Below are 72,089 nucleotides of genomic sequence, written 5' to 3'. Positions count from 1 at the left end.
TGGTCCTCTCTTCTTCTTCACAAGCACATAATGATACTTTCAAGCTCAAAACACACACACACACAAGCTTAGAACGAAGGTTTGGCTCTCTTAGGGTTTCACTCTCTATAAAATGGTGGTTGGGATGGGGGGCTATAGTATTCCTTTTATAGTGCTCATGTTTCACTTAGGATTTTGAATCTGGGCCCATGATGCCCAACGTAAGCTAAGGTACGCCCAGCGTACTTGGGTAGAGTCCGCGTCAAAGACACGCCCATGGGTACGCGCAACGTAATCTTCAGTATGCCCAGCGCACCCACTCGCCACCATTTTCTATTTTGGGCTAAATTTGACAACTTGGAAAAGAAGAAGGATTAAAGAGATATACCTAAATTTCAGGATGTTACAGGTCCGAAATATATGAATCGAACAACTACACATAGAATTCAGACCCCAGAATACAATCGACCTAAACGATGATATAGACATAATTAAAATGGAAGAACCCTTACAATGAGCGGTTAGTAGGGATAAAGAAAAGCGAGTGGCATCGGGGAGATTGGGATTGGCTCAAAAATCTTCGAAGCCAATTAACCAAACAACTTACATTATTATTTTAAGAAAAGCTTGATGGTTGTCTTTAAATTCAAAAGGAAAACGGTGAAGATAATGAAGGAAGCACACCGTGAGCGACAAACCATAACCGATACTAAAATGTTGAAGATATTGGCCGACAATCACGAGTGTGAGGGACTATGGACGTTTTAAGCAAATATAAAAACAATAATATGTAATTTTTATTTTCCTTTGTTTGTTTTTCTTAATCTACCATTCAATTTTTGTTTTTTAAACTAATGTAACTGTTTTTTTGTTTGTTAAATCTTATTTTTAAATTTTAATTATTATTAATTTTATTATATAATTAAAAAATAGGAGTTTATGATGTGAAGTTATATATATATATATATATATATATATATATATATATATATATATATATATATATATATATATATATATATATATATATATATATATAGGGAAAGGTTATTTGGAAAACAAAAAAACCCTAAAAATCATAAAAATGCATAAAAAAAATACCTAGAGATCACCAAACTTTTATTTTGACATTTTTTATGAAAAAATCGCAGGTTTTTAAAGAAAATCGCTGGAAAAAAATTTGAAAAAAAAAAAAAAAATTTTTATAAAAAAAAAATTTTGATTTTTTTGTTTTTTTTTCAGCGACTTTTAATAAAAAACTGTGATTTTTTATAAAAAATTTCAAAAAAAAGTTTTGTGATTTCTAAGTATTTTTTTTATGCATTTTTATGATTTTTAGGGTTTTGTTTTCCATAGAACCTAAACCTCTATATATATATATATATATATATATATATATATATATATATATATATATATATATATATATATATATATATATATATATATATATATATATATATATATATATATATACCAAATTTGATAAAATAAATACATTATGTACCATTCTATAAAAAATACTGTTTAGTTACGTTACTTTTGTGAATTAGTAAGACAAGTCATTTTAATCTAAAACAGACACTTTCTTTTCTTTTTAATGGTCATAGTTTACAATGACATTACTATTTTAATTTTTTTTTAGCTAAAATCATATTTATTATCAAGTTGGATAATTTGAAAAATAAAAACAAAAAGGTTTATGCATCCTTCTATAAAAAATACTCTTTTTGTTATGTTTAATTATGTTATCGAGTAATACGAATCGTCTTTGTATCAAAGTGACAGTTTTCCTTCTATTTTTTAATGGTCATGGTTTATTATGACATTACTATTTTAAATTTCTTTTTTGCAAAAAATCATATATTCTATCAAGTTGGATAATTTTAAAAAAATAAAAAGTTGTATGCACTATTCTATAAAAAATAAAAAATAAAAATAAAAATAAAAATAAATAAAAAAAAAAAAACCTCTTTTGTTACGTTTAATTTTATGACCAAGTATGACGACTTGTCTTACTTAGACGTTTACCCTTCTTTTTATGGTCATGATTTATACTATTTCTTTATTTTTTATGAAGAGATTATATTTTTTTATCAAGTTTTATAATTCAAAAAAAAAAAAAAAAAAAAAAAAAGACTTATGCACCTTTTTATAAAAAAATAACATTTTGTTATGTTTACTTGTGTAACATAGCACATAAGCCGAGTTGTCTTAGGTGTCGTTTGATGGTTTCTGTCTGAGAAGGTGTTGTTTAATAAAGTGTTGTCTGAAAAAGTTTTCTGACTGGAAAAGAAACCATGATGTTTGCTTGTACATCTGATTGACTGTGCTGAATGATAAAAAAAAGTAATAATTCAATAAAAAAATAAATTTAAAAAAAGTTATTTTAAAAAATTAATAATCCAATAAAGAAAGAAAGAGGCGGGGTTTGGTGTATAATTGTCTTTCCAGCCCATTCAGCCAGAAAGATATGATTTTGCGACTTTCTGGGAAAGACATATCTTACCGGGAAAGACCCCTTATTTTATGCAAATCAAACAGTCTTTCCGGTCCATACAACCAGAAAGATCTGTCTGGACCTGAAAAGATGCGTATCAAACGGGGCCTTAGTCTTAATGAGACGTTTTTCTTTCTTTTTAATGGTCATTGTTTAGTATGATATTTCTATTTTAATATTTATTTATGAAAAAATATATGTTGTATCAAGTTGGATAATTTATTATATATATCTCCCTATACTAATAAATGAGTAGTTTTTTTGACATGTGTTACCATATTAGACCTCTTAATTAATGTGTTGCCACTTGTCAATATATTAGTTCTTCATTTTCAATTTATTAGACCTCCACATTAATGTGATGCTATTTGTCAATGTATGTATTCTTAATTTTAAATTTTAAATTTTATATTATTGTTTTCATTAATTTACAAATAAAAAATGTCTAATATATATAGAAAATTAATTTTATATATTTATTTGAATCAATGATTATAATTTCACATAACTAATAAAAATATCTATTAATTAATAATTTATTTAAAATAATTGATTAATAATTTTGAGGTTTCACTATAAAAATTTAATTAATTGGGTTATAAACTAATATATATATATATATATATATATATATATATATATATATATATATATATATATATATATATATATATAGGATCGGATGAGGACTTTATTTTCGGTAAAGATTGTAAAGACAAATCTAGATCTTTAACCATTAAAAATTAATACCCCGGATTTGATTTAGAAATTGTGTTGAATTAAAAAAACGCACGGTGGTATTTTCATTAAACTGATGGGTATGGGTCACACACATACCCAAGCCATATCATCATCTTCTCTCTTCTTCTTTCCATCAACTGCGTTAAGGTTTTTTTTTTGGGGGGGGGGGGGGGGGGGGGGTCTTCTAAGCCTTCAATTGCATTGTGATGACAAGGAAGAAGCAAGAAAGAAGAAAGAGAGGAAGGAAGAAAGGGCATTGCCATTCATTGACATTACCAAGCCTAGGTAACGCCCCTATACCTTAACGGGCATTGGGGTTGGTGTCCCCGGTGTTATACCAATGTTTTTCGATGTCCACATTATTATAATGGGAGTCGACGTTGCCCACACCGAGCACTCTTATTATCACCAATTGTTTACAATTTTCCAGCTAAGTGGTTAAAGTTTAGGGGCATAACTCTGAACACAACAAAAGTCATCACATTAGAACTCAAACAGAGTCACACACGCCTCACTATTAGTTGCCACATGGCACCTCTTTATTGGTATCTTTTATTTATTTTTCACCCAATTCATTTTTTAGCTCTAACTTTTTTTCTTTACAAAACAAAAGTTCTGAAAAAACCAAAGTTTTTAAAATTTAATTTTCTACAAAATGAGTATAGTAATGAAAATTTGAAGAAAAAAATTTTGTTCTTTTATTTTAATAAAAAAAAAGAAAAAAAATATAAATTCACCAAAAATAATAAAAAAAATTAATGAATACTTCTACTCACTATACTAGTGATTTTGCAAAAAGCTTTTTTTTTAAATAAGCTTTTAAAATGTTCTTATTTTAATTTTATGAAATATTAGGTTTTATAAAATATCACGATTTTTTTATTTCTCCAAATACAAAAAGACAAATGAAAGAGTTATTCATCTTATTATTTTAGTGAGTTTTTAAAAGAAATTTTTCGAAAATATTCTTGTTAAAGGTACTTACTTTTTTTAACGTAATCCAAATTTTATAAAAAATAAAACTTAATAATTTTCATCCTCTAAATCATTTTTTTAAAAGATTTGTTATATATAATATTTGAAAATAATATAATCCATATCGAGATCATTTAAAATATTTATAATCCAAAAAGTTATGATTCAATATATTTTTATGGTCATGAATTTGTTATGATCCAAATATTTTATGATCTTTAATTGCAACTTTTTATAATTTAAAATTAAATAGTTTAAGATTTTTAATGATCCAAATATGTTATCAATAAAATCTCATATAGTTAAATATATTATGATCCAAAATCATATGATGCAAAACACCATGATTAAAAAAAAATATGATTCAAAATATTATGATTTGAAATGATATGATTCAAAAATATTTATGAGGAAATTTATATGATTCTTAATCTTTTATGTTTTAAAACTTTTATCATTATTAAACATCAAAACTCAAACCGACGTATAGTTCAAAAAATAAAAGAAAAATCACAAAATTTTCAAAAAGACAAAAAAAAATGCAAGACATTTTAAAATTTTAGTAAAAACATTTTAAAAAAGAAAAAAGAAAAAAAAAAGAAAAAGAAAAACTTAAAAAGTGTGTTGATAAATGTGATAATTTGTAAAAAAAATTAATAAAAATAATAAAAATAGAAAATAGAAAATTGCGTTGTAACTTGATTTCATATACGTATATAACTTGATATTTAAAAATAATAAAAGTAATAAGTGGTAAAATATATGTAACTTGATTCGTATTTGTGATAATTTTCAAAATGATAATATACTAATAATATTAAAAACAAAGTGTAATCACATTTAATATTTAAGAAATTAAAGTGTACAGTGGAATAAAAGAAAGGAAATATGACTTATTAAAGCAATTAACTTTTCGGTATGTTTATATCTGGGTAACTATCTTTTTTGAAATGTTTCATTTTCCCCTTGACGAATCCCTAAAATGTCACTTCTTTGACTTGAAATGTGGGAGGTGGGATAGAATTTGCTATTGAAGGCCTTGAGTAACTCTTCCCATGTGTGAATAGATCCCGGTGGTAAGTTGAATAACCACTCTCTAGCTTTATCTTCCAAGGTGAGCGGGAATGCGGTTAACTTGAAATCATCAAATATCACATTGTCGGGTAACATGCTAACACATATCATATGAAAGGACTTCAAATGCTTTTGAGGATCTTCTCTATCCAACCCATGGAATTTGGTTAGTTGATGGATGAAACTTGACTTCAATTCAATCCCTCGACGGTTTGCGGGATAAACAATAGCAAGAGGTTTGTGAGTAACATCTGTTTCCATCATTTGTCTAAGTGTCAACTCTTGGTGGGGATTGGGTGGATTGGGGTTATTGGGATATTGTTGCAAGTAATTGGGTGGTTGATGATAAGGTGGGTAAGGGTATTGGTTGTGATAGTAAATTGGTGGTGGATAAGCTTGGTAATTAGGATATTGGTTGTAGGGGGGTTGTTGTTGTGGGTACATTTGGTTTTGGTACATTTGAGGGGGTTGGTAATTGGGTTGGTTTGGGTAATGTACTTGTTGTGGAACTTGAAAAGCATTGTTTTGAGGTTGGTTGTTTTGGTGGAAGTTTTGGTTTTGTGGTTGATAATTAGGTTGGTTTTGAGGAGGGGTTGGATTCCAAGGTGGCATATCAATGAGAGGTTCTTGTGGTTGTTGTCTTGGTTGATGGGGTGGGGTATTGGCATCTTGATTGATTGGGTTTGGGTTGAGATTGTGAGGTGGAGTGTTATTCATGGCTATGTGGTTTTCAAACGGAATGTCTTCAAAGGAATGACCAACAATTGGAGAACTCGGTTCGGTGTCGGTATCACTTGAAGTATGAACTTGATCTTCTATGTTGATTAGTGGAGAAGAGGAAGAAACTTGAACAAGTTGTTGTTGCTTTGCTTGTTTGGCTAACTTTTTCAACCTTTTTGCTTCTCTTTCAATTTCCGGATTGTAGAGTAGTTCACCGGTTCTTGTAGACCTAGGCATAAACAATCAAATAACAATAACCAATTTCCCCGACAACGGCGCCAAAACTTGATAGGATGTCAAGCCCACCAAGCAAATTACACCCTTTGATTTCTAAATAAACGTAATATAATGGTAAAAGGGGGTATCGATTCTCGGGGAAATGGTTGTATTCACTCACCAATGCAATTCAATAGAACTAGTGAAATTAAACTAACTAATTACAATTAAACTAAAATGGGGGGGGGGGGGGTTGATTACTTGAATAACTAAAAACCTTGCAATTAAGCAAGTTGATGAGATGCTCAAAGGTTGAGAATAATTGGTTAACTAAGGCAATTCAACACAATGAACATTTGTGAGTTTATCATTAGGATCTAATACAAAGCTTATCCTTCATCCCAAATTGGTTATAGCAATCATGAAGCATGATATGCCAAGATTCCTCATAGTTAGTATGGAGGTTAGGGAAGCCCACAACACACCTTCTTAATTAAGATCAAGGGTCAATTGAAGCAATTAATCCCAATAAATCAATTAGCCTTAAGAAGGAAGGAATCCCCAATTCCTGGAGGATGTCAAATGCTTACACATCCATAAAGGAGTTATGATTCATAAGCTAGAGATGATTTCTACCATCATAAAGCCTTTGCTCTAGATAAATTCAATGATCCAATGCAAAATCAATGAAATAAATCAACCATTGCTCAATCAAATACTAAGCTCATGATCAAAGCATCGATTAAGCATAAGAATTGTAAACTAGAATCATAAACATGGAATAAATTGATAATCAACATAAATCCTTCAAAACCCACAAACATTCATTGGTTTTCAGCCAAAGTCAACCAAATAAGAGTATTAGCCACTCATGGCAACAAAGTAACAAGAACAATAATCTAATTGCATAAAGAAACTACCTATGATTTGGAAAGATGAAAGGAAATGGTGTCTAGCTCCCAAAATCGCCTCTTGCAGGTCTCCAATGGTGAAAAATCGTGAATGAGCCTCTAGATCTGATCCCCAAGAGTTATGGTGTGCCAAATGACCAAAATGCCCAAACTGGGCAGTTGCGCGGGTACCCGCGCGACAAAAATTCCACCCGCACAAATGTTGTTGTAATGCTATTGGTCCTTCATTCCACCACTCCACCCTCCACTACTAAAGATTCCTTTGGTCCCCCCCTGTCCATGTAATTTGAATCCACCAATCATCATTTAGCCACCAAATAGATGCTCCAAGCCAAAAATTAGAAATTTATGATCCATCTTCACAAGTCCAAATAATCCAAGCTAATAACTTTCAAAGCCCAATTCTTCCTCTTTGATTCCGCCAAGCCCAATAATGCCCCGGAAGCCCACTAAGCCCATCTCTAATCAACCTGCAACCGCAACAAGCACCGAAAAGCCTACAAAATATCTCATGCAACATAACAAGCACCCGGTATGATCCATAATAAAGAAAATAAAGAATATACAATGCAATAATGATAAAAAGATCTAAAATAAACTAATAAAAATAAGGAAATAAAATAAACTATCACCGGTGTTATAACGTCATCTTACATGCCACATCAACCTTAACACCACCATAACACCATGCAGGAAATGGTGTTCCAATGTTATAACTTGTTAAGAGGTAGAAAAAGGTAGATAGAGAAAGAGAGAAGGAGCTAAGAAAATGATTTTGATTGGTTATTATTCCCGTTTCAATATGTGGTAACGAGCACGAGAAGTGCCATAATGAGCTTCAACGAGTTTAGGGGGGGCGGTGTTCCCCACGTCATGACGTCGTTTTCGTGTGCCAACTCAGCCAATTCGTTTCTCGTTGTGACCCACACTGTATACTCTAAGAATTCTCTCGATCTGTGATTACTACTTGACTCAGGGCCAGTCCAGACGGTGGGCAACCCGGGCGAACGCCTAGGGCCTACGACTCCAGGGGGCCCAAATTTTATGGGCTATTTAGTTTATATATATGAATAAAATTATTACCTAAATGATTTTTAGGGCCTAAAGTTGGTTGAAACTCAAATTAGCTCAAAAGATAAACAATTTAGTTTGTTTGTTATTGCTAATTGAACACGTCTATATTTAAGAATAAATTATATTTTTTGAATCTTTATTATATTTGTCTTTGAGAGGTCCTTTTTTTCTTTTCGCCCCGGGCCTCATATATGTTTGGACCAGCTCTGACTTGACTATATAATTTAACGAACCTGCAAGCCTCCATGCAACTTCCTTTTACTTAAATTCAACATGAGGCCCATCCTTGAAATGTCCAAACCTTTGAAACTTCCAATAAACATGCAACAAATATTAATTATATCCCTATAAATACCCTCACGTACGTAACATAAATCACCCTCATGCATCAACCTCAGACCACAAAACTCATTATCATTCTAGCTACTTCTTTCTCTTTTTCATCATGTCTTTTAAGGAGGAACCACAATCACCTTTGCAACCACTAGCATATGTAAACTTGATCACAATTCTCAGTATCGATGGAGGTGGAGTACGAGGAATCATTCCAAGTGTCATCCTTGAATTTTTGGAAATTGAACTACAGGTAACATTTATAATATAGAATATATATCTTAGTGAAGCACCACAAGAAAAATTAAAGCTTGTTTAGTTATGACAGAAATTAGATGGTGAGAATGCACGGCTTGCGGATTATTTTGATGTAATAGTTGGGACAAGCACCGGTTGTCTTGTGACCGCCATGTTAACCACTCCGGATGAAGATAACCGTCCCATTTTTGCAGCTAAGGATGTTAAAGATTTTTATCTTCAACATTGTCCTAAAATCTTTCCACATGATAGGTATCATGTAATAATAGCAATTAAATACCTTGTGACACTTCTTGTATAGTATAGTGCTTGATTGTTGAAACTCTTTCGTTCTCATGCAATAAAAAATTGTATATAGTGCACTATCTGAGTTGTCACGTCAACGTCTCAAGTCTACATGGAAGGTCAATCATGGAACACTAGAAATATTTTGGTTAACCTTCTGTATGAAATATAATTTAGGACATGTTTTTATGCAATAAGTGAGAAATAAGTTGGGACGATTCCACTATTACGTTGCAACATCTTTTTATTTTTATAAGCGAATTGTTTTTTCTAGTAGTGTGATGGAAAAATTATGTTATGGTTAATATTGAGTTTTTTTTGTTGTCTTAAACTTCCATTTTATGGTACAATATGTAGCCATCCGTTCGCTCCTACTACAAAAGTGATCAAAGCTCTATCAGGGCCAAAATATGATGGTGAAAATCTACACAAAGTTATTCAAGAAACACTACAAGAAAAACGACTCGAGGAAACATTAACAAATGTCGTGATTCCAACGTTTGACATCAAATATTTGCAACCTGTGATCTTCTCAAGCTACCAGGTATTGAATTTATGCATTTGTTGCTCCCTAAAAAACCATCAAAGGATCGTTTTTCAAACCCCAAAAATCTTAACAATGAAATAGAGAAAAAGATAAATTTCTTTGATATTTGTTTCAAAAAATGCTTAAACCAAGAAATAACAATGCACTTTTATTTATTATAGCGTCTTACTTTCTTTTCTTCAAATATATTATAACATTAGATATTGAACCATGTCTACCAATTATAGAAAAGTCATCCAAATTCACAACAATTTTTACCATTATAATTGGCTACTTTTTCAAAGTATAATAATATCTTAATAAGAATATAAAAAAAGTTGAAAGTACACATACTACTATAATTCGATAGAGTTTCAGAACATGATTAATAAAAAAAAATAATAATTAGGAAGTGTAATGCTTTAATAGAAATGCGATAATACAAAAATAACTGTATTTTTTATGTTTCTTTCATTTAATTAGCCATTTCAAGTAACCATATAATACGTACATTGATATTCATGTTTGTTCAGTTAAAGAAGAACCCAAGTCTTGATGCCAAGTTATCTGATATATGCATTGGAACATCAGCTGCCCCAACTTATCTTCCTTCTCATTCATTCCAAACAAAAGATACCGAAGGGAAATTACTTAGAGAATTCAATCTTATTGATAGTGCAATAACAGCCAACAATCCGGTATGCTTAATTAATTACTCATCTATGTGGTTTAAGTAGGCTAATAATTCTTCTTTTTTGCAGACTTTAGTTGCCATAAGTGAAGTAACAAAGGAAATAACTAGAGGTAGTGCAAATTTTTTCCCAATAAAGCCAACAGAATACAGACGATTTCTAGTATTGTCATTAGGCACAGGGTCACCAGAATTTCAAGAAAAGTATGATGCGACAAAGTCATCTAATTGGGGAGTTTTGGGGTGGTTGGCTGGTGGAGGCTCGACTCCATTGGTGGATGTCTTTACTCAGGCGAGTGGTGATATGGTTGACTATCATATCTCTACTGTCTTCCAAGCCCTTCATTCAGAAGAAAATTATCTTCGTATTCAGGTAACTATATTTCCCTTCCATTTTAAAAAGATCCAAAATTTCGTATTATATATAACATACTAAATCAAAATGAAATTAACATGATATATTATATCAGGATGACACTTTAAGTGGGGACTTAACTTCCATGGATTTGGCAACACATGAGAACTTAGAAAATCTTGTGAAAGTGGGACAAGAATTGTTGAAAAAAAAGGTGGCGAGAGTAAACTTGGGAACATGCATATCTAAGCCTTACCATCATACCACCAACGAGATGGCTTTAATAAAGTATATTCACGTTTCCCACATAACTCTATTTAATTAGTATAAATTTTAAATCATATATACAAAGGAAGCATTTTATATATATTACTGATTTGAATATGTAGGTTTGCGAAAATACTCCATGAGGAGAAGAATGTACGAGAACTTAGATCACCAAGTACTAATAGAGGAAGAATTACACGAGAAGAGTCAATGAAAGAACAAACTAAACTTTCACAAAGAACACCAGCCCTCTCAAATGCACTTCATCACTCTCTTCCAGATTTACATGAGCTCAATCCAAACTAAGTTTTTCTTTATTGTATGGATAATTTCTTAAGCATTTTTCTAATTTAAGTTTGTAGTTATGTTGTTTGGGTGAAAACTGATGCAATTGTCTTGTTTCAGACTTTCAGTTTCTGCAAGCCAAATATATAAATAATAAATTAATACTACTTGGTCTATTTGTTTGGTTCTAACCGATTCAAGGTGACTCATATACACTCCTATATTACTTTGAAAAAGTGAATGAAAAATAATGAACAGTGAAGTTAAGTGAGAAAACTGGGGGTTCATAATAACAACTTTATATGTGAATATGAAGGTCTAAATTGGTTGTAAAATGAAACTGTAGAAGCCTGAAATCTAAAATGGGATACTTTGAATCCGAAATATATATGCATTTTCGAACCAAGTGACATTTGAAAAGGGAAGTGATTTGTACATAACATATTTTTTTCTATACACAACAATCCAATACTTTAAAACACATTGTTATGTATGGAGAAAAGTACGAATCAACTCTCAAATGCGAAGGTTAGATTGAGTTATAAAATTATAAGAACATTTTAAATGGTTATTTTAACCTGAATTTCAATTTACTTTCATAATTATATAAATTTTAAATATTTATTATTCTTTATTAATAATAACTAGATTATGACCCGCGTTAAACGCGGGGAACACATAAATAAAATACAAATTTATATAGATATTACAAAATAATTATAAAAAAACAGGGTTATTGTTATTATTGAAATGTATAGAAATTACACTAAAATAGGTAAATATATATAGCGTTGAATGACCTCTTTATAGACAATATTTTTTGTTTTATTAGTTCAATGACCCTGCTTGTCACATATAAGTATCTTCAAACAATTTTTACTTGTGACACGGAAAACAACTATATACAGCCAACCATGCGTGAAAATGGGTCTAAACAAGTATAATTCAACATTTGACAATGTACTTTCAAAATATATTGTTATTTTATAGCTATATTGCGGAATATAACTGTTTATTTCAAAAAATAGCAACTTATTTATGTTCCTTCAAAATGAACCACATAAAACCCCCCGCAAAGAAACTATAACCAATAAATCTGCAACGAAGCTAATCATCCCCTTCCACTTCATCTCTAATATCAGGTTTCTTTTCCTTAATCTGAGTTGTTATCACTATCATCGACAATGTTAAGATTCATTGATGACTTCTTTTTTATTTTAAGGATAACTATGACATAAATCATTTATCATGTCCATTATTTATGTTTATATCTTCGTTTTTTTTTTGTTGATTTTGATATGCCTTCTTCAGTTTACCACCATCTTTTTTTTTCAGACTAGTTTTTTTATGAAATAACATTTTTTTTGTGAAATTCGTTCTACGGTTTTTAGTATGTGCAGGTACGTTGATTTTTTTGAAGTAAAGAAAGTAGGGTTTTTGTTCGATGTTGGTTCCGAGGTTTGGTTCTTATTTTTTGTGATTTCTCATAATCCATTGCGTTTTATTTTCCATCTTTATCTACAATTTTTAAGTATAGAGCATTTTATCCATATATTCATTCACTACAGAGTTTAATAAAGGAAAAAAGAAACATCCCCTTAGTTTTATTTACTTTGCAGATCATCGAGCCTCCATGCAAAGCTTACAACATAATGAAAAAAAACAAAAAACCCTTATGAGGTAAATGCCAATTACGATTCTACCCATTTTTCTCTTGTAACAATTGTCTCACTTTAATACTTCAAAACATCTGTTTTTGTGTTTAAACATATTATTGATAGCATGAAAGATCCAAGCATTGTTGCATTTTGGTTAATCACAATGCCTCAAATTATGGGAGGATTTAAATATGATGATGAGGTCAAACATAAAATATGATGGTAATACAAGGTTCTTCTTCTTATTATTTATTTATTTACTTATTTTTTAATTCAACTTTATTACAAAATTAAATAGTTTTTTTATTGATATTAGTGTTTCTTATTTAGAAAAATATGTGATATGATCAACTTCTTGATGCTATAGCAATGAGAAAACTTGGATGAGCAGGAAGTGAGATAAATTTATAATTTATTAACTTTAATGAGTAATTAATTAATTACAATTTTGTTATTGAATTTGAAATACAACAGGGATTATATCAATGGATCCTGAACGTGAAAGAAATGATCCAGTGATAGTAAAGAACATTCGTTACTATAAAACAAAGAGCAAATTAGAGGCAGAAGTGATGAAGCTTTATCCACCACCATGACCTCAAAACTATGTGTTTGTGTATGTGGGGGGTGGGGGGGGGGGGGGGGGGAGGAGGGGCTTTCATGTCTAAGTACAACCCGTCTGTTATATTATGTCATGTCATCTCTTGTCTTATCTATTGATTTTTTAGAAAGGTATACACACACATGTAACATCATATAACATCCAATTTTAACACCGACTTTACTATTTTCGAAAAAGGATCATAGTTACCGATTAAAAAGATGGAACCAAGAACCAAACACAACATCAAGAAAAATTCAAAAGCAACATTATACATCTAAATTATAAGTATTCAACAAAGAACCATACGAATGAGTAAAAACATATAAATTCGTAAACAATATCAAACTTACAGATTAAAAGGATTTAAGGAAGAAGTACATATATTTATTCAACTAATCAGACTGATGGGAAGGTTGAAGTTTTTTTGCATTTGTTTTCTGCAGAGGAATTATGACATAATGTTTGTGTAAATCGATTATTAAAAAGGTTTGAAATATATATACAAGTCAATATGATGAAAATTAGCAGGTAATAAATTGAAATCTCATTTAAACTTAAAATAGAAGATATTTATGCTTCAAAGTGTATTGGTTCATAATAATATCCGAAACTTTTGAAAAATGAAATTAATAGTTTCAGAGATTTCAACATATAATATATTTGGAAAGCAATTTTGAATGAAAATAGAGCCTAAATTTAAGGTTTATATTAATAAGGAACCAATTTTGTAGTTGTAAGTTTGGAAAGAATTCATGTATCATTTTCATTCAATTCCTACATTTAATTTCCTAACATAACGGGTTGACTTCTTGTTTGATCAAGGTGACGTAAACAAATTGATCTAAGGGTGTAAAACCTATAAAAGAAACACAATCAACAGCTCAGATTGTCTTAGGTGCTGTTTGTTTTTCCGAAGTGAAACTGTCTGAAGTCTGCGGACCACCTCTGCAGCCCTCTGCAGCAGAAGAGGTAGACCAAAGTGTTGCAGACTATAATGAGAAGCATGTTTGTTTTTTTAACGGTTGCAGACTGCTGCAGATATTAAAAAAAATTAAAATAAAATAATTTAATAAACCGATAATAGTTTTTTAATACCAAAAATTTAATAATTGTAATCTTAAAACATTGAAATAAAATTCAAACAACCAAATTAGTCTTACAATAAAATTTTTAAATAAAATTCATACAACCAAACTTTAATAATTTTCATTCCATATTTTGCATCAATTGTTCGGCAATTTCATCTCTTAACTGAGTCATATATTCACAATCCGCTGCAGTACCATGTGTTGGAATCTCATCTTCATCATTATCAACGCCTGCATTGTTATTCCGAACCGAGACATTTGGTTCGTCATATCGTGCAAAAAACTCATCACGTAGTCCCTCTCTTCTTATAAAATTATGTAGTGCAAAGCATGCTAGGGCTTTCATGTCTAAGTACAACCCGTCTGTTATATTATGTCATGTCATCTCTTGTCTTATCTATTGATTTTTTAGAAAGGTATACACACACATGTAACATCATATAACATCCAATTTTAACACCGACTTTACTATTTTCGAAAAAGGATCATAGTTACCGATTAAAAAGATGGAACCAAGAACCAAACACAACATCAAGAAAAATTCAAAAGCAACATTATACATCTAAATTATAAGTATTCAACAAAGAACCATACGAATGAGTAAAAACATATAAATTCGTAAACAATATCAAACTTACAGATTAAAAGGATTTAAGGAAGAAGTACATATATTTATTCAACTAATCAGACTGATGGGAAGGTTGAAGTTTTTTTGCATTTGTTTTCTGCAGAGGAATTATGACATAATGTTTGTGTAAATCGATTATTAAAAAGGTTTGAAATATATATACAAGTCAATATGATGAAAATTAGCAGGTAATAAATTGAAATCTCATTTAAACTTAAAATAGAAGATATTTATGCTTCAAAGTGTATTGGTTCATAATAATATCCGAAACTTTTGAAAAATGAAATTAATAGTTTCAGAGATTTCAACATATAATATATTTGGAAAGCAATTTTGAATGAAAATAGAGCCTAAATTTAAGGTTTATATTAATAAGGAACCAATTTTGTAGTTGTAAGTTTGGAAAGAATTCATGTATCATTTTCATTCAATTCCTACATTTAATTTCCTAACATAACGGGTTGACTTCTTGTTTGATCAAGGTGACGTAAACAAATTGATCTAAGGGTGTAAAACCTATAAAAGAAACACAATCAACAGCTCAGATTGTCTTAGGTGCTGTTTGTTTTTCCGAAGTGAAACTGTCTGAAGTCTGCGGACCACCTCTGCAGCCCTCTGCAGCAGAAGAGGTAGACCAAAGTGTTGCAGACTATAATGAGAAGCATGTTTGTTTTTTTAACGGTTGCAGACTGCTGCAGATATTAAAAAAATTAAAATAAAATAATTTAATAAACCGATAATAGTTTTTTAATACCAAAAATTTAATAATTGTAATCTTAAAACATTGAAATAAAATTCAAACAACCAAATTAGTCTTACAATAAAATTTTTAAATAAAATTCATACAACCAAACTTTAATAATTTTCATTCCATATTTTGCATCAATTGTTCGGCAATTTCATCTCTTAACTGAGTCATATATTCACAATCCGCTGCAGTACCATGTGTTGGAATCTCATCTTCATCATTATCAACGCCTGCATTGTTATTCCGAACCGAGACATTTGGTTCGTCATATCGTGCAAAAAACTCATCACGTAGTCCCTCTCTTCTTATAAAATTATGTAGTGCAAAGCATGCTAGGGTAATGTTTCGTTGTGTAACCAATGAGAATGGTGCCATCCTCTTCAATATAGGGAATCGTGCTTTCAAGACACCAAAAGCACGCTCAATGACATTCCGAAGTTTTGCGTGTGCATGGTTAAATTTTTCTTTATTCGTTAATGCACGTCTTCGACGGAAATATCCAAGCCAATACCTCACAATACAGTACGGTGCCATAAAACCTCGAATGTTTGCATAAGCGGCATCACAAAGATAATATTTATCAGTAAAAAAAAAGTCATTTATTTTTTCAAGCTAAGATGAAACTATTTCAATAACCATAAATTTACCTGGTGGTGGAAGCAGGAATGGTGCATGTGGATTTGCTAATGCTTCTGATAAAATTCTAGAATTGTGTGCTATCCCTTCCCAACCGGCCACAACAAACGTAAACATCATGTTGAAGTCACATATTGCCAATACGTTTTGGTAACAATCACCTTTTCCCCTACTTCTATATAAATCCCGTTTGTTTGCAGGGACAACAACATGTATCAAGGTGCCATCAAGTGCACCAACTGCTCCCTTAAACACCCGTCGTAGCCTCCTATTATGTCCTGGAATGTTTGGATTCAGATTAAAAGAAGTTGGCATTATAATGTCATGTGCGAAAAGCAGCATTTTGTCCAACACTTCATGAAAAAACTTATGAACTGTTTGCTTTGAGTGTTGAAATCTCCGCTTGATAATCACATAACGTTGGTTATGACCAATCATCATAAAAAACATAGCCATCTTCTCCTCAACCAACACATGTTTGCTATCATTTAACGCGTAGTTTACTCTAAAATGAGCACATAGTCGGACAAATGATTCACGGGACATGCGTAGCACTTCAACACATTGTAGAGGATTACGGTGAAGTAACTCTAATGTAAATTCATGTCCCGTCATTTCCGAATCGTTGTCCCGCACTCGTTTTACACCCCTTTTCCAAAAGTAGCGGACGTACAAGTACATTAGAATTATGAGTAGTATCTTTTTGTCGTGATCCATTAGGAACCTATTAATCAACACAAGTACCAAATATAAAACTCAAGTACCAAAAAACCAAAATATATAATCACATAGTTCAAGTTCCAAATAAAAAAAATATAAAACTCAAGTACCAAATAAAAAAATATAAAACTCAAGTACCAAATAACATAACCAAATAACCAAAATACATAATCACATAGTTCAAATTCCAAATACTACAAATAACATTCAAGTACCAAATAACCACATACTACAAATAAAATCCAAGTACCAAATAACCAAAAAACATAACCACATAGTTCAAATCCAAATATGTAAACTTAATGGACAATCTTTCCATCCTTTAATACTCCTAAACTTGTAGCTGTCATCTCGATCCACCCTCTTAATATTTGTGGATCATTAGGCAAATCTACCCACATCTCTCTCATATTCATGGTCCCTCCAAAAATATGATAAGCAGCAAATCGTAGAGGGTCAACCGGGCCTAACTCGAGTAACTCTAGCTTCTCTAAACATTGGGGAATTGTTGGCCCTCGAGTCAAATGTCGTAGAGCTTGCTGCATCTCCAATGCTAAATCATCAGCAGTAATAGAAGCTTTAGGGGAGGCACTAGAAGGTGGCTCAGGTGAGGCACTAGCTCGAGGTCTAGGAGTTGAGGGTTTAGCTCTTTTGTTGGGGTTACCAGAAGGTGAAGTAGCAGAAGGTGAAGCAACAGAAGGTGGTAGCTGAGTGGTATGATTGGAAAAAGAAATCATCCTCATCTATGTTAACAGAAGGGGTGTCCATAAGTTGCAATGGTGTGACATGGAAAGAAGATGATCCATGTCCCGATGGTGTTTGGGATGTGGCATAGCTTAGATTACCAGAGGCACTATTTCCATCAAAGAGTTCTGCACAAAGCTCTGGAAACAACAATGGGACAGTTTTCAAAGAAGCGGCTTTCGGATGTCCCTAAACCCAATCAATGTAACAAAAGTAGTATAAGAATAAATGACAACTATATAAACAGAATACATATTAATATGTGTGTGTGTGTGTATATATATATATATATATATATATATATATATATATATACACATTTTTAAAGTCCTCCCACTCCTCATTTGTTAGGTTAAAAGTGTTTGTTTGAGGATTGTAAAGGTTGCCAGTTTTGTTTTTCAAGTATAACCATCCCGTGTATTTGGCTTTAAGGTTGTCATAGGCGTTTTTCAATTGTCTTTGAGTTAAATCCACACCAAACTTTTCCTTAATAGCTGTTCCTAACTTGTTCCATGAATTTTTGTGCAAACTCAAACCTTTTCTATCCACATTTTGTACTTCTTCAATGCAAGTGTTCAATAAGAATTTTGTTTGATCATTGGTCCATGTATGTTTATCTGCCATTGCTAATAAAAAAACCATATGGAATACATACTTTAGCACACATAACCTTATACCAACAACTTTCAGCATAATTACAACTTGTAATGATGAACATAATCAATTTCAACAAAGATTATTCATATTTCAGCAACAATTATGACACTTCAGCAACATTTTTTGACATTTGAACAACATTTCATGACATTTCAACAACAATTTGTGACAATTCAGCAACAATTTGTGACAATTCGGCAACAATTTGTGACATTTCAGCAATAATTAGTGACAATTCAGCAATATTTCATTACAATTAAGCAACAACATATGACATTTTAAGCACAAATTGAAGAAATTGGGGCAAGAACAAAGATTCAAGAACAACTATTTGATATAAGGCATGAACTATTTGATAAGATTAGCACCAACAAGCAAAATCAAAGATTCAACAACAAATATCAAACAATTAAGTTGAAGCATGAACAATGAAGTAAAACACCAATGAAGTTGCACAACAAAAATCGTTCATTGATTCAGGAGCCAAAAATCGTTCATTGATTAGGAGCCAAAAACGGAGCCAAAAATCATTCAAGACAATTGCTGCTTTCAACAGCCAAAAACGGAAAAAAAAAGAACAAGAAACTAACCTGGAAGGATGACCGACGAAAGGGGAGAAGCCAGTGGGGGTTGCGCCGGTGATCACTGGTCTGAGAAGACGCGATGTCGAGAGAAGGTAGCTCACGATCGACTTGCTGGAAGAATGGAGGTGGCCGTTTTTTTTGGGGGGTTTAGTTTTGAAGAGGTTAGAAGCAATTTTCAAGTGTTGTCCCAAGCAAAGGACATGAAGAGGTTTTTAATTTCGAAGGCTGCGAAAAAACAAATAGCTGCGGGAAAGAAAGTGTTGCGCGTGTGCTGCGCCGCGTAGCACGAAGAGGTTTGAAGAGGTTTTTAATAAAAAACAAACAAAACCTTAGATGATGTCATAAGGTTTCTCTTTTAATAATATTTAGAGATATCAAATAATATTTGTATTCGAAGTATTTTGTTTTGTATTAAAATATGATTTTGAATGCTTAATTAAAAACGTTAAATTAACTAAGAGACTCTATAATAATATTTTAGATAAATAATACTCCAAAAAAAATATCAACTAAAAAAACTTTTTATATTTATAATCGAATATAAACAAAGGCGATCAAATGATACAAAGTTTGGATATTTATATCAAAAGATAGAATATCCAAGTTCAAATATGCTTATGCTATCAGCCTATCACATCTTTATAACAACTTAAGTGTATATTTAAAATAAAATTAAAAAAAAAAAAAAAAAAAAAAAAAAAAAAAAAAAAAAAAAACTCTTCCCACGACCATGGCCACGGTGGTAAAAAGAAGATAAAAATTAAATGGTCCCTGCAAAAAGCAGTTATGTGCGTTGAACATTGAATTGTAGTCGTATTATGGTCATGATTAGACTTCTTTGTGTGGTTACGAAATGGACATTATTGAAAAATTCACTGCACATTATAATAAAGTTTTAAAATTTCTTGAATTTAAAACAATTTTTTTTTATAGCAAACTAAAGGTTTAGTTATAATAATTTATATTTCTGCTAATGTTTTGTTGTAATTATAAAGTGTTTGGACTAAATGTCCAATATCCCAAATAATCACTTGCAAAATTATTTTTTGTTATTTATGGATCAAAATGGACTATATTCTTTTAATACTAAAAGTTCAAATAGTCTATTCATATAGAGAATATACTGTATACATGATGTTGATGTTCTAAAAAATCAAAATAAATGCAATATATGATCATTGATCGATCCATAAATATTATTACTTAATATCATTGAGTGTCAAACGATAATATGATGACATAAACATACAAATCAAACTATTTAAAAATTGTACTATAACTTCAATTTGATTAGAAACAATCCACCTCTAATAAATGACTATATGATAATATGACTTGATTTTTGATGATAACTACATGTGTATGTTTTATCTTCCATGTTTCAGATTTTGGAGGTGAATAGGATCTGTTTGCAAATTTGTATGTAAAAATCCAACTAAAGATGTATATATAGAACTAGTTTATAACCGGTGAAAACCACGGTAATAAAATTTATTAAACTTTGATATTAAAAAAATCAAAATTATTAATCAATTATTTTAAATAAGTTATTACTTAAGAGATTTTTTTTTAGTTATATAAAATTATAATCGTTGATTTAAATAAATATGTGAAGTTATATCACCTTATAATCTGTATTAATTTTATTTTATTTTATAATCTAATGTTATTAATTTAAAATAATTAAAATGAAAAAATTTAAAATTTAAAATTTGAAATGGAGAATTAGTTATTAATTTATGCAATTAGAGTGAGAAATTAAAATTTTGAAATTTAAAAAAGATAATTAATAGGTTAACAAGTGACATGATAGGTGACATATAGGGCGTGTTTGGCACAAAGCTTTTAGAAGCGTTTGGGAGCTTCTAGCTTTTATCTTCTGATAAAACGCTTTAGTTTAAACAAAAAGATTCGTTTGGAGCGTTTAGCTTTTAGTTTTAACAAAACGCTCCGATTCTAAAAGCTACTTCATGTAGCGTTTAACAAAACGTTCCTGGGCTTTTGAAATCAATTTCCATAATTATCCTTAAACATATATTTAAATATTTATTTATTTTTAATCAATTGTCCTTTTATGTAATTTTATATATTTCAAAAGCTTTCAGCTACTTTTGCCAAACATTCATATAACAAATAAAAGTTACAGCTTCCCGCTACCAGCTACATGCTACCCGCTTCCAACTAATAGCTACTTTTGCCAAACACGTCCATAATATTAACGAGGAGTAAAGGATCCAGGAATTATCCAAAGTGGGGTCATCAAAGAATGCTATATGGTCGTGTTTGTCAACGGCTCAACATGGGTCGGGTAAAAAAAAAGGTTTCTAATGAACTCTTTCCAAAATTTAGCACTAAAATAAAAATTAAGAAACCTAACAAAATTAAATACTCTTGATTAACAAAATAACAATTATCAAATTCTAACAAATTAACAAATCTTAATAAAAAAGCAGTTAAAAATATGTATATTAAGATGGGCTTTTTTTTTTTTTATTTGAGTCAAGCAGAAACTATATTTTACTTCGTTTAAAGAAATTTCTCCTTCTATCTAGTATCTATAGTTACTATTTGATTCTTTGATGGCTAACTTGCAAGTTGCCGTGCAACTTCCTTCTATTACTTAAAAGTCAAACATGTTGCCTAGACTATTCTCCCTAAAACTTGGAAACTTTTATATCTTATTATAAAAATACCCTTACACAACATAAATGATAAATCACCTCATCAACTTCGGACCACAAAACTCATTATTATTCCGCTAGCTACTTCTTTCTCTGTTTCATCATGTCTTTCATGGAAGAACCACGATCACCATTGCAACCGCCGACATATGGAAATCTAATCACAATTCTGAGTATCGATGGAGGTGGAGTACGTGGCATCATTCCAAGTGTCATCCTTGAATTTTTGGAAACCCAACTACAGGTATCTTTTATAAATTTAGTTACTTGGATTATTCTTTTTATCTTGAAATTAAATGATCATATACGAAAATTTTGAGGAGCTTGAATAATTATGACAGAAATTAGATGGTGAGAATGCACGACTGGCGGATTATTTTGATATGATAGCAGGGACAAGCACCGGTGGTCTTGTGACGGCCTTGTTAACTACTCCCGGTGAAGATAATCGTCCGATTTTTGCAGCTAAGGATGTTAAAGATTTTTATATTCAACATTGTCCTAATATCTTTCCACATGACAGGTATATATATATGTATTATTAGCAACAAAACAAATTTATTTGTGACGTTTCTTGTAGTGATGGGAATTGTCCTAAAATGGTTCCATGATTTTTATCTTGAACATCCAGTGCTTGATTGTTGAAACTGTCGCCTTGCAACATGTTTTCTGTGAAGAATGAGTTGTTTTTCATGTAGTGAGATGGAGAATTTCCCTAAGAATTGGTTAGTTATGTCATAAACGTGCATTTTTAATTTACATTGTGTAGCAAGCACCATCGGTTTGCTGCTGCTACAAAAGTGGTCAAAGCTCTATCTGGACCAAAATATGATGGTGAACACTTACATAAAGTTATTCGAGAAACACTAAAAGAAAAACAACTTCATGAAACGTTAACAAACGTTGTGATTCCAACATTTGACATCAAATATTTGCAGCCTATGATCTTCTCCAGCTACCAGGTATTGAATTGATCTATATATTTGTTGCTCCTAAAACCAATAAGTTATCGGTTTTCAAAACCAGAAACGTTAACATTGGAAGTAGAATACTATTTTTAGATAGATTTTCAAAAGTATGATATCTTAATAAGAAAGACTGAAAGTGCAATGCTTTAATAGATCGATCCGAAAGCATGATGCAATAATACAAAAATAAATGAAACTCTTTTGCTATCTCTTATTCTCTTACATCTAATTAGCCCTTTCAAGATAACCATATAATATTAATATTCATATTTATTAGATACAAAAGAATCCAAGTCTTGATGCCAAGTTATCTGATATATGCATCGGAACATCAGCTGCCCCAACTTATCTTCCTTCACATTCGTTCCAAACAAAAGATTCTGAAGGAAAAGTTCTTAGAGAATTCAATCTTATCGATGGTGCAATAACAGCCAACAATCCGGTATATATATGTCTTATACACTAATAATTAATTACTCATCTATATATTATGTTTAAGTGTTAGGCTAATATGTTTCTTTTTTGCAGACTTTGGTTGCCATAAGCGAAGTTACAAAGGAAATAACTAGTGGTAGTGCAAACTTTTTCCCAATAAAGCCAACAGAATACGGGAGATTTCTAGTATTGTCATTGGGAACAGGGTCACCACAATTTCAAGAAAGGTATGATGCGACAAAGTCATCTAGTTGGGGAATTTTGGGGTGGTTAGGCGCCGGTGGTGGCTCAACCCCATTGGTGGATGTATTTACTCAGGCGAGTGGCGATATGGTTGATTATCATATCTCCACTGTCTTCCAAGCCCTTCATTCACAAGAAAATTATCTTCGTATTCAGGTAACTTTTTCATTCCAGTTTATACTAAAAAGATTTCAAGATTTCATATTATAACATATTGAATTAAAATGATATCAGGATGACACTTTAAGTGGGGACTTAACTTCCATGGATTTGGCAACACATGAGAACTTAGAAAATCTTGTGAAAGTGGGACAAGAGTTGTTGAAAAAACAAGTGACGAAAGTGAACTTTGGCACGGGCATATGTGAGCCTTACCATCATACCACCAATGAGATGGCTTTAATAAAGTATATTCACGTTTCTCATAAAATTATATTTAGTGTATGTTTTAAAACATATATACGAAGCATTTTATATTTATTTTATTGATTTGAATATTTTCTATTATGCATATATATAGGTTTGCGAAAATACTCCACCAGGAGAAGAATGTAAGAGAACTTAGATCACCAAGTACTAATAGAGGAAGAATTACACGAGAAGAGTCGATGAAAGAACAAACTACAGTACTTTCACAAAGAACGCCAGCACTCTCAAATGCAATTCATCACTCTCTTCCAGATTTATATAAGCTCAACCCAAACTAAGATTTTCTTTCTTGTATATGGATAATTTATTAGCTTTATTCTAGTTTAAGTTTGAAGTTACGTTGTTTGGTTGAAAACTTAATTATTCAATGTGACTGTATTGTTTCATATTCACTGTTAACCAAGTATAAATAATAAATCAAAAACACTTGGCATATTTTCTTAAACATAAAACTGTGAAAAACTATGTATGCATTCACCATAGCTAAACTAGAAAAATCGCATCAGATATTTAACTAAAGAAATGAATATGATCGAGTGTTCGAGTTGATATCACCAATGCAAGAATAAATGACTTACAACCAAGAATAATAAATCATAAAGTAATAAATAATAGACTAATACCATGATTAATATTTATAATTCATGAAAAAATAAATTACTTACTTGACATATCATTTAATTAGTTAATATATCCAAAAAATTAAAAATTAAAGGCATTAAAAGTTAACAGAAAGTCCAGAAACACAATTTAATATGAAAAATTAAAGGCATTCAAAGTTAATAGAAACTTTAGTAAAAAAAAAGTTAAAGGCAAAAATTAAACACTTGGATTGACAATTATATGTTATTTATTTATCTATTATTTTTTGCATTTTAGAAGTTCATTTACACAATTTAATCGACTTTCTAATTTTGTGTTTTCCACCATTTCTTTTGGAACAACTAAAATTTATATAGATATATTAGGAATAAGCTAGCAAAAGTTTAGAAAAAATAATAATTATAATTTAGCAGCCAAATACAGGTTTTGCAACCAAACAACTTAATTGACATGCATTTTTACGGTTTTTATAAACAATCCAATTAAAAAATATATTTTTTTCTTTCTAAAATAATATCTTTATGGAACTACTTCATCTTGAATTCGTAACATTCTTATAGTTTCAACTTTCAAATGACCATAATTGTGGTCATCGACATTGCCTCATGGATTGTATAGTTCGTCTGGGATGTATGTCGAGCATCCAATCAAGAAAACATCTTACAAATTAATTCAGGCTAAAACACGAATAGTGATGTATAATTAACCGTCCAACCCCAATGTTATCTTCATTTACCATCACCCCCTCTTTGCATAGGTCAGATAAAAGATAAATGAAATGTTAAAAGAAGATGGTAAGAATCGTAATGTTTTTTACCTTCAAAAATTTTACTGGATCACAAATCAATTTAAAATTTAAATCATTTTGTTGATAGAGCTAAATGCAAGAAACACAAATATACTTCCATATTTTTGTGTATTATTATTGTCATCATCTAATGAGTTGCAAGGCATAATGCTTTGGTTTTTTTTTTTTTTTTTGGAAAAGAGGCCAGCGTACTACCAAATTAGAAGTATATGTCTTGTAAACTAACCAAAAAGAATTGATGCACTTAAGAAGTATCAAGTGCTTCTAAACTAACCAAAAAGAGTTGATACATTTAAGAGAACGAGAGTGATTTATACATAATATTTTTTAGCCATACGTAATAATTATGTTTTAAAAGGTTGTACTTTCAAATATATAATGACTAAAAATTATTGTATACAAAACATCATCATTAAAAGAACTATATAGCTATTAAATTGGCCAACAAGATTTGATGTTTGTCGTTTGTGTAACGTCCCAAAATCAGGATAAAAAATTTTGTTTTCCAAAACCATTTTCATAAACCACAAATCATACAAAACAATGTTTCCAAAACATAGTCATAAAAATCAGAGTATCAAAATCTCTCAAAACATATATCAGCAGAAGGATGTGTACGATCATGCATTCGCCTTGTCCCGATCATTTGATGTACATGAAACCACGAAACCAACAATTGTAAACCAAAGTTTAGTGAGTTCCCTTAAAGTATCACACACATCAGTACATATATAATGCATGCACATTGGGCCCACAACGTCACTCTGGATTGCCCCTCTAGCCCTTAGCTTATGACTGGATTGCTCCCGAGCCCACAACATAAGTCTGGATTGCCCTCCATGCCCTCAGCTTTGATGGGTTTTCTAGGTTATTAAAAAATTCACATGGCGGAAAAACACTTAAACCCTTAAGTTCACATGCAACCTCTAAAGGATCTATGTTTTCTCTATTGATAGCAATAACCTATGAACATCAAGAACCCCTAGAGATAGACTATGAAAATCGAAATTAACATAAAGATTAGGGTTACATATCTTTTGATTATTATAGCAAATAATCAAATCAAATCCTCTTGAAGTTCCTTGGAAAGCAAGCACCAAAAGGATGATGTCTCTAATAGCTCACACCTAAAACCATAAACCCTAGAATGAGGAGAAAAGAGGAGATATGAAGGAAATTTCGTTCTTATGCCTTTTGGTAATGTGGTGAATGAAAATTTCAAGCCAAGGGGTCATATTTATAGATTAGGTAACTTGCAGGCAAAGCAATATTTGAACTAATTAAATAATAGATTTAACCCTAATTCAAATTCTTTCCTTTTATGCAACCGGGAAGCTTCCAGAAACCCTAGGAAACCTTCCAAAATCATGCATACCATGGAGGGTTCTAGAATTGTTTCTTTTGTTTAACTATTAAACAATTATAATTCACCCCTTGCACCTTTAATTAATTCTAGATTAATTCTGATTAATAATTAATCAATTTTAATTGATTTTACATTAATTTATTAATCATATAAATAAATAAAAATCAGTTATTTAATAATTCATCTCATATTAATTTATTAATCACATAAATTAACAAATCAACTTTATATTTCCAATTAATATATTAATCACATAATATATTAAGAAATCATTTTCCCATAATTTCGAATTAGTTTATTAATCATATAATAATCTAATAAATTATACTTCTCTCTCTTAATATCATTTCAAGCTATTTCTGGTCATGAGGGCAACCCAAAAATGACTTTGCTTCTAATTACAAAAACATATCAATTTAGTTATTGGTTTAGACACCTTAATCCAATAGTCTCTCACTTGGATAAATATGTGACTACAATTGCAAGTATATATAGACATTGAATTAAATAGAAAATAGTGATTTCCAAAGCGATTGTCGAACTCTAATTCAAATCAAACATTGTCCCTAAGATAAGTGATCAACTATTCCTTCATTCTACAATATATCGTATGAATTAAGTTAGGAGTTAAATGATCAACCTCATGTTCATTTATTTGTTTCCCGATTTCCTGATTTGTGATCAATTTAGACTACAAAATCGAACGTATCAATTTAGTTCGGACTAGGCGCTTGGTTTTTCATAAATCAACTCAAATCACTGAGGGGCCTACAGATATCGTTTTCCTGTTAAGTAAAATTGAATGAATTACATTGAATATATAGTCATGCAATTTACATGTCAAAATCAAACATGGAATCACCATTTATTACATCCAGTTATGAGATGTGTTTGAGCAAACCAATGGACAATTGATCTGTAAACTATTAACTATATATTTCTGTTTTAAGTATAGAAGATATTATCGTCTTAGAAATATAAGTGATTGAATCTACGAAGTAATCTGTAAGTGTGGGTTTATCCAATACTCAAGATCTATATTCTCAAAGTACTCATGAATATTGTAGCAATTCTAATCGCAATGTCTTAACCTCAATCGACAGTCTACAATCAATTCATGACAGTCTTAATTCACTACTTACTTCCAAAAGTATGAACGATTGTGGAATTTTGAATAATATTAAAATTACTCAAGGAAGTAAAACATGAAAAGTGAAAAACAATACTCCGTCCATCCCAATATTATTGTCCACAGACAAAAAACACACAGATTAAAAAAAATATTAATTACCACTAACTTTATATAATAAAATGACAGTTTTGTCCTTATTTTGCATTTAATGTTCCAGTAAATGCTTAGTTGGTTAAGTAATAATGAGGGGGTATTTTGGTAAAAATGTTATTTATTTTTAGAAGTGGATTATTATTTTGGGACAACCAAAAAAGGAAAGATGGACTATAATTTTGGGAATGAGGAGTAATAAATTAATTAACTATGACATCATACCCAATGATCATAAATAAATCCATATTATTTAATCACCATAAAAATTTTGAATTTATTCATTGTATAATGTTTCGAGTAATCAACTAATTACTTGAATTAGATAACATCAGTCATGTAATGTTATGAACATACATATTATGCCTCTTGATGGTCCTTACTTTGTGAACAGATCGACTGGACATTACTCCGTTAACACGTACTCTAAATTTTCGAACAAATTTTTCAATTTTAAAACTTCCACACAAACATAGTTTAATATTTATCAAGCCAATTTGAATTTTTCCCAAACACAAAACATCGGAAATTATTTGTCAAATATCCCAGAATCCTCATAACACAAATCATCAAGCGGGTGTGTACAATCATGTTGACGCCTTCATGCATTCCTAAGATGTACCTGAAACACATTTTCAAACAAACATTGTAAGCACGAAGCTTAGTGAGTTCCCCAAAATACAACACACGCACACACACACACAAATAATTAGCCTCTCATGGATACATCTCGATAAGGACCCTCCGGTCTCACGACTCGGTATGGACCCTCCGGTCATGTGTCTAAGTGAAGACCCTCCGGTCTCACTGCTTGGTATGTTCCCTCCGGTCATAACTTAATATATATACATATTAATATAACAACATATTTCACAAAAGACAAAATGCATAATATCACATATCTCAGTATAAACAAACAAGACCCTCCGGTCAATAACACAAGTAAGACCCTCCGGTCGCATAGTAATTACCACTCAAGTAAGTATAGTTAGAAGACTCACCTCGTAAAGTAAAGCAAATAATATCTCGCACCCGACTGCCAAACTAGACTCCGCCTAACATATTACACATATACCTCTAGTTAATAATTAATATTAACAACCCCCCAAAAGATGTTAGGCTAAATTCCTATACTAAAACTCAGAAGGGTAAACGACCATTTTACCCCCCCTGGCCTCCAAAGTCCATAACTTGACCAAAACCCTAAAAGTCAACGGAAGTCAACACCCAGTATGTACGATGGGTGTACATCCCTCTACGATGGGCGTACAACTGACCATGAATGCATCGGGGTGAACTCGACGCTATGTTGCACGTAACTAGGGGTACGCTTGGCGTACGTCCCAGACTCACCTTTCTCACGCTCCTGGTCTTAATCTATTAAGACCATTGCTACAATCTCAGAATCTGGGCTAACTAGAGTTTGTTACTTCACAAAATTTGTGACTTTAAGCCTAAGCATGGATGGACAAATCTAAAACTCATAAACTCGAATCCTTTACTCACAAAGGTCATCATATCTCATGCATGGAGAGATCTTGAGGACCAAGATCTCATTTTTATGAGTCCAAACAACTAGAAAAACCTAATAGGGCATGTATTATACTTTGAAGTTCATCAAACTCATAAAGCTTCAAGATTGGGACATAAAACCCTAAAAAAGGACAAAAACATGAACTAATCAAAACAATGAGAAAGCTTTGAGCTTGATACCTCTAAATGATGCACCAACTACAGAAAAGCGCAAATCCAAAAGCTTACACACCAACTCTTCTTCCTTCAAGGCTCCTTATTCACAAAAGAATTCTACAAGAACACTCAATAAGCCACTAATGCTTACACAAGCTATGGAAACGGGATTTAGGGTTTGAGGGGAGTTGGAGGCTAGAAATGGTGGCTGGAAATGAAGCCATCATGTTCCTTGAATAGGGACACACAAAACAATTAGGGTTTACACTCTGAGCCTAGTACGCCCAGCATACTAGGTGGCCTCCACGTTCTTACTAAGCACATGAGTATGTTGGGCGTACACATGCGTACACCCCGCGTACTCAATTACCACCTTTTCTCAAATAAGGGCTAGTCTTGACAATTACAATAAAAGTTAAGGTCATTGATACATACCTTATTTCGGAATGTTACAACTCCAATAATCCTCATTTCACAATTCCAAATTATTGTCCTTGTTTAAGATGTAGTGAAATTTCATCTTTACATGCATTGTCTTTTTGCGATGTCGAGGTTCCAAAGTCATAGAGACTGAGCCTCCGATATTACACAATGTTCCACTGGAACTTATTATTAGAAAAAATTCCAAGGTTATAAAGTCTCAAATTCAAGGTACTCTCCTTGAATACTTCTTTGCATTAAAGTTTCCAACTCAAACGTAGATTTTGCAAACATCTCCTATTATGGAAACATTTACATATTCCCATATGAACAACATTCTCACTAAGAATCATCTCAATTCAAAACATGTCACTATGGTCCGTCCTAACAAAAACATACTTCCAACTGTCCACAAGCAATCAATTATTCGGTAAAACCTTAGAACGTTCTTGACAGTTTTTTCGCAACTTCAGTCACATGCAATTCTAACCCTTTTCACACAATGCTAAAAGAATTTGAATAAATAAATATTATATCATATGTAATCGATTATATATCCGAAGCATATGGGATTCGACTCATTATTACAAGGGTCCTATATATGTTCAATTCTTAGCTATAATATTTCCATATATTGAATATCAAATGTCAAAAAAATTCAACAAGCTATTAATGTATATCTTTGACTAAGTTCTATTAAACTATACAATCTAAACCTTTAGATTCGAAATGAAGTATGAGTGCCCACTCCCTTCAGTCCACTATAGTTAAATAGTTCCCAACTTTTGTAACTTGCAAATTAGAGACATTGTTCCTTATGGATAGTATTGTCAACATGAAATACCAAGCATAATAATTATGCTCCCACTATCTTTGATATGTATTCAAAAATAAACTAGTCTTCTAGAAATCAACACCTTTTGAATTTATCATGGAAGTGCAGATTCCTATTTTGTGATGCTTCATTAAGCCTTTATTTAGGCTTCTTAAGCTTATGCACTTTATATGGATAGTATATATGTTCAAACCCTTTCAAGACGTGATAAACATATCTCCTAAAAGTTTTAACAATTCCTTTCCATTCCTCACAATTTGAAATATGAAGAGGGATGTCATAATCATATTGTGAATTTAAGAATGCAATTAATACAACCAACAGTCATATTGATGTTTATCATATTCTTAAAATCTACTAGTGAAAGTGTTTCCTTATAACCATTTTCATGAATTAAAGCGAAACCTTTTTCTACTTAGATTTAAAGTTGTATACATTCCCATCCATGTGGATCTGTCATTTCCATCATATAGTCATAAGAAAATATTTAGGACAAACCAAAATCAAAATCAGTTTTCCTTCATTGACTGAACTTTGTTATTAAATTCATTGCCTTTTGATAGCACAAGAGCCCACCAATGCTTATAAGTTATTAGCATATCATCCGTATTAATTAGTGTAATTTCACTGACCAATGTTCTTTGCTTTTGCAGTTAAAAGAAGAACATATAACTCATAAGCATTTCCAACTCAATTGGAGGTGCATAGAAATATGTCAATTAAACACAATAGTTTTTCAACCTCTAGTCTTGTACTAGTGATAATTAAAAGGATTATTGTCAGTTGACTCTTGCAGGATCAAGATCAAAATGACTCCCATTGACTTCTTGACATGTGAGTTTTCTGTAACACTCCAAAAATCAAGGAAAATTAAAATTTTCAAAATCAACCATTAACCAACATTGTTTACAAATAAAGTCATTGTTTCAAAGCATTATTTCAAAATTAGAGTTTTCCCCAAGACCAAGTGACATAAAATAGGAAGATGTTCACGATCATGCCTTTGCTTTCCCACGATCCTCAGAAGTACTTGAAACAATAAACTAAAACTATAAGTCAAATCTTAGTAAGATCCCCTAAAGTACCAACAAACACATACACATAACAACATATACTGGGTATACAACTAAAAGACTGGATTACCCCTGAGCCCATAGTATGAGTCTGGCATTCCTATCGGGCCCTCAGCTCATATATGGATTGCTACTGAGCCCACATAATAAGTCTGGCTTGCCCTCTGGGCCAACAACTTATGTCTGGATTGCTCCCTGGTTTGTTGGTTACCGCACAAAGCAATAAAACCTTAACCCAACACATATGTCGACATATGTAACAGATAAACATAACACAGAACCAGCAAATACAGATAAACATATAGATCTGAATAGCAACATCCTATAACATGATACATAATTTGTTGGGTAGGCATTGGTGCCTTTGACCCCTAAGTACAGTGAGGAAAACTCACCTCTCAATCGGAATGAAAGCTGAATAAATCTTTGTTCTGAAAAATCGGCTCAACGATCACCTAATAAAAACCAAGGACCTAATCTCAATTAATAGTTTAAAATACCCAAAACACCCTTAGGTCCAACTTGGTCAAACGTCAAGGTCAATGAGTCAAATCGGTCAACTCAGCTGAGTACACGGGGTGTACTTAGCTCCTATGTTGGGGCATACACAAGCCTTAACCGACATTGGGCAGTTGACCCCGTACGTGCAACGTACACTGGATTACGCTCGGCGTATGCACCAAAGTCTTTTCCTTAATAAGAGCTCTCACGTTCCAAATGTAGATCCAAAGCCAAAATACCACTGAGAGTCATAAAGTTTCCAACGTCATGACTTTGCATGCCCATTATGTGCTTAATACTAACAAACTTAACTTCTTAACACCTAAATACCTTCTAGAGCATGCATGGGGAAGAACTAAGCATCAAGATCTCATTTTTATGACTCAAGACCCCTCATTGGGTCTGAAAGGACGACTTATTAGGTTAAGATCATGTCATGCTCAAGAATTACAAAGGTTGGGACCAAAAATGCCCTAAATGAAGAAATAACTAGATCCATAAGAAAATATGATCAAGCTAAGAGCTTTTTACCTCCAAAAGGTTGCTAATAAGGTGAGAATCCCAGATCCAAGCTTATTCCAAGATCCAATGTCCTTATACCACCACCTTTTTCTTCTTCTTCAATAACACCACCAAAACACACAAATGAGCTCAAAGTTCACTCTTCTCACTTAGGGTTAGCTAGAAGGACGATTTTTAGGTGGAGGCTGATGAAGGTGAAGGTTTTGGGGTCATAAAGAGGATTGTATAGGGTGCAAACCCTCAAACTAGGGTTTTTGTTTGAATAGTGTACGCGTTGTGTACCTGATGAGTACGTCGGGCATACGCATGCAAGACCCGCTTCCTCATGCATGACTACACCGTGCGTACACCCCGAGTACACACGACGTATGGACCAAAATGTAAATCTTAAATATATTTTAGGGTTAAAAATGAACCTTTTATAGAACGACTGTGTAACATCCGTCTCTCGAGGTATTATGTAATTTAAGTAATTAATATTATTTATTGGGCTAATAATGTGACAAGTGGATTTTTGGAGTGGACCTTAGAAAAATGGGCCAAGTAGTTAGGTTGCCCATAAGTCATACGTTGGGCGTAACCCGGCGTACGCGGGGCGTAGAAGCGCCTAGGATGCGGGAGGCGCATGCGCGTACACGCAACGTACGTGAGCAGACTCAAAACCCTAATTTTAAGGGTTTTAGCCATATAAATACCCCATTATGGCTCAAACCCTAGCCTCCTTACTAGTCCCTCACCCTCTGAAAACCCTAGTACGCCCTCATACTCCATTGTTGTTTGTGTTTGACCTTTTGAGCTTATTTTGGTGAAGAAAAGCTTGGAAGAAGAGAAGAGGAGTTGAAGAAGAAGAACTTGAGTATCTTGAGCTCAGGGATCTGGGACTATTTCATCTTTTGGCACTCAAAGGAGGTATAAAGCTTCCAAATTTCCTCATAGGAGCTTAGATCTAGGATTATGGAGCTTTGGACCTTTTTAGGTCCAAAGGATGGATCTTTATCATGCAACTCTGTTTTTGAGCTTAGGGTCCCCACCCTTGGAGCTCAAAGCATTCCTTTAGCAGTAAAGTTTCAACCTTTAAGGCCTTTATGTAACCATGCATGAGATCTAGCCATTTCTATGGAGTTAGTTACTATTATTCTATGTTTGGGCTCATTTGGTGGGTTGTAAGCCACCAAGTGATCGACTTTATGGATCAAGACATTGAAGAGGGCTTGGATATGTGATTATAGCCTTTGGATTAGAGTATTAAGCACTTAATGGGAAAAGTGACTTAACAAAGAAGTACGTTGGGCATACATGCAGGTACGCACATTATGCACGCCATTTAGACAATACGCTTAACGTACATAGGAGTACGCCCAACGTACTCAACAGATATGGGCTTGGTGCGTTTTGGGCCTCGGTTTGGCCCATACTTTGGACTTTAGGTCTTTGGTCCTTAGCGGGCCATCAAAAGTCATATTTTGGACTAAGGACATGGTTGGGCTTAGGGAAGGCCCATTTAAGAAGTTGGCCAATTTAGAAAACTGGGCCATTAGCAGGCCTTTAATGGACCATTAGTGGACTTAGAAAGATTAGATGGAATTGGGCCTCGATTATGGTCCAAATCAGAGCAGGGGTAAATGGTCATTTTACGTTAAGGACAACAACTAGGGATCTTTCATGAGATTTAGCATTCGAGGTGAGTTTCATCACCATGTATAGCGGGTCGAAGGCACCAATGCTGACCCATGATATAATCTGTTAGGATACACATTGTCTGTGTGACACTACTATGTGTATGTGCTTGTATGTTTTCTAGGTGGGGCCTGATGATTATCTTGTACGTTATTAGTTGCTATATGATTTGTATGTGGGTGGGGCCCGTTATACTCATTGGGCGGGACCCGTTATATGTTATGCATGTTGGTATGTGGTACTTTGGGGAACTCACTAAGCTTTGTGCTTATGGTTTTTAGTTTATGTTTCAGGTATTTCTGATTCCAAGGGGAAGAGCTCGAGTTGACTGCATCGCACACACCATATGGATTTTGTTTATGGGACACACTCTGATTTTTATGATGTTTGACATACTTATTTTATTTTGGTTGTATGAACAATGAATTGGAATATTGTTTTTACTTGAATGAAAAATGAAATTTTTGGGTCATATTTTTTGGATGTTACAAATAGTTGATATAATAACAAGCTTTTGCTTATTTTCCTCCAGAAAGGCATATTCCAGATGTTCGGGCAAGATCTTCAGCTCGACTTTCGTGTTCCGAGCAGTTACTACGACGTGGTCTTCTACCTGTCACGTCGTAGTGTTTTCAAATGGCTTGTATGATCGTGATTTTTCACTTGACAATGACGTGGTAGGGTCACCACGTTGTGGTTGACATTCAGATTGCATTTTCAGGTCTTCAACTTCACTTTCTTCCATAAGCCTCTCTAACTCTTCTAAGTTATGTTCAACATCAAAATAATTCTCTTGAAGAACCATGTACCCCTCTGAATTGTTGTCCTTCCACCCATTCAATTCTTTTTCCAACATCTCATCGAAGATATCCACCGTGAAAGCCATGTCATTAGTTATCTTTTAATGTTTCATAGCTCAATCTACTCCAAAAGTGATATCGTCTTCTCCAATTTGAAGGGTGAGTTTGGACTCTCTTATGTCCACCAAGGCCCGTACGGTGCTTAGGAAAGACCTTCCAAGAATGATCGGAACTTGGTTGTCTTTCTTCAATATCTAGAACAACAAAATATGCGGGAAAAACAAATTTGTCAATTTTAACCAATAAGTCCTCACATATACCTCTTGGAAAAGGTCACTGTTTTGTTAGGGAGGTGTATTTCTATGAGAATTGGCCTTGGCTCCGAAAGATCTAGCTTCTTGAAAAAGAAATAAGGCATGAGACTGACACTTGCTACCGAATCGGCAAGAGCGTAACTTGTGGCCAAATTTCCGAATTGGCATGGGAGTGTCAAGCTTCCTGGATCCCCCATCTTCTTAGGTAACTTGTTCAGCATATCAGTTGAGCAATTCCCATTTAAGACCACCTTTGCCGCCTCTTCCATCTTCATTCCACTCGTGAGAAGATCCTTCAAAAATTTAGCGTATTTTGGCATTTGGGCCACTACTACGATAAATGGAATATTGATATGAAGGGCCTTTATATTCTCCAGGAACTTCTTATAGTCTTTGGCGTGCTTGTCTTACTTTACTCGACTCGAGAATGGTAGCGGTGGCTGATACAGTTTGACCAGAGGATTTTTATTGGCTTTAGCATATGACCACGTTGTGGTTGGATCTTCACCACGTCGTGGTTGAGGTTCAGAGTTCTTTTCTTGATTTTTAATTTCCAGTTTCTACACAACATCTGAATCATCGTTAGAAACAGGAGCCAAAGGAGTAATAATTTTACAAGTCCTTGTTGTGATGGCTTGGAAATGCGCCTTCAGATTTTGTTTTGTGTTGTTTGGAAGTGTTCCTGGTAATCGTTCATTGAATTTCTTTGAAAGTTGACCGATTTGTTGCTCAATATTTTTGATGGAGATTTGCTGATTTCGAATGACAACATCAGTCTCATCGTGTCTTTTCTAGGACGCAGTTGCGAATTGGGCAAGCATGGCTGCAAAGTCATTCTTTTTTTTTTTTTGGGATCCGGTTGCTCCTTTTGGTAAAACTCGCAACCTTGTTGCATATACTTTTCCTCTTTTGCCTTTTGATACTCATCATAGGGAAACCATTCCTTATTGTATTTCTTCCAATTTTCATCATTTTTATCTTCACTAGAATAGCATGCTTGAACTTTCCGATTTCTGCTCGTCAAGGTTACAATCCTTTGTTAAGTGAGGATCGCTACAATATTCACATCCAACACGAATTGCATGGATGAATTGATCCATCTTAGTCATCCTTCGATCCATTGATTCTAATTTCTCTAAAACCGTCGCCATGTTTTCATTGCCTCTATCAAAATTTCCTCTTCCTCTTGTAACATCTTCCCATGGGGTATGATATCCGTGCGAATGTTTTGCCAATTCCTCGATCAACTCCTTAATAGTAGCCAGTTCTTAGTTTGTCATTGGTCCTTGAGAGTCAAGGAGTTGTCTTGTTGTAACTTTTGCCCCATCGTAGAAGATAACTACTTCTTGTTGCAGATTTAGATCGTGTTGTGGACAATTCCTAAGCATGCCTTTATACCTCCCCCATGCTTCAAATAAAGACTCGCCATCATTATGTTGGAAATTTTCTATCTTCTTCTTGAGATTGGATATTTTTGATGGTGGACTAAACTACTCAATGAAAGCTATGCGTAGATTCATCCAAGTAGTAATTGCTCAAGATGCAAGGGATTTTTGCCAAATTTTTGCATCTCCTATGAAAGTTACTGGGAGCATTTTGAGCAAAATTGCTTCTTGCAAGACACTTGGAACATTGAAATAATTTGCAATGTCCTTGAACTCATCGATGTGATTAAACACGTCCTCATGATCCTTTTTCGAAAAATAGAATGTCCTTGAGCATCTCTAGAATATGGTCCTTGAGCTCAAATTTGGTTTCAATTGGGATTCTAGAATATGGTCCTTGAGCTCAATATGGTCCTTGATCGTTGCACACTTGCTTCTTGTATGTGCCCATCGTTATTCACGTGATATCCATCATCTCGAAAACTAACTGTAATAAACAAAAAAACAACGTGTAAAAAGGAACAAAAGTAATAAACGAAAAATAATTCGAAAACCGTCAGGACGTTCAACACGTTGTGGTGAGAAACTGCCATGTCGTGGTTACATATTAAATAGAAAAATTTAAACTTTTTGTGAAATAAATTTCACACAAAGGATTGAAAACAAATATCAGATAATAATTAACTAAGATTTGAACCGTTCCTCGGCTACAACGCTAAAAACTTGATATGCATTTTATGTACTAAGTAATAAACCAACTAATCTAGACTAATTAATACGCGGTAGATAGTGAACCTAATCGAATAGCAGGTAAGCTAAAAAGTTTTTTTTTTTTTTAGGTTTTTTGCAAGTCTAGAAACATAAAAGCTACAGAAGACAAAAAAAAACTAACAAAAAACAATTCAAATTAAGGATTGAAACAAGATATTAAAGAGACTTCCGTTTAGATTCGATTCACACTACTCCCATGATTGATTTATTGGAAAGAGCAATGGATTGAGTTGTTTGTTGCTTACTGATTCCTAATTTGATTAAACTTTATGATAAAAAGAATAATCCTTTAGTAAAACTAGTTCATTCATACATTGATCAGGTGGACAAACAAATAAGAATATTAGTGTTAATGGATAATAACATCAATTCAATACATGAATGATCATTACATATTAGCTTCCACATTAATTTACATATTCTTCTATTTAACCATAGGTTTATGACCAAAACACTAGTCTTGCAACTTTGATGGTCACAAATTCATAAGATTCAAGTTTACCAAATAGAATGATCATCTAATTCAGAAAACTCAGCAATAAATAGAAAAAGTAGTAATTATTAACACAAAAGGATCTTTAACGAAATATCATAACAAATAAGCAACTACCAACAATCCAATATCCAATAAATCAACACATAGTTATAATGATCATCTATTCTAAACATAAGTTAGGGTTTGTATCCTATGATTTCTGGAAACAAACACTTAAAAACGAAGTTCACAATGAAAATCATAATGAAGAACAAAGTAAATAAGTTTTAGAAGTATTATCGGCTCAAATCTCTTTAGAAGCTAATCTTCAATCGAAATACGAGTTCCTTCTGTGTTCCAACACTTCTCTGGTCTCCAGAAGTCGAAATAACTTCAAGCATTCGTTAGGGTTGAGAGAAGAATCAACATATTTATAAATCCCGAATCTGACACACCATGTCGTGGTCTACTGCCACCACGTCGTGATCTTCATTAAAATCACGTAATCGTCATGTCACTATTTGACCGGGAATCCTCTATCCACCACGTCGTGGTCTTCCAGTTTTAAGACTTCTTTGACTTTGCACTAATTTTTCCGCTTTTAGCTCCGCAATAACTTTCGTTTGATCCCGAGCATGTATTTGCTCCTACAAAAGAGATTTTAAACAAATTAAATACCTTTATGATATGATAAGAGGAGGACTTGAGTGTCATTGAAGAACTATAAAGGACTATAATGTAATTTAGACGCGACGAAAAAATTGATGCCGTGGACGAAAAGCGACTCCATCGACGCCTCTTTACGGCGAGCGTCTATGCCGTCTCCTTTCCCGATTTTGCGCTGATTCTTCATTTTCTTTTTCTCTTGATTTTTTCTACTATAATGCTCCGTCGTATCTTCGCTAGTAGAACCACCGTCAACCGCTACCGGTCTCACATATCCAACTGTTCTGTCCGTCGCCTCTTCTCCGCCAATCCTTCCGATCGTAACTCAAAAAATTCAACCGATTACCCGCAACTCCTCAACAGTTCACATTCACAAGATGATCTTCCGCCACCGCCATTGGTTCTCCACCGCCTCCGCCCTAGGACTCTATCTCCTCTATCAGGCACTTCGCGCTTTGCATTATCCGCGACTGTAATATCCGCTGCCGCAATTCTTGCTGCATCATCCGTTATCAAATTTGATGACAGCGAAATTAAGGAAGAACAAGCGAAGAAGAAACGTTTGCTTGATGATTTCGAACACGCGATTGACCGGTCGAAGGAGTCGTTTAAGAGAGTTGTGAATACGATGAAGCATACCGGCGTTGCGGCGTCGGTTCTATGGAAATCTCTTCGTTCGGTTTTGTCTTCGGCTAACCATGAAGTTTGGTCAGGGTTTGAGGTTAGGGTTGCGGCGTTATTGGCGGATATTGTGGCGGCGAATGAGAGCCGGAGGGCTGCGATTGTTGGTGCTGGCGGTGGTGTGGTGTTGGATTGGTTATTAGAGTCGGTAGCATTGTCCGGAGGGGGAAATTATGGGACTCAAGCCGAGTCGGCTAGGGCTTTAGCGTACTTGATTGCTGACCCTAATGTGTCTGAGGCGGTTCTTGGGAGGCCTCATGCCATTCCCAATCTTCTCAGGTTCATATTCTTTGCTCAACCTCATCAATCCAAAAAGGTATAATTCTGTCATCATTGGACAACACCATATTCTCTTTTGCTGTTTCTTGTGTTAGTAAATGCAAGAGTAATGGTGTGCCCCAAAAAGTAGCTTATAGTTATATTCTTAATTGTTGATTTAGTAATCCTGTTAGTGGCCTTAAATCCTTAATGTTGAATGAGCTCCAACCGGACTTAGTGAGTTCTCCTTTAATTGGTGTATCAGAATAAGTAGTATTTGATTTTGTAGTTTAAGCAACAATTATTAGATGTGCTATTTGTCCACCCTACTAAAGCTACATGCATAAATAACTTAATCATAGCTTGTTTGGGAAGTTAGGATTTTGATTAATTTTCTAATGTATATAAGTTTATCCAGAATAACTTTTTATCATATTGATATAGCATTTTCATGAAAGCAGCACCCAAGGCGAAGTTCATTTGACATTTCTGACCCTTCAAAAGGCAGAAGCATGCTTGTTGCAGCAATCATGGATATTGTCACTTCCAACTGTGACAACGTGGACAAAATCAAACTTAAGCCCATGCTATCAGGAACTGCAGCAATGAGAGATATTGCAGCTGCACTTGAAGTTATTGAAGAAGGTGGCATGCACATGGATGAGCCACCTGGCAGCAGCCAGGATGATGATGATGGAACTGGATTGAAAGGCATTGGAATGGAAGTTCTTGGAGGCACTTCAATTGTTGGTCTTTCTACAAGCAATCAATCAATGGATTTAGATGAATCTAAAGCCACTCACAACTCACCATCATTCAACAAACTAAACAACACTTCTTCTGTAAACACAACTGTTATCCCTGGACTATGGGATGATTTGCATTCACAACATGTTGCTGTTCCTTTTGCTGCATGGGCTTTAGCAAATTGGGCAATGGCATCAGATGTAAATAGATCCCATATCCAAGAACTTGACTTCAATGGACACGCTGTCATGTCTGCATTGATTGCTCCTGAAAGATCCGTGAAATTTCACGGGAGTTTAGTAGCTCAGTTGTTGTTAAAAGACGAAAATCTCCCCATGAATGATTTTGTTTCTGATTGGAGTTCTACCCTTCTTACAACCGTTTCTCAAGCAAGCAAAGCCGATGATATCTCTTTAACTCGTGTGGCTTTATCTGCATTTTTACTATCTCTCGAGAGATGCCCTGGTGCTCAAAGGGTAGTTATGGAAAAAGGTCTTCATTTAATGAGGGAGACTGCTAAAAGGACTATGAATCATAAGTCTGTTCAAGAATCACTAGCAAAAGGGTTGGAATCACTTTGTTCAGGGGACATGCGTTTGTCTCTTGAAGAAGGACAAAAGTGGTCTTGCATTCTGCTTCCATGGGTATTTAGGGAAACTTCATCTGATGCTATTAGATCTTCTGCAATCACAATCCTTTCTCGCATTTGTGAAGATTATGGCCCTTCTTCCATTCCCATTTCCCAAGGTTGGTTAGCTATTATGCTTTCAGACATTCTCAAATCCAGAAAGTTATCTCTTAAAGGGAGTGCTCAACCTAGGGACAAAGTCAAGGTTTGTATCATTGTTACTTTTTTTTTTTTTCTTTTTTGTTTATGGTAATTTACGGAAATACCCTTCTCTTGCAGACACAAATCGATCAGGCAAATGTACTTTCTGGCACCCAAAGTGTGAACCAATTGGTTAGTGCTGTGGTCAACTTAGCAGTCAATGGTGATTCATTTGCTTTGGAAGATTTTCTTACCCTTGAACCATTTATTAACACCTACAAAAATCTAAAGAAAGGAAATATCCCTAAAGCGAATGCTTTAGATTCTGCACTTGCAACTTTAAAGGGTATCAAAGCAATGACAGAAATCTGCAGTGATGATTTATTTTCTCAAAAGAAAATAATCAATTATGGCATAATTCCTCTGTTACGCCGCTTTTTATTAAGTGATGATTACGAGAAATTATCAGCAATTGAAGCATATGATGCATCAAGAGACATGGAAGCCAATGATCATGGTGATTCATCTGTTGTTGATGCCCGGGACCCGTCTAGTGTCCGGGTCCCACCTACAGCTCATGTCCGTAGACATGCAGCTCGATTGTTAATGGTGCTTTCAGTTCATCCAAAAGTTAAAAAAATGATACTGGAAGATAAAGATTGGTGTAATTGGCTTGAAGAATGTGCAAATGGAAAGATATGTAGTGATCTTAAAACTCAAAGCTATGCTAGAGCAACATTGTTGAATATCTTCTGTAATGATGATGATGATGGAAATAGTGGCTCTAAAACTAAAAATCATGGCTGTGCTCGTTATGGTGAGACGGTTTTTTTGATCAACCCTGGAATGAGTCATTGGGAATGCTCTGGAAAAGGAAGGAATAATGATTCTGAAGGTGGATTAGAGAGTCCTTCACTTGATGTTATTTTTGTTCATGGGCTTCGTGGTGGGCCCTACAAGACTTGGAGGTTATCTGAAGACAAGTCATCATCTAAATCTGGGCTTGTGGAAAAGATTGATGAAGAGGCAGGAAAACATGGGACTTTTTGGCCAGGGGAGTGGCTTTCTACTGATTTCCCTCATGCACGTTTGTTTAGTCTTAAGTACAAGGTTTGTGATTATATAAAATTATAAATTGTTTTTGTATAAAAACATGATTGTAAATTGTAAATGAAGTTTGAGTTATATCTTTTGTTTTGCAGACGAATCTTACACAATGGTCTGGATCAAGCTTGCCTCTTCAGGTTTGTGGTGTGTTATTAGAAATATATTTAAAAAATAAATGAGATTTGGAGATGTTTGGTTATTGGAAATGTAAATAAATTGGAATGTGAAATTTTGTAGGAAGTTAGCTCGATGCTGTTGGAAAAGCTTATTGCAGCACGTATTGGAGATCGACCTGTTGTATTTGTAACTCATAGGTTGAAATATTTAATTAAGAATGAAAGAGAAAAAACAGAAGAATTTCTCTTTTAGCCATTTTGGTATTCTTGTTAATATATTATTATATTGTATTGCAGCATGGGGGGATTGGTTGTGAAACAGATGCTACATCAAGCAAGTGCAGAAAACAGAGGCAATCTTGTCAAAAACACTGTTGGTGTGGTATGTTTGATTTAATAACTTATCACTACTTCCAATTAATATTTATTATTATTATTGTTATTAAGTTGTCCAATGTTTTAGGTGTTCTACAGTTGCCCACATTTTGGTAGTAAACTTGCAGATATGCCCTGGCGAATGGGTTATGTCTTTCGCCCTGCACCATCGGTACTTTTTTATTTTTATTTTTTTGTCAACTAATTGAAGAATAAATGTGTAATGATTTATCAATTCACTTCCCCTTGGATATTATGAAGAAGCAATGAATGAGAGAAAAGTTATATGATTGGATTGGATTGTTTTGCTTTTTAAGTTGCAAGTATGATTACTTTTGTTTTGTCAGATAGGAGAGTTGAGAAGTGGGTCCACAAGATTAGTGGAGCTTAATGATTTTCTTCACGAGCTACATAAAAAAGGATCTCTTGATGTTCTAAGTTTTTGCGAGGTACTTTCTTTAAATTCTTCATGCACTTACTTTATAACAATGTCATCCAAATACAAAGCAATTTTCACTGCTATACTCGGTAAGTATTAATTTTGTAATAAGAAAATACTTAATATGTTGTTGTTTTTTGCAGACAAAAGTGACTCCAATAGTTGAAGGGTATGGGGGATGGGCTTTTCGATTGGAAATAGTACCAATTGAATCTGCATATCCTGGATATGGGGAACTTGTTGTAAGCTTTATTTAGCAAATGACTATTTTACCCTACTTATAATTTCTACAAAAGTGATGCTGATTTGGATACGCTTGACTTGTTGGCAGGTGTTGGAGTCGACAGATCATGTTAATTCATGCAAGCCCATCACCCGAACAGATCCTTCTTACAGTGAAACTTTGCAATTTTTGCACAAACTTAGAGCAGCATCATCATATCGATGAAGAATTATGTATATACCATAATAGTTTTTATCATTTATGGTATGGTAGACCCCTCCTCACATACATAAACATAATCATCATCATCATCCAAAGAGTCACTGAGTGTAAATAACAAAACAACAGGTACTAAAATCTTTCATTATTTTACAATCACAATCCCTCATCCTACCTTATTGTAAATTTATCATATCTCAATATATCATTTTTTTCTTTTATTGTGATATTTGGGAAATCATCTTTTTGACATTTGTTTACCTAATAATTAATTTATGTGGGGGGAAGTTTTGTATATTTGGTAATGGGTTTTGTCGTTTTGATGAAGATCATCATGCATGTAACGTAGTTGTGGTTGCTTTTTGGTGTTGGGAACTTTGTCTTTTATGCTTTAAAATTGATGTGATTATTTGTGTACGTAACATACATAGATACATGCGGCACTCCAATAATTAGTCAAGTCTGTACGAAACCATACTTCATGTCACAAACTTGCGATCATTCTATTTCAAAACAGATGTGACTTCAAATATATATGGTTGATGAACAATGTGATAATTAATTATTGATAAGCGTACCTCTTACATTTAAAATATCTTCATCGTAATTATTCTTAAAGAAAACTATATGAAGAAAAAAAATCAATGTTTTTTCATTCATTTTATGTTTATAATTGCTATATGTTTTTTAATTGTTTTTTGTCTAGCATGTAGAGTTCATGTGAATGCAATCCATTACATTTTTTAGCTTCGCTTTGGTTGGTAGTCGTATAAATGGTAAAACGTGTATAACGTTGTTATTATTTTTAAATGTTGTAAGCATATTGTTTATCAAAGGCTGATTGGAATTCATTACAAAAAGGATAATTTAAGGTTATCAAATATGAAATTCAAGGCAAACTCAAACCAAGTTAAAACAATTTGGTTTGTTTTGAAAATCGAGAAAACCAAATTGTAGGTTAAAATTGAAATTTAGCGTTTCAATTTTCTAAACATAAAATTCAGAGTTTCAAATATAAATATATAAAGTTTCAATCATTAAATACACATGTACTATATAATAAAGCTCACGGATAAATTGGCTTTTCGTAGCATTGGTGCATTACGTACATCAAAAACTTAAGAAGAAGTGCAGATGCAGAAGAATAAGTTGTTGACTTTATGATGTTGAGATTAAGCAATTGTTTAGATGTAATTATTGAGCACATGAATATTTTGTTTGATTCATATAAAAACTATTTCCATAACATGTAGAGAATGATGTCACCTCTCTAGGATGACACACTTCATGACTGGGCTAAGAAAACAGGCTCAAGCTGAAGCAGTGAAACGCAGGATGGAAGGCAGAAAAGGCTTGGCTTAGTTTCACTGAAAAAGGACTAAGGACTGATAGTTGCTTAAGCCTTAAAAGGAGATAAACACCGACACTTAATAAATTATAGTATTAAACCATTTTATCGACAACTTAGATCATCTTAATACACAAGAGATATGTATAACATTCAAAGCATCTCCTCTGTATATAAAAAAAAATCATTTTCAACTAGATTAAAAAATTTCCTATTCAAAAAACTAACATGGCCGCTTAACTTAATTGTCAATATGAAATTACTTTGCTTTTACAATCATGAAAGTATTATATATTTGGGCTCTTTCAGAATTGAATTTCATGCACAATAAATGGTTTAAACTGTATAATAGAAAATTTTATAGCATAATTACTTAGAAATAGAATTGGATTTTAGAACTGTAAGCATACATAGATGTCAATAGCAACAACCATAACGGCGACTCTAGCGAATAGGGCTACGCCATAGTGGCGTTGTTGAGTGTTTAGCGACAAAAAGCGGGGTAAATAGAGAAATCAGTTTTTTTTTTTTTTTTTTTTTTTAATAATTTTATTATTATTAATATTATTATTTTAGTTTTAGTTTTAGGGAAAAATCAAAATAAAAACTATTAGGACTGAAGTTTTGATTATGTAGGTTAATGCTTTGTTTCCTTATCCATTGATTATAAATTCATAAAAGCTACGATAGTTGAACATAATAAATATCTTTTAATTTTTGCGTCTACACATACGAAATAACTTTCGTTATTTCATCTTTATTGCTACATAGCATATATAGATAGCCTGTCGCTATTTACTGCCATTCACTATCAACAACTATGCATGCGTATGTATCTAAAATTCACACTTAAGACTTTAGATGGCATTGGACGGTGGATAGATGGATTAGGAAGTGACCAAAGTCTCATACAACAGATTTAGTGACAATTGAATGAATAATAGGTCAAAGGAGAGAACATTTAGAGTTTCGGAATTAAAAAGTTGATGTCTGTGAAATATGAAATATCAAAATATGTTTTTATTATTTTAATTTACTTTATAAAGTATAAAGAATAATAATATTTAATTATTATTGTTTTTCTAAAACGGCAATAAAATGTTTAATCGTTACAAAATTAATTAATTGAATTTAGTAATTCAGTTTGGTTTAATGGTTTTGCTTGAACTCCACCGGACCATAACTCGAACAATAAATCAAATTCTTAATTTGATTTAGTTTGTAAGCAAACTGAAAACCAAATGTGAAATTTGGTTTGTTCCGGTTCGGTTTCGGGGTTAATTTAGTTTTCAGTTTCTTCCAAATAAAGTAATAATCATCCCTAACTCATTGTGAAGGAACTTTATTAGGATTGTTGGATAAAATTCATCTAATGACCATGATTTACAAGTGACCTATTTTCTTTTGCATGCTCTTTTCTTTAGAAGTTGCTAATTTCTTTATGCTTTTCCAATATTATAATAAAATAATATCATCTCACATAGACATATAGTAAAATTAGAATAGGATAATATATTTATCAGACAAAAAGAATACAATAAGATTAGAATAAAATAATATCATTTGTTAGACATAAAGAATACAGTAACATTAGAGTAAAATTATACCTCTTGTCATTTTCCGTTGAGAGAGAAATCAATGACTATATCGTTAATAAACCGAGATATAGATCTTTTTTTGAAGATTACCGGTTAAAATGCAAGATTAACATCTAAAGTCAAATAAGTGAATGATTATCGGTTTTTATTCTATTATGTAAATAGTTGCTACTTTTTTGTTTGTTTATGCTCAAAAAAATAAATTCTGTTTTTCATAAATAATACCAAAATTACAAGACTTTTGAGGTAAATTTTCCATATCAAATAAGACATTTCACACATACACGATCAATTAGTTGGAACAAATATGTAATACAACGACACTTGTAACTTTTAATATATATATATATATATATATATATATATATATATATATATATATATATATATATATATATATATATATAATTAATATCTTTATTGAATTATCTATTGGGTTTGGAAAACGAAATACATAATAGTTGCGTCTATGAAGTGAGAAGGTGTATTTGGTCCATTTCCATTACCATGGCCTATATATACATGGAACATATTTAGCATCTTTTAATTTGCACTTCTCTCACCCTCAATTGCCATGGCATTCAACATGAAGTTATTTGCATTTCTTATGTCATTATTTTTGTTAGTGCCATTGTTTTTCACTACAAGTCAAGGAAGACCAACAAGAACCAAAACAATCACGACCCGTGTCGGTGGTGCACCAACCCAACAACAGGTTTTAAGCAAAAGTCATGCTCAAATCTCAATAGGCAGCTACCCTGTAAGAAATCTCACAACCGAAAAGGATTTTCGTCCCACAACACCAGGACATAGTCCTGGCGCTGGTCATTGATCCCGATAGGTTTCATTGTAACTCAACATTATATCACATAATCTTAGTTACTAGCTTCGTCTTTAATCCAAGGGTAATAGAAGCTTGTAGTTATATAGGGTCTAACTTTTTATCATTTTTATAGTAGTTTTATAGATGTATTTATACGAAGGACTTATTATGAATAACATACTATGGCTACTTTATTAATTAGCTTAATTCGATTTTGAATTCAGTTTTAATCTTTGTATTTTCTTGACATTAGAAATTATCATTTTATCAAAAAACAACTGATTCAAAATTTCAAATACTAATTAACCTTTTTTTATATATAAATTAGCATTTTGTAAATATAATTTGATAACTACATTTGACTATATAAAGGCACAGGGATAGGATATCACGACATATGAAGATAAAAGAACATCTTTTTCTTTTATTTATTAATCTAGGCATCTTCTTGACATTGGAATTTATCATTATATCATAGGACGGACGCAGGATTTTACAGTAAGAGTTGCACGGGAGAGTTAGGGGTTGCACGGTAATAGAAAAAATAAAATTTTTGAAAATCTTCGAAAAATTTTCCACTGCGGCCGGAAAAGTTAGGGGTTGCCGGTGCCACCGTGGATCACCCCTAGGTCCGCCCCTATTATATCAAGAAATAATTGATTTAAAAATAATTGATAAGTACAGTTGGCTACATAAACTATAAAGGAACCACCCCGACACATGAAAATAAATGAACAATTTTTTTTTAAACAAAGATAACGACTTAAAAATGTAATATACTTTCTGATTTATATATATTTAGTCACCGGGTTATTTTTATCCATATTTAACCATTTAACTTGTTTTTTTACAATCAGTCTTTATAACCAGCTATTACAAGTTAAACTGGAAAAATGACTTAATAGCATATTATAATTTTAAGTTTATACACATTTAGTCCTTAATGTTTTTGTACATATTTAGTCTTTATGACCGGTTTCTTCAGATTTTGCTCACGACATTCTATATGAGACAATCATTAATGAGATGTTATCATATGTGACTCATATTTCACTTACATCAGTAATCTAATTCACGAATCGGTCAAATATTGTTAATGCTCTAGTTTTTCCAAAAGTTGTATTTAATTTTTCAGTATTTTAGACAAGAAAGTGGGTGTAGTCTACCGGTAAGATGCAAGGTTTGTGTGGGGGAGGGCATGCGCTCGAACCCCTCCCCACCCATTTTTCAACAATCCACGTCTTGCTTGGTGGCCACATGGGTTGGTTATCTGCTGAAAATGATAAATGAATTAAATTGAATAACTTATTTGGTTGTTTGTGATTTTCTATTTAAAAATAATAATTTGGGATTTTACCGTTAATTAGCCCAAAATAGTGATATTTTTATGAAGGGTTTGGTTTATGTATATTTGATATATATCTCTGAATGTTAAAAATGACCAAAATAAATGTCATATAATTTTTTTTTATCTTTTATATTTTTTTAAAACTTTTTGTCCTTACAACATAGGGTTGTAATTAAAAGAACACAGATAATTGCTTATTCATGTTCATTCATTTAAATTAACCGAACAAATGAATGAACATGAACGGATACATATTCATTTAATAAATTACCTTGTCTGTGTTCGTTCATTTATGTTTGTTAAGATGATAAATGAACGAACATTTACAAACATAAAAAACATGAATGAACATCAATATTCAAATAAAAAATCGTAAAACATGACTTCAAAGCTTCTATATCTTAGCCTTACTAACATTTAACAAGTCTCTAAGCTATAAATATGAATCACTCTTAAAAACTTTACTTTCACTCTCATCAATTGTATAATATAATACATTATAATATAATAAATGAACGAATATAAGAGAGTGTTTGGATATGTTAAAAAAGATGGAGCTTATAGCTTATTGTTTATCCCTACCGCTATAAACTAAGTTTAAATGTTTGGATAGAAAACACTAAAAATCAATTTATTGCGGTGGGGATAAACTAAATAAGCTAATTTTAATAAACATTTTTCATTTGCTTATAACTTGTTGCTTATTTCGAATCCAAACACTTTGCAAAAACCGCTTTCTTTCACCACTGATAAGCAATAAGCTAATAAACTATAAGCTAATTTATCCAAACACCCTCTAAATGAACGTTCACGAATATAATTAAATGAATGAGACCATTCTTCGTGTTAATTAGTTTATTTATTAAATAACGAAAATAAATAAACTTTCCACCGAACGATTTATAAAAATTCGTTGAAAGTTGGATTTGCTTACGATCCTACCACAAGTAGACAAAATCAAGTCCTTATATTTTACAAAAAATAAAATAAAATAATAATGATACAAATGGAAAAATATACATATAATGATAGAGAAAGGGAATAAGGGGCCAAAATAAGCACGTGACAGGTACATGGATGAGTCGTGGTATGAGTGGCAATCTATTTGTCTATGATTTTGATTGATTCTACAAATTACCGGTAATTTATAGCAATTATTTTCTTTGGTATTGACTTCATTATAACTTTATGCAAAAAAAGAAAAAAAAAAAAGATGCATAATATATATTGTTTCTATCTAATATAATTACATAAGTATTTTAAAGAGAAAATGAAATAATTTTATTGATAATTATTATGCCCATCCTAAAGTCCTTTTCACAATTGTATAAAAAGTTATTGAAATTGACATAATAATAATAATAATGATAATAATAATAATAGAGAACAAAAGAAAAAATGTCAAATGAAAATATTCCAACAAGAAGTTTGTTCATGAATTTTTTTGGAATAATTATATGTATAATATTTTATTAGAATATTATGAAAGATTAAAAAAAAAAAAAAAAAAAAAGAACATTTTGAGATTTCTAAAACGATGAATTCTAATAGGTACTAACAGAATCTTTGAAGAAATGCAATTACATTACTATTACCGGAAAATATAATTCTTAGTACGTTGCTATTGTTCGGACACTTCTTTCTGGAATGACATTTATGTTATATGCTCAAAGATCTAATCGGTTATTTGGTTTGGAAGATGATAAACATTTCTTTAATAATAATTATTTTTTATGCTTAGGGTGTGTTTGATTTTAGTATTGACTAGGTCCAAAAATATGATTCAACATGTTTGTTATAACATTTAAGAGCTGGACTCGGTCTACAGATGATGACTTGGTCAGATGATTTCATTTAACTCGGTCAACAATTTAAATGGAAAGGACTCGGAATAAAAATCAATATGCCTATTTTGTCGTACCCATCGCAACGCAAGAACATAAGACAATGAACATACAACTCTGTCTCCACAACGCCTCCTTCCTACGTCGTCTTTTCTTCCTCCTTTCTTAGGCGCGATTTATCAAACAAACTCTCTTTTATTTTTTTTTTCTTTCTCCCCATTATTGCAACCGTATTTTACTTTTGATTTGCTTTCATTTATCTTTTTCAATTGTTAGAAGTAATTTTTTTTTCTTTTTGTGTAAACAAAATTTTCAAGGAAGGAACAAAAAATAATGCTTTCTATGAAATTTTACCATATGGAAGACTTTCTCATTTTACAGCCAATTCTGCTATACTTGATTCCGGGAAGGTACGCATTATAGATTTTGATATGGGTGTGGGGTTCAATGGTCTGTGATGTTAGAGTCTCTCGCAAAGCTAAGAAAATAAAAAAACTTGACATCTATCAAAGGATCAGAGGACCATGAATGCTTAGCCTTTAAATGTATTGTTGACCTACCATACATGGGTAAGACAACAAATAGAAGTCAAGTTAAGTAGTTTCTGAGAGTTGTCAAGCAATTATTGTCGACAAACAAAGGAATTATAACCTTTACTGATCGAGAAGATCTCGAAAGAATGAAATATTGTGGTGGGTAGAGTTCATTCTTTAATAAATACATGATGCACTATCAGGACCTTTATGAGTTAATGGAAAAAAAACTTCCTACACAACCTCATAGAAGCAAGAATAGCCATTGAGCCACTTTCTGTGGCACCATATGTTTCATCTCTCTATTGGCATCAAAAGTGGGAGGATTGTTGAGAATAGTGTCCAAGGTCATTAATCAGTTGGTAATATTTCTAAATAATAACAAGGTCCTTTTTCATTGGCATCATGAAACAATTAGCAATAAGGAAATAGAGGAAAATAAGTTGTTAATTTATTAAGTAGTTAATAAATTAATTGGAATTTTTTGTGATTAATTAAATAGTTTTAATTAATTAAATATGTTGAATATTAATTAAATCATTGGGATTAATTGGTATATTCTAGAACCCTACAGAAAGAAGAGGTGGATGATTTATGCTTATCCTGATAAGGATAAGGTAGGTTTTGAATAAGGTAAAGATTATCCTTTAGGAATTTGAATTGGTTAATGATTAATATGTTGTTTATAATTAGGATGTTAGGGATCAAACCCTAGTTGACCGGTTGGATTAAGGTATCTAAGCTCATAACTAAATTGGTATAAACTTGAAAATAGAAGCAAAGTCCTTTTAGGTTGCCCCCATAACCATAAATAGCTAGAAATGATATTAGGAGAGAGAGAGAGAGAGAGAGAGAGAGAGAGAGAGAAATGTTTTGTTAATAGACATTATGTGATTAATATATTAATTGAGAATAGATATTTGGCGATTGGTCCAGATCTGAAGTTTAGTACGTCCTCGTGGTTTAAAAACATCATAGATGGTCCATGTGCTTTCAAAACTTTTGATGATTGATCCTTATTGGTAACTCCGTTAAGTTTTGTCCATTAACTGAAGGGCATTTTCATCATTTCACAGCCACATGAACCATTTATGATGTTTTCACTTTAAAAAAAAGAATTAAAATAAAATAATATGCAAAAGGGGTCCCACCTCTCTCTCTCTCACTCTCTCTGTAACACCCATAAAAATCATGACAATTTAAAACTTTTTAAATTTTTCAAAAACCAATCATTATTACAAATTTGTTTTCAAAATGGTTTCATGTCAAAGTATCCCAAAATCAAATCATAAAAACATAAGGAGGTGCACGATCACGTCTTCGCCTTCCCGCGATCATTAGAAGTACCTGAAACATAATCAACAACTGTAAGCCCGAAGCTTAGCGAGTTCTTCCAAAATACCCATACACACAGTAATATACATATAATCACAAACATCATACTATGGGTCCAATCAACCATCGGGTTGGAATACCCTAAGCCCTTTACCATCGGGTTGGAATGCCAACATACTATGGGTCCAATCAATCATCGGGTTGGAATACCCCCAGCCCTCAACCATTGGGTTGGAATGCCAACATACTATGGGTCCAATCAACCATTGGGTTGGAATACCCCCGACCCTCAACCATCGGGTTGGAATGCCAATGTACTATGAGTCCAATCATCCTCAGGATGGAATACTCTCGCTACCAATCAAACATGTGCACCTATATTAGATAATCATATAACAGTCTACAGAGACAACATACTAGGGTCCAATCATCCACAGGATGAAATACCCTTAACTACCAATCAAACATGTACACATATAACAGGTAATCATATAACAGTCTACAGACAGTCAAACCGATCTACATATCTCTAATCAGAGCAACATCCTATCTACCAGGATACCGATCTACCCGATCTCACTAATAACAAGGCAGGATAACAGTCCAAAGGGCTGGCCTTGGTGCCTTCGACCCTTGAGTATAGTGAGGAAACTCACCTCACGATGTCGAACTGTAGTGATAAGATCAAACTCTCGAATCACAGCCACGAACTCCACCACCTATAAACACCATAGGACCAAGTCCATAAAAATCCTAAATTACCAAAATACCCTCAGGAGTCAAACTTGGTCAACACTTGGTCAAAGTCAACGGTCAAGGTCAACAGCCCATGTTGACCCAACTCGTTGAGTGCAGCTTACTGACTCGCCGAGTTCCTTCAGAACTCAGAAACCGTGAAAACTCGAGTCAACTCGCCGAGTTGCCAACCAACTCGTCGAGTTAATGTAGTGTCCAGAATATCGAGGAAAACCCTAACCACTCGTCGAGTCACCTCATTAACTCGTCGAGTTCATGTAGAATCCAAAAAACGGGAAAATCCGTCTCAACTTGTCGAGTTGGCCATCCAACTCGTCGAGTTCTTCAACCAAATTGCATTCAACCCATTCCAGTCAAGTCTAAAGCTCCAAATTCCAGATCTAGCTTCCTAGAGTGGAGTTACCACGTAAAGTTGCCAACTTTACGTGCATGCAAGGCCTTAATAGGCTTAAAACACCAAAACCAAGTCTAAGATGGTGTTTAAGGCATGTAGAAGGGCCAAAGCTTGTTAAAGTCAGGAACTTTATGACTATGAGGGCTTAGAGGAGTTCAAATATGAAGTTACAACTTCAGATCATGCCCAATACCCAAAATGACCCATAGATGTGATAAAAATGGCCTTAAACCCATGAATAAGGAGATCTAACACTAGAATGATCAAGGTAACAACTTGTTACCTTCAAATGGAAGCCAAAACGATGTAGATGCTGGATCCACAAGCTCCTTCCCGTTCCAAGCTTCTTAACCTTCAAGATTCTTCAATAAATGCACCAAAGAAACTCTTTTACCCTTAAAAACACAAGGGGGTAGTAAACAACGACTAGGGTTTCCTTCTCTGAGTAATGAGGTGATAAGGGAGGCCAAAGGATGTGGGTTCAGTCCTTTAAATAGGGTGCAAACCCTAAAAATTAGGGTTTTCTCATTCAGCTCCTACTCGTCAAGTTGGGGTCCTCCAACTCGTTGAGTAGACCTCATAAATCACGTGGGTTGGCTAATCTCTGCATGACTAGTTGGGGCCCCAACTCATCGAGTAGGCTTCCTTAATTGCATGAAAATCCCTAAAATCTCATTCCTGGAAATCGGGATGTTACAACTCTCCCCCACTTAAACTAGGCTTTGTCCTCGAAGCCTGTTGTGACGAACAAATTCAGATAAGGCTCTTGCATCATAGCCTCCGACTTCCAAGTCTACTCGGATTCCCTCTGATGCTCCCATTACACCTTTTCCAAAGGTATCTCCTTTCTACGAAAAGTCTTCATCTTCCTTTCCACAACGGCCACTGGTCTCTTTGTGTAATTCGAACGCTCATCGGCCTGGATATCACTTAGCGATACAACCGCCTTCCTATCCAACGTGCTTCTTTTCGTAGCTGCGAGACATGAAAGGTGATGTGAATCTAACCGAACTCCTTCGGAAGGTCTATCCTATATGTTACCTTGCCAACCCTGGCAAAATCCTGATAACCCAAAGTATCGGGGACCTATCTTTCCCCCTTCCTGAAGCGAATCCTTCTGTGCCGATAGGATAATGCGTCCTCTAGCTCCCGAAACAACACACATGAACAACCATCTAACAAGCATAAAAACTCATACATCGCCCAATCAACCTCGGGCTGGAATACCAGGCATGCCTATTACGGGTCCAGTCATCCCTGGGATGGAATACCCTCGTATCATGCACATGTTTGGACCAATCAACCCTCGGGTTGGAATACCAAACATGTCAGGTCCAATCAATCATAGGGTTTGGTCATCCTCATGATGGAATACCCTAGATTAGAATACCACTATATACATAACTTGGTTCTAAACCTCTAACTTGAGATCCAAGGACCTATCCTTGTATCTCGTCCCAAACCCTCTGATTCGTCGCAACCGATTACAACTCACCCGAACCCCAACAATAGATCCATTCCGAAAGCGCTCCCACAGGAGTGATAAACCATTACGATCTCTAGGCTCACAACCTCTGACTGGAATGCTCCTGATAACCTATCGACGCTGTCGTTTTCTCGTCATTTGCCCAATCCTTCGGGCCTGAAGGCACCCTCCTTCCTCCGTTGCCCCAAAAGGACTAATCAACGTTCCTCACATCACCAAACAAGCACCACAATACTAAAACTCTACCATGTATGATTCCCTTTTGGTACAAGTTGCTACCCAATAGTTTCCAGGCTCTCCTTCATGATCACTGACAGTCCCTAAGGGCACTATATAAGTGATAACATGCAAGTACAGATAATGTATGGTTCCACAAGTTATTATCACAAAGCAGCATGCTCAATGCCATAACGTAGACCTGACAGAATAGATGCAGAGTCTTCAACATGACTCGACCACCTCACCAGGCCTTCAACCTATCTGGATCAATCTCAAAACCTTCAGCATGTTTGGACCACCTCTTCGGACCTTCAGCCTGTCTGGACCGTTTTCCAGGCCTTCGGCCTGACTGGTACACCTCGTTGGCCTTCAATCTATTCGGGCCGTCCTAGGTCTGTTGAGCAACAACATGAACCCATCTTGGTGCCCTTTCCATAAATAGCCAACTCTCCCCCCACTTAGGGTTCAAACTCCTGATCCAATTCACAAGCTATAATCCTGACCTAACCATACATGTAAGTCGTACCAAGCCCCAATGCTACCTTGAACACCTACAGATACACTCGAACACATCGCCTCCATTCTTGTACTTGGGGAAACCCTTGACCTCGTGTTTGATCGCCCAACCTCTCTAGAAACCATTATCCAGACAACAATAGACAAAACCTTCAATGACTGATGCTCCATCTGAGAATTCTCCATTCTCCCCCACTTAGGACACTAACCAACACCTACTGGTGGCGAAAACAAAACACGACTTAACTGTCCCAACCAAGTATTACCATACTCAATCCACAAAATGATTAACCATGGAATGAATAACCTACGCGGAACAATCCTCCCGGCACGGAGCAACTAAACTTCAATAGAAACCTGAATCTTAGTTGAATATTTCTGAATTTCCAGATTACAACTACTGACCCTGGAATGGCAATTCCCTACCCTAACTTCTCGTCTTCAAATACATCAATGGATCCTAACCATCTACAACCCTTTGATACTAAATTCCACTGACCCTCCTAGGTCCTAGCATCTCACGTCGAAGGCAAATTAAAGTTCACACTACAGCCATAAACAATAATATAATAGGTAAAGACATACCAGTTGCCACATCAGGTGCTGTCATGGCCTCCGTGGCCTTAAGCTGGAAGGCACATCCCTGAGCCCTCGGAGGCTCTGCCCCACCCTGAATCCTGTCAGCAATGCTCAAGGTAGTCGACGTTGGAGCCGGTGTTGGCCTGGCAGCTAGCAGGGGATACTAGGCCTTCATATGGCCCACCTGCTCGCAATGGTAACAAAGTCTGACACAAGAACTTGGAGTCTGCTACCTATAATCCTTTGTGAGGTGACCCTACTTGCCAAACTTGTGGCATCTTGAAGAAGATTGGCAAACCCCATCATGCACCTTGCCGCACTTCTCACAAGTGCGACCCCTCTAACTCTCCTACCTGGAATCATCGGTCATAAACCGTTTCGGCGTAGGATGTGACTGAGTCGGGGCCTGCCTATGCTCACTCAATTGAAGCTCAATATCCAACTCACGGTGCCTGGTGGCCTCTTGTAACTCTATTAAAGTATCACATCTCTGCGTGGACACAAACTTTCTGATGTCCTTCTTGAGCATGCTTAGATATCGGGTCATCTGAGCCTGCTCCGAAGCAAACTCAGGGAAAAACATCACCCTCTCAGTAAACATGCAGGTGATCTCCGTCACCAACTCCGTACCCTGTCTCATCTCCAAAAACTCCTGAGCCAACCTCTCCCGCTCGACCTGCAGAATGTATCGAGTACGGAATAGCTTCCTGAACTGATCCCACGTAACCGCAGCTCTCTGCTCGTCAAAATACGACCTAGTAATCAACCTCCACCAATCATTTGCTCTGGACCTCAGCAGGTTCAGAGCACACCTAGCCTTCTGGTCAGCAGGGCATGAACACGTGAAGAAACATCCCTCCACACCAGACAGCCACCTCATGGCTATGATCGGATCCTGAGTCCCATCGAAGGTCGGGGGCTTCGTGTTATCGAAATCCTGGTATTGAAAAGCCCGAATAACGCCTCCCTTGCCGCTATTATAGCTGTTGTAGCTACTGCATCAGCCGTTTCAGCAATGGCGGCATAACGCTCGTCAAAGTACTCAACCATGGCGCTTTTAATAGACCCGGACATCTCCGGAATCCGACCCCGGACTATCTCAATCACCTCCTCCCGGACGATCTCTCTGACGCGATCCTTTGTCAATGTTGGCCTATCCTGGCTGCCAGCTCCTGATCTTGACTCATATCCGACCTCAAATCGCCTTGAGCATTACAGGTTGGATCATATCAACTTGGCAAGAATCGACGAATCAAATTCAATTACATTCCTTAGTATCCTAGGAGGAAAAAGGAGATGATCTTAGTACGGAAAAGATCAATGTAAAGGTTACATTGATGCTTAGTTCCGCACTAATAAAGACAATATTGTTCATAGTTGGAGTTCATGCTTTTACTAAATGGTGAAGTATTAGCTTATATGAGAAATGAGTACTACACCATAATAGATTTAGAATAAACTTAGAGTATATTGCAACTAGTTTAGAATGCAATAGAATCAATGTGACTAAAAGATATTTATTGGTGACATCATTGTTGAAATTCATTTATTGATGGTCCTTATGAGGTTCTTGTGATTGTAAGGGTGAACTTACCTCGAGTATGGATCCCAAGTTACACAAGTTCACATGAAACATACTCAGTAAGTACCACCACATTTAGTTGTTCGAGTGTGAATACATCATAGCCAATAGAATCATATCATAAGTAATCTTGTCGATCCATTCCTAAGCCAATGTTATTGACTAAGTATGTTAGTCAAACAAAGTCTTAAGACATTAGATCTGCAAATGAATTAGCTTGAACATACTTGAGTTTGTTTGATTTAATTTAGAAACATATAACAATTTGAATTGTAACAATTTTGATGTTTATTTTGTGGAGGCTTAATAAAGAGCATTTGTTACTATCAGATTTGTGTTATTCATTATTGTGTTTCACTTTTTCATGTTTTGAACCCACTTACAGAATTATTAATTATGTTCAAAACTCCACATTCGGTCATACTCTTAGGAATGAGTATTGAAATTTAAGACAATCATGAGTGTTAGTTGATTGGACCATACAAGATTGGACATTGCATAAGAGATTACATTAACAGTACATGAGTACTTGAAATGAGGATTTTAAGCATTGGAACAATCCCGTACTTAGAAAATACTTCATGGATCTTGTTACAAGTAGTTCTAATATGATAATATCCTTTATTCTTCAAATCGAGATGCATATGGGGTTTTGTTTGTGAAATATGTTGTGTATTGGTCTGCTCTAATGTTATATGTGTATGGTAGTCATGAAGGGTATGTACATGTATGATAAGACTAGTAGACAAAAATTATGTAGTCAAAGTTTATTTGTTCCTTCTACCTTAGAAGGTGAAGCGATATCCTGGGGCCTCAATGTTTTGGTACTAACATGCCATCTAATGTGCATGGCCATGTCATGACTAAATTGATTTGTTCGGTTTAGAAGTCAAATGTGATCGTCAAAAATCTTTATTGGGAAACAAAATCTTGAACTTTGAGATTAACTCATTATCCATGTCTCAAGTTCATACAAATATCTAGAACAAAGGAATATTTGATAACTTATCTAAGGGTTAAACTTGATTAAGATCAAGTGTTTGGAACTTGCATTAGATGAGTAACTCTCTGTTACTTATTTGAGAAGTATTAAGACCTTAAATAGTCAATGAATTGTCCACGTGGGATTGAGACATCCCTATTTTCACGGTCAACTTAAAATTTTTCTTATAATTATTTAAATTCAGAGTATTCATTAATTTGTAGAATTTGTTCCTAAAACATAATATTTGAATATTTCCAAAGAAACATTTTTCATTATATAAAAACCTTGGGATGTCATCGTCAATACGAATACATAAGCATAAACTTGTTTTAATAGGCCTTACAACAATTTATTATACTATGACCTACAACTCCTCATTTCACTCATCATCCTTGGGCCTTCATACTGTTGCATGTGATACAAAAAAAACTGAGTGGGTCTGGCTTGGGGGCATGGTGAGAACATAGGGTTTTCAACCCACAATAATTAAGTTCTTTAATTATATAATTCACATAATATAACTCACCCGATTACCCATTCCCGTTATTCTCACTTTATGATCATAAAATACTGATCTAAAGGGACCTATCCTAAGTGTAACACCTCGGTTTTTAGGTATTTTAAAATTCATCCGTATGTTTTAATTCATGACAATGTGGTCCTTGTATTATAAGGAAGTAGCCATGAGAAGGCCTAGTGGCAAGTTTGTAATTTTAGGGTAGGAGGAGACGCTAAGCGTACATGTGGGTACATTGAGCGTACTGGGGCACGCCCTAGTACGTTGGGCATACACATATGTACACTAGGCATACTCGTATCCGAAAGAAACCCTAAGTTTTAGGATTTGAGGGGTGTTTAAACATCCTTATGGTTCATTTACCCCCATTTTTTCAGCCTCCAAAGCCTTAGAGTCGTCCCTTGCAAAATCATAGTCCCTCAAGTGTGTGTTTGAGCTAAAAAGTGTGTTTTGGTGTGCTTAAGGAATAAGGTGTTGCGTTAAGGAGTATAGAAGTGGAAGCAAGCTTGTGGATCTTGGATCATTACCTTTTTGAGAAGCTCCAGAAGGTAAAAAGTCTTCACCTTGATGCTTTGATTGCTTGGATCTCATTTTGGTAACCTTGTGTTGTTCTTCTTGTCTAAAAAGTCCCATTTCTATGAAGGTTTGGTTTTAGAAGTTTTGAGATGTCCTTCCTGGCCCTAAGAAGGGTCTTAAGCCATAAAAATGAGGCCCCTTTATCTAGTTTGGCTCCATGCATCTTGTAAAAGGTCTTAATGGATTAAGACCTTGTGTTAAGGACTTTATGGACGTGTAGGGTCATAATGTTGGAAACTTTATGACCCTAGTATACCTCTAGACCTTGGATCTGAAGTTTGAGCTTAAGTGCTGAAGCTATTAAGCACTTAATGAAGAATTTGGGGTTACGAGGGTACGCCCCATATAACTTGGTGTACGCCCCGCGTACCCGGTCAGCCACCCCGATGGTGGTTTTCTGTGAAGCTTCATGTACGTTGAGCGTACCTCCGGAGTACGCCCCGCGTACTCGCATGGGTCAGCCCATGTTGAGTTAACTCGGTTGGGTTGACTCAGTGGGTTTATTGACTTTGACCAGTTGACTTTGAGTTTGACCAAATTTGACTTTGAGGGTATTTGGGGATTTTGATGGAATTGGTCACTTTGTGGATGTAGGCGTTGAGTAGAGAGCTAAGATTCGGAGTCGGGCCTTATCAGTTCTGTTCAGCATGTGAGGTGAGTTTTCCTCATTATACTTTTGGGTTGAAGGCACCAATGTCGACCCATTGGTTTGATAACCTGATATTGTTGATATGTTGAGTATGGAATAGGTATGCGCTCTAGTTTTGATATGCTAGTCTGGTAGTTCTGTAGGACTACTTGTGATACTATCTGTTTATCTGTATATGATATTATCTGTTATATGTCGACATATTGTGTGGGTTGGGTTGAGGTTGTACTGCTCTGTGTTGTAGCCAACAAACCCTGGAGCAAACTAGATATGAGATGAGAGATGGGGAGGGCATGACAGACTCATATTGAGGGCTCATGAGCATTCCGGATACAAGCTGAGGGCCGGGAAGTGCATGCCAGACTCGTACTGAGGGCTTAGTGGTATTTAGTCCGAGACTGATCACGTCAGGGAGCAAGCCAGACATAAGACGTGGGCCCCATGGGCAAGCCAAACTTATGTTGTGGGCTCAGAGAGCAAGCCAAACATAAGTTGTGGGCCAAGGGAAAGCCAGAATTATGATGTGGGCTCAGGGGTAATCTAGTTTGTTAGTTGTGGACCCATTTCATGCTGTTATTGTATATGTGTTATTTGTTTGTGTATTGGTATTTTGGGGGAACTCACTAAACTTTGGGCTTACCGTTTTGGATTATGTTTCAGGTACCTCAGATGACCGCGAGAAGGCAAAGACGTGATCGTGCACCTCCTCGAGTTTTATTTTTTGATTTTGGAAAAAACTCTGATAATGATCATGTTTGAAAACTATTTTGTAAACAAGGATGATTTATTGTTTGTTTTAAAAGTTTAAATTTTTCATGAATTTTATGGATGTTACACTAAGGATCATCATAAGCAATAAGTAGACAATACTACTTTGGGGATTCCCATAACAATATATGTCAATGATGCAACCTTGGGGGGATATAGTACATCAAATAAACAGATAGTTCATTAACACCTACAAGTCGTAAGCCTACCAGCGTTTCCACTGGATTGTTTAGAATAATCTGTAGTCGTCATCAATACTCTGCTAAACGACTGGTTCATCAATAGTCAAGTCCTCTCATCATCATCTCATCAAGTAAAAATCATATAATTCATCTAACACATATATCAAGGTATAAAGATAATAGGCACACATAAGATTTAATCATTTATATACTTTATATCTATGTGTAAGCTAAAAGTAACTATGCACTCACATGTCAAAGTGGATAACTGTAAAGTTGGGCAACGCTTCGCTTCAGCACTTAGCTTTTCCTTTGATGTGACCTAGGTTCGTATCACTAAGTATTTGTTTATTATTTTATATGGCTAATGATAGTCTAGATTCCTCAATAATCCTAATGTCTACATCAAGATCTATCAAGTAAGGAACAACCAAGTAAGATCATATCGGAGGTAGGGTTCGTTTGGTATACATAGTATACTGTTTGGAAATCCCACTTTAAACACCTCACTAAATCTAGCATAGACATCATCCCCGTAAGTAGATCGATCAGTATAATGAATTGGAATTACTGATAAATCTTATTTATAAATTCATAACAACGACTATGAATATAAATATAAGTTACACTGAAAGCAAAATAAGTGTAGCTTAACTTACAAAGATTTTCATGATAAAAGTCCAAAAATTATACTGGTAGAACACTTACTCGATAGCTACTAATGTTAGGCACTCAGGGACCTCAGAGCTTCGCTAAAATATTCTAAATACTAATATTTTTCGGGATTATAACTTAGAGAATCATATAGAGAGTTTGTTGGAGGAGTGAGGAATGACTGGGCTGAATACTACATTTATAGGGTGAAAATATGCGCTCCACGCCTTGTTGTGGCCGGTACTCCTCCTCCAGGTTACAGACATGTGGAGATCAATGGGTGGTTCGGCATGGCAAAGCGGGTAGGTAGGGTTGAAACTTCAAAAATTCATATCTCGCTCATACGAGCTCTTTTTTCATCGTTCTTAATATCCACACATAGGTATTTCCGAGTACTACAACTTTCATTTAGACTTTGTCGGTTAATTCTCAACCGATTTTAAAGTTAACAGTCTACAAAGATTACACTATAAATAATAGTGTAAATTTCATAACTTCTTCATACGGACTCCATTTGCGAATGTCTTTATATCGAAGGACTCCTAACAAAAAGATATTCAATTATCATTTAGATTGTTTTAGCTTAAAATCAATCGATCTAAATTTTGATTTCTATGCTAACACAACTATACTGAAACGTCGAAAAATCATAACTTCTTCATATGAAGTCAGATTTAGGCATTCTCTATATCCACGCTCTCGATTTTACAATTACTATGAATTTCGTTTAGATTACTTCGGCTAATAAGCAACCTATCTAAAATTCACTTTTTACTACGCAATCTGCCATATCGGGTTGAACGCGAAACTTCAGATGATCATAACTTCTTCATACGAAGTCAGATTTAAGCATTCCTTATATCCCCGAAATCCTCGTCACGACTACTTCAACTTTCATCAAGGATATATACCCTAATTAATATTTTATTTTACTATTTTTTAGCCCTATTTATTAAGCTTTCATCTAATATTATATACACATAATATAAGCATGTAAATCACATAGATTCAAACAATTTTCCATTTATTTGTTCATGTAAATATCACAATTTTTTGACCAACTTCAGTTACATATTCAATTACTTCCTAGCGAGAAACATGGGCATTAAAGGGATATTGTTGGAAATAGTGTCCAAGGTCATTAACTAGTTGGTAATATTTCTAAATAATATATGATCCTTTTGGGTTGGCCTAATGGCACAATCAACAATAAGGAAGAGGAGGTAATTAATAAATTAATTGGAAATTTCTTAGTAATTAATTAAATAGTTTTAACTAATTAAATAGGTTGAATATTAATTAAATCCTTGAGATTAATTGAAATATTGTAGAATCCTCAAGAAAGAGGAGGTGGACGATTTTGGCTTATCCTGATAAGGATAATGCACGTTTTGAATAAGGTAGATATTATCCTTTAGGAATTTGAATTGCTTAAGGATTAATCAGCTTCCTATAAATAGGATATTAGGGATCAAACCTTAGTTGATCATTTCCTCAAAATTTTGTTTATGCCTCTCCTATATCTCCATGGGATTGAATTTTATATCCACTCTCTTTGGATATTGAATTTTTGACGCATCCCATCTGGGGTTTTCCTTGTATTGCTTCTTGGAGTCTTGGGTATTACTACATTAAAGGGATTCTCCTGTGGGTTCTTCATCTATGGCAAGGTTGTCAATCACAAGGTCTCAATCAAGAGATCAAGAGGTATGTGTTTTATCCTTCTCTTTAGTTGATTTCCAAAGTAGGTTGTTATAACTAATCAAACCTAAATCTAGGGTTCATGTACACTTTACTATACCTTTTACGAAGTGTATTGATGCTATTAGAACCCAACTATAACATTCCAAATTCACGATAAAATTTTCATTTTCAAATTTAAAAGAAATCATTGTTTTCAAACAAAACCCATATCCAAGCCAAGTATCAAATACAAATATCCCAAGTTTAGTGTGCCATAGATCCCAAAAGAAACATGTCATCGAAGAATGTGTACGATCACGCCTTCTCCTTGCCACAATCATCTAAAGTACATGAAACAATAAACTGAAACTATAAGCCAAAGCTTACTAAGTTCCCCCAAGCATCACCACACAACATATAACAACATGCATACATGGTCCACAACTAACATACTGGATTACCCCTAAGTCTACAACATGAGTCTGGCTTGCCTTCCGACCTACAACTCATGTCTGGCTTACTCCCGAGCCCATAACATAAGTATGGCTTGCCTTTCGGGCCCACAACTTATGTCCCGCTTGCTCCCAGGTTTATTGGCTTCTGCACAAAGAAACATTGCCTCAACCCATCCATACCATGTCGACATATACATAACAGATAACATATATCCAACAAACAAATAATCATATAACAATTCAACAGACTAACAGGCAGATCTGCCAGTCACTACCGCAAAATAACATCCTATATAACAAGATACATTACCTAGTGGGTCAATATTGGTGCATTCTACCCACAAGTACAGTGAGGAAAACTCACCCCTCAGTCTGAAAAGGTATCTGCACACAACACAACTCCGGATACCAACTCTACAAGTCACATATACAACAAACAACAACCTAGTCTCCAACTATTGCTCAAAATACCCAAAATACCCCTAGGTCAAAAACCCTGGTCAAAAGTCAACTTAGTCAGTCGCCACGTCGTAGCTGACCTTTAGCCACATCGAGGAGACTATAGGATAAAACAGTCGCAAGGCTACCATCCGCCATATTGTGGCGATCCTTTGCCACGATTTAGGGACTGTTTAGAGTAGCTTAATCAAATAAGCTCTTAATCCATAAAACTAGCCATTCAATCTTCCCATAAGGCATTCTCTCATCCAATTAACCATAAAAATAGTTGCTTTATAGGCATGCATGTCCAATGCATGTCTTGAGCTTAAGCTAGGTCAAATAGAGTAAAAAGGGGCCAAGATCTCATGCAAGAGCTCAAAACTCTATAAAACTCCAGATCCAACACTCCTAACCACAAAAGGACTCTGGTGATCCATAAAGTTGGCAACTTTATGGAATCCCAACACTCCAATGTGTCTCAACATGAAGAATAAGGCGTAGAAACCTAGTTCTATGCACAATAAACCAAAAATCTTGGAACTTGGGGACTTAAAAGAGTCCAAAAGATGCACAACAAGATGATGAGAAGAGTTACTTGCCGAATACAAGTCCAAATGACACCTTCTTCTTCTTTTAATCCCCAAAAATCAACACAAAAATCTTAGAGAGAAAGAATAGAGGTTAGGGTTTTCTTGGAGATTGAGAGGGTGTGATAGAGGCTGAGGGTGAGCAATCCTAGCCATCACATCCCCTTAAATAGGGGCGAAAACCCCGGATATTATTGTTTCTCATTAAACAGCTACCGCACCATGGCCACGGGCTGTCACGCCGTGGTGGCCATTTCAAGTCGCGATACCTCGACCATTACCTCGTCGAATAAGGACCACGTCGACAAACATGATGGTCTATTTATAAGCCTTTAATAATAAGAATAAGGACGGTAAGTGGTATTGGGATTTTAATGGTTGGAGGCACTATCCAATGTCATCAGCAAAACATTTTATTAATATATGTTCATTTGATAATGGTGATATCTCAATTAGATGTGATAATTGGGTCACGATCAAAATTTTAACTAATGTTATGTCTGTCTATAGTAAAATCTAATACAACAACAATAACAACAACACATCCCGAGAATCCCATTGAAATGAGATAGGGAGGAGGTAGATGTTGACATGCCTCCAAAAGGTGACGCAAGATAATAATTTCAGAAAAAAAAAATCATATTTTAGGATCCATCAATCTAAAGTATGGTCAAATAAATATGATATTTTTTTAACCATAAAACGAAAAAGCACAATTTTAGCGAAAAGAAAAAAAACAATTCAATGTTTTTGGTATTCCGTCTTGGATCATCACTAGTGCAAATTAAGAAAGTGTCATCACTTATGGCAAGATTTCAAACTACGATATTATGGGCGTGTTCGACACAGAGCGTTTTGGAGCATTTGATAGCTTCTAACTTCTAGCGTTTGACAAAACGCTCCGTTTAAAACAGAAAGCCTCGTTTGAAACTACAAGCTTCTAGCGTTTAGTTTAATCAAAACGCTCCCAATCCAAATGCTACTTCATGTAGCGTTTAACAAAACACTACAAGCTACAAGCTACCCGCTACCAGCTAGTTTTGTCGAACATGCCCTATATTTTTAATAAGGTTTTCATGTTCAAATAAATTGTTTACTCCTTCTACAAGGCGCAATCCATGCCAATCTTCACTATTAACGATTTATCAATTTCAAGTGTATCTCACAAAATGATCATGTGCCACAATAAACCATCTTTCTAGTTATGGTTTAAATGGTCCCTATTGTTTTTTTTCGCACTTGAGAGGAACGAAGACTTAAAAAATAGTTTTCAAAGCCATTTTGTTCAAAGTGGAAGGGTTGAGCTGGTTAACATTATCCTACTCAGCATATTAGGTACACACGTTATCGGAATTATTCCACCTAAGCTGCCATGTAACCTACTCGTTTACTGAGCTTGCCCTACAAGACACATTATATAAAAACCCTCACTGTCTTCTTCCCCTTTTTGTCGTATTTTTTGTTTGCAAAATCACGTTATCATGGCGGTTTACATGAAGAACGATCTTCACTTTGCTGGGTTTTTTACAAGGTACCCCGAAATTAGTTATACGGATGGAGCAGAACAAAGGTTCGAAGATGTTGATTTTGCTGGAATGGACAGGAACAAGTTTGTTGACTTCGTACAAAGATTTGCAAATGAAATGTATGTAAATATTTTTTATTTCATGCCTGGAAAAGACTTTCCTGATGGATTGAGGATCTTGGCTAGTGAAATAGACTACCAGGACTTCATCGAAGCTAGGTATGCTACTGGTTGTGTCGTGGATGTATACATGGATCATTTAGGTGTGAATGTTCAACAGTAGATTATTGATGAGAAAGTTGATGAGAGCATTGTGGAAGACAATCATTATGATGGATTTGTGTAGAATCGCCCAGATGAACTGCAAGGTAATGTACATGATGACCTTGAACACATAGATTGCAATCCAATGAATACGACCATTAACGATGAGTTTTTGAGCAAGCTATGCCCAAAAGTGCAGTCAACTCCAAATAGTCCACCTAATGAGGATCCATATCTTGAAATGGAAGAAAATAAGGTAAATATTGAAGAGGTTACTACATACAATGAAAATGTGCATTGGAAAAAACAAAACCCTGTGTTAGGAATGTGATTTCATAGTTCAAAACAGTTAAAGCTTATGTTATGTATTTATGGTGTTGCTAATGGGTATCAGTTATTGAAGGTTCTGATAAATGGTTTGGGCTAGGCTTTGTATGTGATTTGTTTGGTTATGAGTTTGTAATAGTACTTTCGAGTTATTTTCTGTTTTGTCATGTTCACGATCGTAAACAGGTTTACGGCCGTAAATGTGTTTACGGTCGCAAACTCCGTTTGCTGTCTAGTCAAGTATATAAGGGCTAGGAGTTTGTCATTTGTATGGTTGGATGCCAGTCAGTTTACGGCTAGCGTTAGAGTTGTACCAGACGGTTATTTGATATAAATGTGTGCAGGCTCAATTCTTGTTCATCTTATTGTTATTCTCGATTGGTGATTGTTTGATTACTAGTATTAGATCCAGATCCGGACCTAACAGTTGGTATCAGAGCAGAAACTGGTATCAAAAAGTCATTCGATCGAGAGTTTGAGTGTTTAAGCTGCCATTCTCATTGTTCGAGCATTAGTTTCTATGTTCAAGGCTTTGAAGGGACGAATTTCATCTTAAAATCATGTTTTGAAGGCTGTTTGTGAGTTTACTGCCCAACCGTAAACTTAACTTACGACCGTAAAAGGAGGAATCTCATCAACCGTAAACAGTTAAACTTCAAGAACCGTAATCAGGATTGAAGAACCGTAAACTTAGAAACCGTGAACTTAAATTGTAAACCCAGTTTACGGTCGCAAATTCATCAACCGTAAACTCGGAAACCATAAACTTCGTTTACTGTCGTAATCAACTTAATTTTAAAACCGTAAACCTCTTTGGAAATGTTAAATTACTTTAATTTCAAATGGATTCTCAAAGTCAAACTCAGTTTCAAGAACTTGATGTTGTTATGGGCACTACTACACGTATTCCAAGGTTAATGTCTGCTAAAGGTTTTCCCGAGTGGAAGTACATAATAGAGAAATACATTAAAATGAAAGATTTTAAGATCTAGAAAAGCATTCTTAGAGATCCTGTCAGAATCACTGTGACAATTGGAGGTCAATTGGTTGACAAATCTATTGAAAACTACACTGATGAGAATTTTGAATTGATTGAGGAACAGGAAAGAGCATTAGCCACTTTAACCATGACATTATCTCCTGATATTGCTCAAGGCTTTCGTGAGTACACTTCAACTAAAGCTCTATGGGAAGCACTTATTGAGGTCTATGAGGGCAATGAAGATATGAAAGAGAGTTGGTAGGACATGCTAAGACAAAAATTCAACATGTTCAACTACATTCCAGGAGAGACTCTTGAAGCTTAATTGCAAAGGTTCACTGCACTCACAACTGACATGAATATTTCAGGGATTTTCTTGACCAAGTCAGAAATCAACAAGAAACTTCTGAATGCTCTTCCTAGATCATGGGATATGAATGTTGCTGTGATTAAGAAAACCAAGGATTTGAATCGTCTCTCTCTTGCAGAAATCATGGCGGTCATCAAAGCCTGTGACATTGATGACAAACAGAGAGAAATCAACCATGTGAATTCATACTCTACTGCAAATCTTGGAGTTTCATCCAACAATGCTCTATCATCTTTCATGACTCCCTCAGGTCAAGCTTTCGCAGTTCAACAACCTCAGATTCAAACCTCCAATGCTGCACCATCCATCCCTTACCATCAAACTTCAAATGTGCCATTTGTCATTCCACAAACCGTTTCTGCTCCCAATGTGTCAGCTAAAGCCTCTTCTTCAAACACCAAAGAATCTGATGAAAATCTGGCTCTAGCCACTGGGCTAGTTAACTGTTACAATTCCTTTGTAGCTGGAGATCTTCCACCTCAGCTATGATTTGCTGATTTGGACCAGATACGTCCTGAAGATGTGGAGGAAATGGACATTACATGGCAAATTGCCATGGCTATTTTCAGAGCCAAACAATTCGCCAAGAAGACTGGGAAAAACAATTGGGTCATGAATGCTGACAAGAAGGTGGGATTCAATAAAAGCATGCTGAGATGTTTCAACTGCCACGAGCCAGGTCATTTTGCTCGTGATTTCCCGAAACCAGATCGCAGAATCAACAACATCAGGCAGATGGTTGCAGTGGGAAACAATCGTGCAGGAGCTACAGCTAATGGAGAAACAACTATGGTTGCTCAATCATTTGACTGAGAGGACCAAATTCAAGCCTTGAATATCTCAGGGCCATAAAATGCTCACCTAGCTCAAATTGATGATATTGCTTCAAAGAATAATGATGCTGATCCCGAAGCAGAGATGATGGAACTACATCTTTCCCTAATGGTATCTACCTCTTCCGAGCCCAAGAAAAGCGAGGTAAATCTACCATCTTGTTCTTTTGCTTGTTAAACTTCTTCATGATGAAATTCAAGTCTTACGTAGGCAAGTAGAGGACCTTAAATATGAGGGTTATCAACTTAGGAAAGGACAAAAACCTCTTAAGGCCCAACTAGAAGCTAAAATAAAGGACTTTAGAAGAATTCAATCAGAATACAGTGAAAAATGTGAACTTTATGATTATATTAAGAGACAATTTGATGTTGTAACCAAAGAACTTGACGCTTTGAAAATTAAGAGTGAAAAAATAGATGTTTGTTTCAAAAATTATACTGCGTCAAGTAAGACAGTCGAGTCCTTATATGAAACCCAATTAAAATTCAAAGAAAATCAAAACAAGGGTCTAGGGTATGATAGTGTTCCTCAACCTTTCAATCATAACTACACATCCATCCCTATGACACATGACACAATTGACAGGGAGCCACATCTTCGATATGGCAAACCAGCTGGTTTTGTTTCAAGAGGTTTTATTAACGTTGAAAGTACTAATGTTTCTATTTCCTCTGCAGATCAACCATTAGATCAGACAAAGAGTGAAGCTGGAGAATCTGTTTCTGTTTTTAAATCTGATGTTTATGTTATGAACAATTTTGATTGTGTTTATGATGTTAAGACTGAAAATGTTTCTTGTGTTGGCTCATCATCTGATACTGTTGAATTTAATTTTTTCGATATGTTTGATGAATTGTTTGGTAATTCTGATGCTTGTGATTCTCATGAAGAATCATCAACTCCACAAGTCAAAACGATTGAGGCACCTTCACTTACTTCTCAACCTATTTCTCATGCATGTTCTTCTGAGAAGGGTAAGAGTGTCTAAAGAAAATAAATCTGAAAAATGCAATACAAGTTCAAATAATAAACATATTTGTTTTAATTGTGGTGTTGGTGGTCATATAGCTAGGAATTGTCAAAATAGGATCTTTGTGAATTACTTGTCACCGATAGGAGAGAATGAATCTCGGGGAAGGTCTTTAATTAGAAATTCCTCAAGATCTCGCTCTCAAAATGATGATTGGAAAGGTGATAGAGACAGAAAAAGGACTGTTTTACAAAAGAATAAAAAGGTTTTTACTGAAAAAAACTCACAATCGTTTGCCAAAACCAAACAAGGCCGCGCCAAGATCGGTCTCATCAAAAGGCAGCTCTGGATCTTCAACCTCCTCTGGTGGAAAATCCAGAGGCTCAAGGCAAACCTTTAAGAAACCAATTTCAAAACAAACTGAAAATTTTGTAAAACCTAAATATCAATGGAAGCCCAAATCCCTTTCTAATTCATCATTGAAATCCTCTGAAGAAAGTACGAATGAAGATCCAAATTTGAAGATACTGAAAAATGATTCAAAGAAACCAAAAGGGAAGCCCAGGATAATGATGACCTGGGTTCCTAAGTCTAAATGATTCCGCTCATTTTGCAGGGACAGTTACGGAGGAATGTCGTTCGTCCTTGGTACGTCGACAGCGGCTGCTCCCGGCATATGACTGGAGAAATCTCCCAACTGAGTGAAATTCATCTTTTAATGGGGGTTATGTTTCCTTTGCGGGCAGAGATGGTGGAAAGATCACACAGTGCGGAACTGTTACGAATGGAGTGCTGAGCTTTGAAAATGTCAACTACGCTCCCGAG

The 72,089-nt window shown here is 34.4% G+C and overlaps 5 protein-coding genes and 1 non-coding gene across 10 annotated transcripts in view; 4 read left to right on the top strand and 2 right to left on the bottom strand.

The window, feature by feature from the left end:
• The window catches only part of LOC111876284 (patatin-like protein 2), an 11,305-nt gene extending 94 nt beyond the window's left edge, over nucleotides 1-11,211 (top strand). The window contains exons 2-8 of one of the 2 annotated variants that reach the window (XM_023872840.1): nucleotides 8,679-8,776; nucleotides 8,852-9,033; nucleotides 9,424-9,610; nucleotides 10,126-10,290; nucleotides 10,354-10,656; nucleotides 10,754-10,926; nucleotides 11,028-11,211. In XM_023872840.1, coding sequence (XP_023728608.1) covers nucleotides 8,679-8,776; nucleotides 8,852-9,033; nucleotides 9,424-9,610; nucleotides 10,126-10,290; nucleotides 10,354-10,656; nucleotides 10,754-10,926; nucleotides 11,028-11,211 — 1,292 coding nt within the window. Of the gene's footprint in view, nucleotides 1-8,635; nucleotides 8,777-8,851; nucleotides 9,034-9,423; nucleotides 9,611-10,125; nucleotides 10,291-10,353; nucleotides 10,657-10,753; nucleotides 10,927-11,027 lie in introns of those variants that run through there. The other variant, XM_023872838.1, reaches the window with a different exon arrangement.
• A 4,822-nt stretch (nucleotides 11,212-16,033) lies between these two features.
• On the bottom strand, nucleotides 16,034-17,167 carry LOC111876318 (uncharacterized). Its single transcript, XM_023872864.2, has 2 exons — nucleotides 16,564-17,167; nucleotides 16,034-16,455 (listed from the first exon to the last, which is right to left on the bottom strand). The coding sequence occupies exons 1-2, from the start codon at nucleotides 17,165-17,167 to the stop codon at nucleotides 16,034-16,036; spliced, it is 1,026 nt and encodes a 341-aa protein (XP_023728632.2).
• A 4,795-nt stretch (nucleotides 17,168-21,962) lies between these two features.
• On the top strand, nucleotides 21,963-24,399 carry LOC111876213 (patatin-like protein 2). Its single transcript, XM_023872750.2, has 7 exons — nucleotides 21,963-22,182; nucleotides 22,280-22,461; nucleotides 22,708-22,900; nucleotides 23,184-23,348; nucleotides 23,435-23,740; nucleotides 23,819-23,991; nucleotides 24,105-24,399. The coding sequence occupies exons 1-7, from the start codon at nucleotides 22,042-22,044 to the stop codon at nucleotides 24,289-24,291; spliced, it is 1,347 nt and encodes a 448-aa protein (XP_023728518.1). The 5' UTR covers nucleotides 21,963-22,041; the 3' UTR covers nucleotides 24,292-24,399.
• Nucleotides 24,400-35,836: 11,437 nt separating this feature from the next.
• Nucleotides 35,837-36,223, bottom strand: LOC111876319 (uncharacterized). The gene is made up of 2 exons (XM_052765265.1): nucleotides 35,910-36,223; nucleotides 35,837-35,843 (listed from the first exon to the last, which is right to left on the bottom strand). The coding sequence occupies exons 1-2, from the start codon at nucleotides 36,221-36,223 to the stop codon at nucleotides 35,837-35,839; spliced, it is 321 nt and encodes a 106-aa protein (XP_052621225.1).
• A 1,039-nt stretch (nucleotides 36,224-37,262) lies between these two features.
• On the top strand, nucleotides 37,263-37,369 carry LOC111876339 (small nucleolar RNA R71). The gene has a single exon (XR_002844977.1). It is a non-coding gene; the product is annotated as a small nucleolar RNA R71 (small nucleolar RNA).
• Nucleotides 37,370-39,281: 1,912 nt separating this feature from the next.
• LOC111876320 (uncharacterized) lies at nucleotides 39,282-44,355 on the top strand. Of its 4 annotated transcripts, none has more exons than XM_052769163.1 (10): nucleotides 39,283-40,197; nucleotides 40,601-41,719; nucleotides 41,794-42,765; nucleotides 42,858-42,899; nucleotides 43,000-43,076; nucleotides 43,176-43,260; nucleotides 43,342-43,425; nucleotides 43,601-43,702; nucleotides 43,836-43,934; nucleotides 44,024-44,355. In XM_052769163.1, the coding sequence occupies exons 1-10, from the start codon at nucleotides 39,418-39,420 to the stop codon at nucleotides 44,138-44,140; spliced, it is 3,477 nt and encodes a 1,158-aa protein (XP_052625123.1). In that variant the 5' UTR covers nucleotides 39,283-39,417; the 3' UTR covers nucleotides 44,141-44,355. The 4 variants fall into 4 exon arrangements, 3 of the variants coding, with proteins under 3 accessions (XP_052625123.1, XP_052625126.1, XP_052625125.1); XM_052769166.1 differs by having other exon boundaries at nucleotides 40,028-40,160; XM_052769165.1 differs by having other exon boundaries at nucleotides 40,061-40,197; nucleotides 40,584-41,719.
• Nucleotides 44,356-72,089: the final 27,734 nt, after the last annotated feature.

Source organism: Lactuca sativa, chromosome 1 (genome assembly GCF_002870075.4).
Source record: "Lactuca sativa cultivar Salinas chromosome 1, Lsat_Salinas_v11, whole genome shotgun sequence".
NCBI classification, from domain to species: domain Eukaryota; kingdom Viridiplantae; phylum Streptophyta; class Magnoliopsida; order Asterales; family Asteraceae; genus Lactuca; species Lactuca sativa.
The sequence above is the reverse complement of the archived record's forward strand: the minus strand, read 5'-3'. Positions and strand labels throughout refer to the sequence as shown.

Bases quoted from the DNA above. Each gene is read 5' to 3' on its own strand.
- LOC111876318 (XM_023872864.2), bottom strand. From the start codon at position 17,167: ATGACGGGACATGAATTTACATTAGAGTTACTTCACCGTAATCCTCTA. The intron at 16,456-16,563 runs GTAAATTTATGG...CAAACATTCGAG, and splicing joins ATTCCTGCTTCCACCACCAG to GTTTTATGGCACCGTACTGT.
- LOC111876213 (XM_023872750.2), top strand. From the start codon at position 22,042: ATGTCTTTCATGGAAGAACCACGATCACCATTGCAACCGCCGACATAT. The intron at 23,741-23,818 runs GTAACTTTTTCA...AAATGATATCAG, and splicing joins AAAATTATCTTCGTATTCAG to GATGACACTTTAAGTGGGGA. The intron at 23,992-24,104 runs GTATATTCACGT...GCATATATATAG, and splicing joins AATGAGATGGCTTTAATAAA to GTTTGCGAAAATACTCCACC.
- LOC111876319 (XM_052765265.1), bottom strand. From the start codon at position 36,223: ATGCCAAAATACGCTAAATTTTTGAAGGATCTTCTCACGAGTGGAATG.
- LOC111876320 (XM_052769163.1), top strand. From the start codon at position 39,418: ATGCTCCGTCGTATCTTCGCTAGTAGAACCACCGTCAACCGCTACCGG. The intron at 42,900-42,999 runs GTTTGTGGTGTG...GAAATTTTGTAG, and splicing joins GATCAAGCTTGCCTCTTCAG to GAAGTTAGCTCGATGCTGTT. The intron at 43,703-43,835 runs GTACTTTCTTTA...TGTTTTTTGCAG, and splicing joins ATGTTCTAAGTTTTTGCGAG to ACAAAAGTGACTCCAATAGT.